At 43.3% G+C, this 71,194-nt stretch overlaps 4 protein-coding genes across 4 annotated transcripts in view; all 4 read right to left on the minus strand.

Annotated features, from left to right (window-relative positions):
* Positions 1-3,030: 3,030 nt before the first annotated feature.
* Positions 3,031-26,800, minus strand: LOC115386806 (beta-1,4 N-acetylgalactosaminyltransferase 2-like). The gene is made up of 11 exons (XM_030089272.1): positions 26,787-26,800; positions 25,973-26,116; positions 25,574-25,680; positions 25,182-25,219; positions 23,564-23,630; positions 18,906-19,019; positions 18,632-18,718; positions 13,820-14,001; positions 13,551-13,694; positions 3,339-3,576; positions 3,031-3,236 (listed from the first exon to the last, which is right to left on the minus strand). The coding sequence occupies exons 1-11, from the start codon at positions 26,798-26,800 to the stop codon at positions 3,031-3,033; spliced, it is 1,341 nt and encodes a 446-aa protein (XP_029945132.1).
* A 5,102-nt stretch (positions 26,801-31,902) lies between these two features.
* Positions 31,903-48,540, minus strand: LOC115387635 (beta-1,4 N-acetylgalactosaminyltransferase 2-like). The gene is made up of 12 exons (XM_030090431.1): positions 48,492-48,540; positions 48,131-48,270; positions 43,876-44,019; positions 43,613-43,719; positions 43,041-43,078; positions 39,837-39,903; positions 38,985-39,098; positions 38,730-38,816; positions 37,713-37,894; positions 37,444-37,587; positions 32,417-32,645; positions 31,903-32,314 (listed from the first exon to the last, which is right to left on the minus strand). Exons 2-12 carry the CDS (start codon positions 48,268-48,270, stop codon positions 32,121-32,123), a joined length of 1,446 nt encoding a protein of 481 aa, XP_029946291.1. The 5' UTR covers positions 48,492-48,540; the 3' UTR covers positions 31,903-32,120.
* Positions 48,541-57,390: 8,850 nt separating this feature from the next.
* Positions 57,391-64,060, minus strand: LOC115386807 (beta-1,4 N-acetylgalactosaminyltransferase 1-like). The gene is made up of 11 exons (XM_030089273.1): positions 64,002-64,060; positions 63,057-63,167; positions 62,720-62,826; positions 62,545-62,582; positions 60,817-60,883; positions 60,460-60,573; positions 59,068-59,154; positions 58,620-58,801; positions 58,065-58,208; positions 57,658-57,886; positions 57,391-57,584 (listed from the first exon to the last, which is right to left on the minus strand). Exons 1-11 carry the CDS (start codon positions 64,058-64,060, stop codon positions 57,391-57,393), a joined length of 1,332 nt encoding a protein of 443 aa, XP_029945133.1.
* Positions 64,061-65,521: 1,461 nt separating this feature from the next.
* Positions 65,522-71,194, minus strand: part of nags (N-acetylglutamate synthase) — a 7,550-nt gene continuing 1,877 nt past the window's right edge. The window contains exons 2-8 of the mRNA XM_030090555.1: positions 71,106-71,194; positions 68,423-68,636; positions 68,160-68,340; positions 67,558-67,597; positions 67,334-67,465; positions 67,068-67,250; positions 65,522-66,968 (exon numbers count right to left, since the gene is read on the minus strand). The exon at positions 71,106-71,194 is cut by the window's right edge and continues 192 nt beyond it. Coding sequence (XP_029946415.1) covers positions 66,788-66,968; positions 67,068-67,250; positions 67,334-67,465; positions 67,558-67,597; positions 68,160-68,340; positions 68,423-68,636; positions 71,106-71,194 — 1,020 coding nt within the window. The 3' untranslated portion in view covers positions 65,522-66,787. The remainder of the gene's footprint in view (positions 66,969-67,067; positions 67,251-67,333; positions 67,466-67,557; positions 67,598-68,159; positions 68,341-68,422; positions 68,637-71,105) is intronic.

A 71,194-nucleotide genomic window follows, 5' to 3' on the forward strand; every position in this document is an offset into this window, starting at 1 on the left:
CTCGTCTTGTTAGTGGCCTAGTGTTGGCATTTTTCATTTGTGAAACCTTTGGGTGAAGAACCTTCAATATCGTTCAGTATTGTTGAACACGGTAGATAGAGCGCTGTCAATAGTTGGGAAAGAGTGATAGGATCAGTTTTTTTCCCTGTTCATCAATTCTGTGAGTTTAGATTAGAAATGGTCTTTTTGTGCCCTATTTCTTTAATTAGAGATTCCTCGTAATTTTGTTCTGTTTTGTTACTATGATACCCCTCCTTTAAATGAGGGGTAATGTGTAAAATCCACTTTTTTGAGCTTTGCATGATGCTATAGTGTCATTTCCCCATTAAAAAGATGCATGGAGTTGCTTCCTGAATCATTCACGCATATTTAAGCAATACCTGAATCTCCCCCTGGCAGCCATGTTGAGTGCTGAAACGCTCAGTGCTGCACAGCTCCGCCCATAATGCACCGCTCCGCCCCAGCTCTGGTGTAGTCTGCACAGCTCCTCCTGCAGAGCTTACGCTTCCCCGCCCCTCCACTCTCGGAGAATGCATATAGAGATGCACGCTCTGAGGGGGGTGTGTCACTAAGCTGAGAAGATTCTTAAAGAGACAGGGACTCATTTCCAGTCGTTTGAGGCAGCCTGATGCAGAGGCAAATTTGATTTAAGTTGTTTTTGACACATGCAGCTTTCACCATCCAACTTTGGGCAAAAGCAGCTGCTTGAGTGAACTGTAGAATGATACTAAAGGGCTAAAACGCACATAATATCCCACCTTTAAAACCAGTGCATGCTGGACTTCTTGGTAGTGGGAAGTGTGGGAGGGGCTGCTACTACGCCACATCGAGAGGAGCCAGCTGAGGTGGCTCAGGCACCTCTTTGGGATGCCTTCTGGACGCCTCCATGGGGAGCTGTTCCAGGCATGTCCCATCGGGAGGAGACCCCGGGGAAGACCCAGAACATGCTGGAGAGACTATGTCTCTCGTCTCTCGACTGTCCTGGGAACGCCTCGGGATCCTCCCGGAAGAGCTGAAGGAAGTGTCTGTGGACAGGGAAGTCTGGGCATCTCTGCTTAGACTGCTGCCCCCACGACCCGGTCCCAGATAAGTGGTAGAAAATGGATGGATGGATGATTTATCATCCTTAATTTTGTTGTTGTTGTTGTTGTTGTTACATCGACACGTCATCAGAAATACAATCAAAATATTTCAAATAGAATATAATAGACACGGGGGTGAAGAAAAGTGATAAAAGGTGCAAATAAAGAATCAGTAATCGTGAAAATCTTAGTGAGAATAGTAATAGAAATCTAATGGAAGAAAAGATCTAGCTTAACATAGCTTAAAATATAACAGGAGCAATATGCAAATATGTACAAGTAAGTTTTAGTGCAGCAGAATGAGTAGTTTATGCAGTGAAAAGGTATGATCTTAATTTTGTGATATAATATATAAATGCAGACAGGCAGACAAATAGACTGATTTATTGATTTATTTGCAACAGAAGAGGAACAAAATTGTACCAGCAGTATAAATACACTACTGAATCAAAAACAAATAATAAACTGATATTTGTAAAATAAAAACAGAAGTTGGTTTTTAATCCAAGTAAGAGTATTTTCAACTTCCTTTTGGGTCGGGGGTCAGAGTTTAGTCAGTGAGTGAGTGAAGTGTACATTTGTCTCGAGAAAAGCATTGTATAAATTACAACACAGAGATTTCTCCATTAAATAGATTTTTGTTTTGTTTTTGTGTATCACATTGTGGCTTCTGATCTGTTTTGGAACCTATTTCAAAGATTTTGTAATGTTTTGAAAATCAAATTGAAGTCATTATTCAATGCAGAGAATTGTATTTTTGCTTAAATGTGGCTATTCGGTGCAACTTGGTCCACTAAAAAGAAAAAAAAAAAAAAAACTCAGTCAGTCCTGGTGTCCCTGACATTATTTGCATAGCCACTCGGGGGCGCTTGATTTTAAATTATGATTTTAATAATTTGAGGCATGAATTAAAGACCACTGTGGTCATTTGAGTTGGAGGACTTGTTGCATTCGTTGTGAGCGTGAGCATGAATGGTTATCTGTCTATATGTGTCAGCCCTGCAACAGACTGTAGAACTGTCCAGGATGTATCCCGCCCTCGCCCAAAGTAGCTGGGACTGGTTCCAGTCCCCCTCGACCCTGAAAAAGACAAGCTGCTTAGAAAATGGATGGATGGATGGACTTGTTGCATTTTTCACTTTACTTTGTGTGAACACTTCATAAATTGTCATGAATGCAAAGCGCACCATAAATCAGAACAATGATTATTATGTTTCTAAATATGTGATCTATTGATGCGATGCTGTGAGATGTAAATCACATCAATAAACTTTTTCATCAGCTTGTGACTGTTTGCTTTAAGCAGATAAATGTGAAAATCTCCTTGGATAAAGAAGACCTTCCATGGTTCCTCAACCCACTCCCTGAAGATTTCCAGGTCAGAGCCTGGTGCTCTAAAAATGCAGCTCACAATTACCACATTCTTTTTCTTTTCCATAAAGATTTCTGCTGTTTTATATTCAATAATCCATCCTTCATGCTGGTCATGGTTTCCACTGCTGTAGTGTTCAGGTTTATGTGCACATACACATCCTTTCCTTCAAGCATTTGAACTGCATGAACTGTCCTGTTGGACTGATCATCTGAGTAGCAGCAGTAGTAGAAGTTATTGTTCAGATCAGCGTCATTAAATGTTTTCAGTTACAACTGATCACAGTTCACAGTCATGTTAAAACCAAGAAACTTTGATATGCTTGATAAAGAACATGTTCATCAGCACACAACTGAACTAAATAGACAAAGAAAAGAGGCAACACAAAAAGGCTCCCAACAAACATTGCAATCAGGCAGTCAAACAACCAACACCGGCTTTTTTTTTCCAATCATGGTAAGTATTTTTCTTGGTTTCTAATAATGGATATCACCGACGGACTTGGACTCTGTCAACCAAATTCCAAAAATACAGGGTTGGATAAAAGACCGTTGCATAGCGCACACTAACATCTGTTTATTCTGAAGCCTTGAATGAATAACGAACACACTTTAGGTGGTTTTTGAAATAGTGAAGCTGGGATTTAAAACCACCGATGTTTTTAGGTTTTCTGAATTCTTGGTAGCGAGGATTGTTGTTTTCTTTAGTTTTGCGTTGATGGCCAACTTCCACGTCTTTACATGTGGCGACCATCATTAAGCCCAGGCCATCCATAAAGAACTCTGAAAACACAGGGAAGGATTGGTAATCTTCACATCAAAACATGATTGTATCATGGATGAAAGAACCTGAATGGGTTTAAATTTGTAATCAAAAGCATCTACCTGAGTGACCTACACGCTGCAGCTGAGGGTCAAAGCCGACCCTCCGTACTGCATCTGTCCGAGCCAGGAAGAAGTTGACCACTCCGTGAGTGAAAGAGCACTTTGGGAAGTCAGGAAGTGGGTGAAACGTTTCACCATACTTCCTGATCAGGCAGCCGCCTTCCACGTCGTCTCCTTCTTCATAGAGAAGAGAAAAGCAGAATCGGTTCCCTGTGTTCCCTTCTAATGAGCCTCCCACCTGATGAGAGAAGAGACACCACAAGGTCATTCAGCCCGGTCGGTGAAATGTGTTTCATGATCTCCATGTCAACAAGAGAAAATGTGGCGAATACATTTTAATCCATCTGAATTTGTTCGAATGTCTTGTTAATCTTGTGAACTTCTGGAGAGTTACTGGTTTCAATTACTGGTTCATGTCATCAGAATCAGAAAAAAGCTGCACAAAGCTTCTCGTCAAAACGTGACAACAATCCTTTTGTTGCAAAAACAAAAATGATGATTCATTTTATAAAAATTCTTGAATGTGATGTTGAATATTTACAGTAAATCTTAAAGGGTACCAAAATACATTGTGAAATAATACCAAAAAGACATTTGTATTTTCAGGCAATAGGTTTGTGTTTTGTGTCATTTCCAGTGGAATACTTCTGACTTTCAGGGTTTTAACAATGAGGTGTAAGAAAAGGTACAACAGGGACTACAACTGGTTTGTGGCAGCCAAACATTCATAGCAACGCCACTGCTTGTTCCTTTGATAATGGCTCTACGTATGTTAAGTTTCATCATGTCTTCCCCGACTGCTATACCTGTTTCAAAATCTTCCAATATTAATATCCGAGGGACATTAAAATGGGATAAAATGATATCTCGATTTATATGGCAAGGTGCCAAACCAAGAATAAAGTACAGAACATTACAATTGTCAAAACTGAAGGGAGGTCTCGTGTTGCCGTGTTTAAAAAGTTATTTTCAGGCAGCACAATTGAGAGTCTTACTGAATCTGTGTAATCCAGATTACTCAGATATAGAAGAAGGGCTCATGGTGGGGCCCTCAATACATGCACTTATATTTGAAAGGGATTGAAGTTCTTTATGGAAACAAGATATCAATCCGTGGTTGGGGATATCTGTGGAAATTTGGAATGGGATTTTTAGGAAATATAATTTGACAAATTACTGTAGATTTTTGAGATGGATTGGTTATGATTTAGATTTTACGCCTAATAAGATGGATAATACATTTGAATTGTGGGAAATGGGTCAAAAAATGCAATGGGAAGTAGGGGTGTAATGGTACACAAAAGCCACGGTACGTACCTCGGTGTAAGGGTCACGGTTTGGTACGTTTTTCGGTACAGTGGGGAAAAAGTAACAAAAGCTCACAAATGTACCAGAACATTTTCCCAAGCTTTCCCACACAACACATTATTGGCCCAGTTTACATGGGTGTTTTTTCAATCCGATTGTAAACAATCGTATTAAACGCCAGTGTATTCATGTACAGCATACAAAGCATCCACAATGAATCCTCGTTTACAAGGACCCTGGGTGAAGCAGATTATACAGCGTCCTGTGACATGCGCACAAAGTCTCACGAGGAACTTTAAGGTCTTTGGCTCTGCAGCAGCAGCCTCAGTGCCAAGCAGAGTGTTTTTATCTGCTGATATCTGCTCAAATAATGTCCCAAAATCTCCATGATACGCTGCTGAAGGAGCGGCTGCTCCTCTGGCTGGAGCACCGTTGCGCCGAGCATCACATCTCGGTGTGAGGTCTGCACCACATGCCGATGTTTCGAATTAACTGGTGCCCGTGTTAACTTGTGACCAATAATGACTGAAACATCTAGTCATTCTGACGAACTTCGGTTATCGACAGTTACAGTGAGTGTATACGTTTAAAGTGATGCATTGTGGGAAGATGGCGGCGCCCTACAGACCGCCGGAAGCAGCGACAAACAATAACAGAAACTAACTTTTTGTTGAAAACACAGTGAGTAAAATGAGTGAGGCGCAAGGCAAGAAAACTCGCGCAAACCCGATGATGGAAAAAGAAATCGAAGAGCTCCGTAAGTCGGTAGGTGACCTGACAACTGATATGGCCAAGGTGCTAAAACAACTGAAGATGCTAACGGATCTCGTTAGTGAAGTAAAACAACTCAAAGAAATTATTCCAGAAAAGGACAAAACTATCGTACAGCTCGAAAGAAGGCTACATGACCTGGAGCAATACTCAAGGATGGACGATGTTGTTATTTCGGGACTAAAAGTCCAACCTCGCTCGTACGCAAAAGCTGTGGAGAGAGGAGGGGAAGTAGCAGCAGACGCTCCAGCCGAAGACCTGAGGACGCTGCAGATGCAAGTTTTGGATTTTTTTAAAAGTAAAAACATCGACCTCGATGCAACCAGCATCTCAGCTTGTCACACGCTACCGTGGAGGGACATGAAGACCAAGCCTGCCATCATTTTGCGTTTTGTGAACCGAATAGACAAGATGGCTTTATTGATGCAGGGGAAGAAGCTGAAAGGAACCCAGGTATATGTTAATGAGCATCTAACAAAGAAGAACGCTGAAATTGCACGGGAGGCCCGTATTTTGAAGAAGAACGGCAAGATCAAATCAACATGGACCAGGAACTGTAAAGTGCTAATTCGGCTAAATGGATCTACGCCTGAGGAAGCCAAGACAGTAACGGTAAGAGAACTTAAAGACCTTGAAGCTTACAGATAATGTTACCGTTACTGTCCCCTCTAAGAGTGATGTGACCTGGATGGCTACAGATAAGCTGCAATGGAAAATAGCGGAATGGTTTATGTACTCCCTTTTTTGATATTTCTCTCAATTTTAATTTTTTGGTGCTCTTTTTTGCATGGATATCCCTTTTTGGTGTGGATGTGGACTACTATTTGCAAGGATCAGTGTCGTGGGACATATCCGGGAAGTCGTTTTGTTTTATTTTTTTTTTTTTTTTTCCTTCCAATTTCTGTTGGCAAGACTTTTCGTTTTTCTCCTTTCTAATGAATGAAAAACTTTTAATGAAGGACTTTTTTCAAAGACAATGACATCTATGGAGGGTGAAAATGCAGTCTTTTTCAGTTGTCAAAAAACACCTGTGGAAGAACAGTGGCCTTCTATGTGTTTTGATGAAGATATTGACCCGGAGAGTAATTTCTTTAAGTGTGGTAATACAAATAACTGCCGTTATTATACAGAGGAGCAGTTTAATACCATTAAATTAGATAATAGTATATCAATTATTCATTTCAATGCCAGAAGTCTATATGCTAACTTCCAAAGTATTAAGGATTATGTAAGTCAGTTTACCACACCATTCAGTGTGATCGCAATCTCAGAGACTTGGCTTAACTTGGAAAAAGGAGTGGACTTTCATTTAGAAGGATATGATTTGAATTTCATGAACAGAACAAACAAGATGGGAGGGGGGGCAGCTCTGTATGTAGATAAAAGGTTAAAGTACCACATTGTGGAAGGTATGACTAATGCTATTGAAGATGTGTGTGAATGTATAACCATAGAGATTGTTATGGAAAAAAAGAAAAATATTATTGTCAGCTGTGTTTACAGAGCTCCTAGCTCCAGCATTGAAGTATTTCAGAATTGGATGGAAGACACGTTTACAATGATGGAGCAAAAGGTCATGTTCATTTGTGGGGATTTCAATATTGACCTACTTAATCCTAACAAGCTTTCATCGGCGGATGAGTTTGTTGCTGCTATCTATAGCATGGCTTTATATCCTATTATCACCAAGCCTAGTAGAATAACGTGTCACTCTGCTACATTAATTGATAATATATTTACTAATAACATGAAAAATAATATAGTGAGTGGATTATTATTGAATGATATCAGTGACCATTTGCCAGTTTTTGTAATTTATAATTGTGATTACAGCATGAAGAAGGTTGGGAATAGTATGGGCTATGTGAGAGTAAGAACGGACGAAGCTCTTGATGCATTTAAAACCGAGTTGATATCCCATGACTGGAGGAATGTGTATGAAGAGAAGGATGTTGACTCAGCATATGATGCTTTTTTAAATTCATTTCTACTGCTGTATGACAAAAACTGTCCTTTGCGACAATGGAGGAAGAAACCAAACTGTTCTGATAAGCCCTGGTTCACAAGGGGATTGTTAAATGCCTGTAAAAAAATAATAACTTATATAGAGATTTTATGAAACATCGAACTAGTGATAAAGAAACCAAATATAAAACATATAAAAATAAGTTAACTGATATTGTTAGGAAACGTAAGAAAGATTATTATAATGTTATACTAGAAAAGAACAAAAATAACATTAAAGGTACTTGGGATATATTAAACAAAATTATCAGAAATAGAACAACCAACTCAGGCTACCCAGATCTTTTTATTGATAATGAAAAAGCTATCACCAGCATGAATGATGTGGCTGAGGGGTTTAACAATTTCTTTGTGAACGTGGGACCTGAACTAGTGTAAGAGCCATTGTAAAATAGTCAGTTCGGTGCTTGTTGCATCATTTAGGTAATGGATTGATCTTATAGTTTAAGTGAACATGTAAGTGTGGAGGCAATATTGTATGTTAATCTGTTGTCCTGCCTCCAGCAATCAGCTTGATTCTTCACAGGTTGCTGATGCCTGCCAGGCCCGCAGAGGGACAGGCTGAAAGCTTACTTGTAATGGTGCCGGATTGGGGGTGGGTTCAGTTGAAAAAGGTTTTTGACCGTGTAACACAAGCTTGGAAGGAGAGCTCACCTTAAGGTGATTGTGGATTCAGGAAAAGGAATATTTTGGATCTGGTAGTGGACCAGAAACATTTTGTTTTTTGTAAAGCCTTAAGTTGTTCATTTTTGTTCTGAATAAACCTTCTGTCGAGCTCAATCATCTCATCTGGATTTTTGGAAGCACGCGTCTAAAAACACGACCCCCTCCCTCTATGTGGCCGTAAACAAGATTTTGGAAACCTTTGAGAACGGCCACAACATTAGTCAAAAACTTTCGACGTGGAGGAACTGCTGGAGAGTAAAGCTGCAACTGAACCTGACTAATTGATGGGATTACCTGACTGCGTGAGTGGGCGTTCAGGTGCCGCTGCAGAAAGAAAGAAACAAGGACTTGGACTGAAGCAACGAAAGTACGTCAGCTGCAAGGTAAATTCACGCTGCCAAATGTGGGAGTAGCTCGGCAGGTTGCTGTTTAAGATCATTCAAGACATTATCCCCGTGCGTTGCTTGCATAAAGTGGTGTCATGGCGGATGATACGGAGAAAGGCGTTGTTACGGTCAAACACAAAGAAACGTCTGCAGCTGAGAAGCTACAGCAGTTTATCAATGCAAGGAGAGGAAAATTAAGGATGCTGACTGCAAAATCAAATGAGATGGAAAAGTTAATGGACAATACTTCTAACTTGGAAGGAGTGAAGTCAAGGATGAAAGTTTTCAAGGCAACCTTGGAAGATTTCAAAGAATGTAACACCACAGTTTTGATGTATCTTCATGAAGATGAGCATGCAGCAGACCAAGATGGATGGTTTAAGCCAAAATTGGATGCATTTGAAAGCTTTATGAGGACGCTTCGACTTGCTCACATGAGCCAAAGCTGGCGGAATGCGCAGCCTGGAGCGTTTGGGAGGAACCGGTAGGACATCGGCAGCGCTCCGCGCAAGCTAGCGACCCAGCCTCGCTGCTGTACCCCGCGTCCACAGCCGCTGCACGGCAAGAGTGTGGATCAAGAGCCGGTGACGTGTGCGTCCAGGTGGCTGCATGCGCGTTCCACTCACCATTCTCAGCCGCTTTATCCTGGAGCAGGAGAAGGGAGGGAGAAAGGCCCTGCCGAGTTTGACACTTTTCAATCATGCAAACACGGGGGAGACGAAGGATTGCTGCTCTTTTACCCCTTTCCCACTGGCCAAAAAACCCGTTTAAACCCGCTAAATCATGGCAGTGGGAAAAGGTTTGACCTGGGATTTCGACCCGGGTCGTTGACCCTGCAATTGACCCGGGTGAGTTTTTAGCGGCTTCTAGTGGGAGGGACACATCCAGAAACTTACATGATGACGTCGACGCAGCGCGGCTAAGTTAGCGCGTTAGTTGTTGTTTCTGGACACAGCGTGAGATTTCCTTCGTCAACATGACCCAGCATTGGCAAGATAGCGAGACCAGAGAGCTTCCCCTGATCCGTGGGGAAGAGGAGATTCGTCTACAGGTAACAGGGACTGTTTTCTGCTGCATTGTTTACTTTCGTTTTGCTCCGTCGCGCTGATGATGTCATCAACGTGGGACACCATCAGTGCGGGAAAACGCAGCGACGCGGCTCGCCAGCAGGAGGTGAGATGCGGGTCTGCAGGCGATGGGAAAGGCATCTAAAAAGGCGATAGTTAGCAGGTCGCAGACACAGGTCGACCCGTGAGTTGAAGTGGGAAATGGGTATTTGAGAGATGTAACGGGCCTGACGGCCTTTATTTACATTTTTAACAGCAGGTGCTGGTCGAGTGGACGGGGCGCTCCACGGCTCGGGAGCGCGGGACCGTCTCGGCTGATCGGCGCTCCGGGAGGAAGGTCGGTGGGAAGACAGTCGGGTCTGGCCAGGCGCCGGGGAACTCCAGGGGGCTGGACGCCGCTGCTCTGCAGAACGTCGCCGCTGAGGGGGCGGCTCATGGTGGGACTGCAGGTGCAGGGCGAGCTGCTGGGAGCCTTGCACCGCCGCCTCCAGGCCCTCGATGATGACCTGTATGTCAGGTCCAAAAAGAGAGGAGGTGGACAGGGGAGCCCCAGGACTCCCCACTGGTCCTGCTCTGACAGTGAGGAGAGGCCGAGCCACATGGCGAGCTGTGCATTGGCCATGACGCAGCCTCCGTTGACAGCGATGGCTCTGCACATCTGCATCACGACCTCGACCATGTTTTGGATCTCCTCGATGTCTTCTGGAGAAAGCTGGGACTTCTTGTGGCAGATCTTGTCCACAGAGCCCAGCAGGAAGGTCATGTTGTTGGCTAGGGCGAATGTCTGGTTGCCGCGAGCGTAACCTCGATCCAAGAAGTTGGCCATGTGCCTGTCTCTTTCCGACAGCAGCATGTGCTTACCGCCAGGCCAAGCGAAGGATCTCGGGAGAAGGCACAGTCTAATGGAGTCCTCGATGGCAGGCACTCCGGAGACCAGCGGCCAACCATCCACTCAGCAATATTCGCGGTAGCCTTTCACCGTGCCCTTGACGGTGAGTGGCGTTCCCCAGTCCCGCTGCACATGAGCTTGGAATGATGGCACCGCGGGACATAGCAACGCAGTTCGGGGCCGAGTCCATGACTGGGTTGCTAGCCCAAGTGCAAAGTCACGCTGAACTGGCTCCAGAGGCTGCAGTGGCAGCGTGAGGCCGGTGCGCTCGGCGGCAGCCGTGAACAGCCCCGCGAGGTGCTCCACAGGCTCGAAGGGGGTGTCCTGGCGGCTTTCTCAGGAAGCGGTGGAGACGGAGTCGTCATGATGAGTTGAACTCCGCGACACCGAAGCGCTCCTGCCGCTGCTGCTGCCGCTGCTGGCGCTGCCACTGATCTCAGCCTAGTCATACGTGATGGGGGCGGCGGTGTCCTTGGTGTCATCCTCGTGGGCGGGGACCGGCAAAGTGGGGCTCACAGAGGCCACTCGCTGCTAACTCTCTTCAGCCGGCAGAGCGAGGCAGGCAGGGCAAGAGGACCGCTGGCGGTGATGCTGCCAGCCGAGGCAGAGGAAGCAGCGCTCATGATGGTCTTGCTCGATGAGCAGTGTGCCGCAGGAGCGGCAGGCGAATGGCCCGACGCCCGATGGCGACTGGTCACGGGCCGGAGAATCCATAATCTTGATCCGCAGAATCTTGATCCAGAGAATCTCTTGTGGCTTCTTATGTCTCAAGAGATGCTGAGGAAGAAGAAGGGTTTGTGGCTGCATCCGCCTTGGAGATATACCCTCGGTGAGGGACGTGGATCTGCGCCATCGCGTGGCGGGGACTGGTGCGTCGAGCTTTTGTTGTCTCAGTTGATTGGCTGCGCCAAGGGGAGTGCCACAAGTGAAGCCCCGAGGTGGGCTAAGCGCTTCTGACAAAGAATTATGTTATTGGCTAGCAAAAAAGCAGTTACCAGGAGATGGGGAAATGATCAGGTACCAACGGCTGATGAATGGATAGATATAATGTTAAAAATGTATAATATGGAGAAGCTTACTGCGTTAATTAAATTAGAAGTAGATAAATTTGATAAAGTATGGAGCAACTGGTCAATATATATTAAAAAACAGAGATCAGATTTTATTTAGGAGTTACCACATTATTAGAAGAGGTCAAAATAATATTAAGTATTTAAAATAAGGAAGGTCTCCAAATAAATGAAGAAAAAGGTTTAAATCTACTGTTCGTTTTTGTTTGTTATGTATATGTATGTGTATCTGTGGATGTGTGTGTAAATGTGTATATGTGTGTGTGTGTGTGTGTGTGTGTGTGTGTGTGTGTGTGTGTTTGTGCGTGTGTGTGTGTGTGTGTGTATTTTTATGTGTATGTATTTGTGTATGTATATATAAATATTTTTTTGTAATTTTATTTTGCTACATTCTTTGTGAGTACGGTAAAAGAAGACAAAATGAGTTTATCAAAAAAAGTTCAATCATGTAGCATGCTCTACTTTGCTTATTTCAGTCTTCTTTGCAGTACTTTGATTGCACTATAAAGTGGAGCTTGCAGTGCGTTGGGGCTGCATGTTACTGTGTAACTACCGAAGCTTGTTCCACTGAACTTTTTTCGATAATACCTTTAATCGAGCATTCTTCAAACATGCAGAACTCAGTTTTATTGTTAAACTGTTCTTGTGTTGTCCTCTTTAGCTGCATGAACGAAGCAAAGACACCATTTACATACAAATCTCCAACACAGCGATCACCTCTTTCTAGACTCTATCCAAAAAGAAGGGACAGAAGTTGGATTTCTGGCAATGGGTGTTAAAAGCGAGATCTGTTTTAGATTCAAATTTCATTTTATTTTGTTACAAATAAAAATCAGTGTATGATTGGGTTACTGTTGCAAAAGACCTCATTCATCCAAGTTCCTAGATCCTGAAAAGATTGACCCCAAAGAGTATGGGAAGCCGTCTTCTCGCTACATCTTTAGCCAATCACATATCTTCTGGAAAGTTACTTGAAGATAAAGGTATTAATCACTGAAGCCCAGTAACAAAGCAGAAAATTAGGGAATGTCGCACTCCAATGAGTTTTGATCTGCAGACGTGATTGTTTTTTTTTTGTTTTTTTAACTTACTCTAGGAATTTTTTGCCTCGTAAACCAGCCCCACCCACTCCTCATCTGCTTTTGGATTTTGGAGTTGGGCTCAGTCTGGGTAGGAGCCCATAGAAGGGGATTTCACTCTGTCGTGAAACGGCCGAGCCAATCAGCGTTGCCGCATTTTGTTTTTAAATTTTTTTGGCGAATTCCGGTGGCTAAACTGGAAGTAACACCATCACTGCACGTAGCGGAGATTATGGACTTTAACTTTACCCATCGTCTGAAAGATGCAATAAGTAAAGTCATAGCCAAAATACCAAGTATTACAACAATCAAGCAAGAGCAAGAGTCTGCGCTTGGTGAGTTTCTTACAGGAAAACACGTTTTCGCGTGTCTTTGCATGTAGGAAAGCCAGAGCTAATGAGCTAATGCTAATCCTTAGAGAAGCAAATGCATTTTGATGATGTATTTGTTTTGAAGCGCTGATTGGCTGAAGTGCGCTGTCAGTCAAAGGATTAACCGACACCCCCTGCAAGAAGTTTCAATGGGCTCCTATCCAGACTAAGCTTAACTCCAAATCTAAATGTGGATGAGGAGTGGGTGGGTCTGGTTTACGAGGCTAAGGAATTTTATGGCTCCAAAGAAAATTAATTACTCATGACCTTAATTGTTCGTTCTTAAAATTTCTATTGGGGAGGGGGGTTCACCTGGAAAAGAGATGAGTGTTGCTTTGTCACTTTGATCCCCAGTGATATTTTGGTGTGAAATTTGTTTGTTGGAGCTTGATTTGGATTACATGCTGTAGTGTGGTTTGGAATTAATGTTATAGTATGGTCTGCAGTGCAATGTAGTTTTGTGTGGTTGATACACTGTGGCCTGCAATAATGCAAAGTGCAGTTTTCATTGTATGCTTGAGCCAGGTTCACATGTTGCAATATAGTTTTGTCTGTTCAGTAGTTTCCTGTAGGTTCTTACCACATCCAGTTCCGGGACAGCCTCCATCACCTTCAAAAATTCCTCAATCTTTGTATTCTGTGTAAATATAAAGTCATCATCCACCCACAAGAAGTATTTGGTGATCACCTGGGAAACCGCCAGATTCCGACCGGCGAACCAGCCCTGAGGGTCAAAATACAGTCATTAACATCTTACTTTAAATGTTTCAGTGAATCATTTGAATGAAACTGAACAGAAAATTAAAAGAAAGTTGGAATGTGTGTCACAGTTTGAGTGTGCTTGTAGACCTGAGCTGGAGGCATGATGTACTGCTGGATATTTTTTCCAGAGATGCGTTCTGGTTCAAGGCTGTCATCTGCGATTATGACCGTTATGTTAGGGTAGAACTGTTGAATGCTGGCCAACAGCACCTTTAACTGTGGGTATCTCAGGAAAGTCTTTGTGAGGATGGTGACTTGAGATTGAATGTCTGACGGACAAAGGAAGACAAAAGTGACACTGATACACAACACTGATGATCACTGATAACTGTAGTGATGAACTGACATGGATAACAACAAACCACATTTTTCTACATTTGATTGACTTCTTCAGGTCGTCACCTGGAGGAATTTCTATTCTAAAGGGAAACTCACATAACTTGCTCGTCATTGTGCTGTTATTCCTCTTTCAAATTGAGTGCACCAAGGCCTGCAGATCACCGCAGCATTGAACAGCTGTGCATCACGGTGCTGGGTTGTTTGCGCACTGAAGTTGCATCAGTCGCTGATGCTGGCAGAGTAGTGCTAGCAAACTTTACACACATATGGTGCGTAAAACCACAGATAGATGTTGCACCGTTCTGCATAGCTGGCTGAAGTGTATCGTGCATTTTACTGAGACGGCGATGTATGGATGGCATGCCATTGTGTAACTGTCGTAGCACTTAAAGGATAAGTTCAGTTTAAACAGTTCTCTGAACTGCAAACATCTTCTTTTTCTTCTTTGGAGCCAGTGGCGACCAACAACTTAGGTGCACAGCGCCACCTAGGGCTGAACGATATATCGTTATCATATCGATATCGGGATATGAACATTCAGGACATTAATTTCTCAAAATCAACGATATCAAGATTTCCCCTGCTTGCCCTGCATGTAAGCTTGCCCATGCACAGGTAAGGCCAGCCAACCACAAACCTCGTTTACTGGTTGACAGCTGATGGCAGAGGGCGGTAGCAGAATCTGCACACACGAGTTTGGTGGTAGTGGCAGTGAGTTCTCATAAATAAAACTGCATTTTTTTACATCCTTTTGTATTATGTTTTTATTTTTCTGAAAAATGCTTAACTTTCACTGAATCCATTGTAATATATCGTATCGATATCGAGATATCTGGCATGGATATTGAGATATGAAATTTTGCCCATATCGTTCAGCCCTAGCGCCACCTACTGTCTCTCTTGGTGAATGTACTTCAGTTTACATCTTGATCACCATATTCACTTCAGAGATCTGTAAAACCGCAACAGCATGTATTTTGCGACATCGGGCTGTCGTGGAGGAGTGGCGTGAGCGGACCATGAGGAAATACTGGTGAAACTAATGAGTTTTTGGATGATTAAATCCGTTTTGGGAGCCGGCGCTACACATGCCCTATTGGCTAACAGTATACGGATGTCTTGTTGTACAATGCATTCACATTTAATCATTATGTTGTGATCACTCATTTATCCACCATATTATTCACATTCTAAATCATTATGCTGAGATTCACTTGTTTATTTACAATTTTATCCACATTCTAATGAACATGTATTGATTCAACTGTTGACAATATTCTCAACCTCCTCTATATATGTATTCTGTGATTGTCTCATGATCTTAAGGCCCCCAGTACAACAGGCTGGAACTGAAAGCTAATTCTGTGTGCATCTTGACTTCCTGAGGCCGGTTTCACCAAGGTCGAAAGCACAGGGAGTGAAGCTTACTCCCTGTTCCCTTCTAGCTCACTCCCTGTTTTCTTCACACATGAGAAACTGGACTTCTGTGGCCTGTTTACCCCTGATGCACATTGGATGCGGAACGGCTGCAGTCCGGACACCGCAGCTAATCAAAATCAATGCTTTGGTGCACACCGGCCGCGGTCCGGCTGCGGTCCGGCTCCGGAGCCTCTGCAGAGCTCCGGTCTCTTTCCGCAAGGATCCTATTTTTCCGGATGCCGCAGTCCGACCGCGTCAATCCAGACATAAGAAAGTCGGGTGCCGGAAGGAAACGCGATACGTGTTCCAAAATAAGTGACTTCAAAATAAAATCTGTGTCGTATTTTTGCCTTAATATTCTATTTTTTTACTTCTTCTGGTAGAATACAGAACAAACAACGTGATGTAGTCATTATAAGCATTAGAAGAATGAACGGCTTTGTACTTCATCACTGCTGAAAGTCAAATGACACCAAAATGGCTCTAAACAGCTCTGTGATGGGAGCAGCTTCGTGTTGCCAGATTGGGTGGGTTTCTGCCAAATCAAGCGTTGTATTTGAACATTTCGGATGGGTTGATGAAATGATTATGTGTTTATGAGGTGTTTGTTATTATAAAAATACGGTTTTAACTTGCATTTTCAACCGAGATGGCAGTTTGGGCTGCTTTCTATTGAGTTAAATGGGTCATATTGTTTACGGGGGAGAGCAACATATCTGGCAACCTGCTCCAGCGGACTGCAGAGACATCGTAGGCGGTGTGAATCACAGTACTGCGGTATACCGGACCGGAGACGGACTGCAGTCGGAACGCAGCCGGACCGCATCCAGTGTGCATGAGGGGTTATTCTCTCAAGAATACGTGTGACCTTCATAAAACAATTGCTGTCTGTATTGGTCTCCGAGAAAAACAACCTGTGACGGTCAGAGTTTTATCAAAATGTAACCATCAATCATGCAAACACTAGAGTATAACTTCCTGAACGAATGAGACATCGGTGCCATTTCTGCTCGAGATTCTGACGCTGTTAGAGCTCACAGTAGTGGTCCAGGACTCCTGCATTTTTTCTATTGCCAGCATTCAGGTTATCTCCCTGTCTGATCAGCCTTCCACTGAATTAAAGATCTTGTGCAGAGACTTCAAAGTTTCGAGCATTCTTGATCACTGTTTTCTTCAGTTTTTGCTCAAGTCTCAACAGTCTGCAGCTCGATTTTGGATCTAAATTTCTCCCGAAGCACTGTTTGGATCAGAAAACCCTTCTGAGTGAGTATATTGTTGTACTTCGTTCTATAAACAACGTGAAAACTGTTTAAACCGAATTTATCCTTTAAAATGGTTCCTCTTTTCCAGTTTTGACAATTAACTTATTTTATCATGATGCGTGAGATCAGCCCGAAAACACTCGAGGTCAATTCAAGACTGTATGAACGAATCCATACATCTGCAACTGTCCTATTTCGCAATTCGAATTCTCCTACGACTGCGTGCCATCTTGTATGATTTCACAATGACCACACAGAGATGCCACACAATTCGGACTCTTGCTGCACATTGCAGATTGATCCTGGACTGGTCACATATAACCCCACACCTGGCTTTCGGAAAACTTCAGACTGTGGCATATTTATTTTGCATCATTTTGCAACACGTTTCATGAAACCACGCACCAGTCAATTTGCCTTCCCCATTTGTTGTGAATGGATGTTGCGTAAAAATAAAAGCCCACAGTGAAGTCCATGGTCACGGTGATCTGATCACCTTGGCACACTCAGTTCATCAGTGTTAAAGAGGAATTAGAATCCATGGATTTCATGCATGATAAACTCTGAAGGATGAAAGTTGAGGAACGATTAGCCTGCTGTCCAATCCTTCAAATAAGTCACATTTACAAGCTCTGCAAACACATCAGCCTGTTTTCCCAACTGGGACACATGGTTCAACACCTGACATGCTTCAAGCTGGAGCTTCACCTCAGTGCTGAACCAATACTTGAAGAAAACAGTTCTCTGCGGAGCTGTTGCACACTGGAGTGGCTTATCACCTCAGAGAACGGTGGAAAGTAGGAGAGCAGTTCTCATAAGGAAAATGAAGAAAATGGTTGTGAACAAGGAAGTTATGTTGCATCTACCGTATTGGCCCGAATATGAGACGGCTCTGATTATAAGTCGACCCTTATTTTTTAAATATTATTTTGTGAAAATAAAAATATGTTGAAGACAATAAGGTTACTCATAAAACAATTTTTTATTGTACAATTTTTCTAGGAAAACTCACAACAGAGAAAACATTTCATGTGATTTAAGATCAATAAATATTACTGCAGTATTAAATAAAAAAACTATATTCCCTTTCTCAAAATCTGAGGCTATGACTCAGTGAATAAGCAACAAATTAGTACCCTCAAAGGTTCAATAACTGCATTAATGATGTAAATAACTTCATAACCATCAAATTCAAATTCTGTTCAACTTAATGAGCATTAATAATTCAGTCTAGTATGTCTTGGCGGCTTTGCAGTTGACTCCTCTGCGTTGATCACCATCAGTTTAAAGTTGGCATCAAAACTTCGCCTCTGTTGTTTGTTCACTCGTCTAGCTCCTTTGTTCCAGATGGTCACGTTCCTCCATTTTTCATCAGATCACTGTGACCACAGACGTCCTATGACTGTGACGCTTCATTCACTTTCTGGTCACCAGTACTTTGGCTTCATCTGGCGACGCGGCTGTGTAACGACAATTTCGTCCTCGATCATAGTACAACCCCATTTTGTAGAATACAATTTCTGGAAAAAAAATATTGTCTTATATTCAGGCCAATACGGTATTTTGTACAAAGCTACAGGGACCCATCAGGAACCTAAATTAATGAGTAATTAAATGATTTCATGCAATTCGGTCATTTAGATTGCAGGGCAAAATAGAAGGTTTTTCAGTTTGTCAGTGCATCAACAGCTTGAGTTCATGAGTTTACTCTTCATTTACTGCAGGGGCTCCTGTTAACCTCAAATACTCCTTGAGGATTGTTGTTCTTGATTCATCTTATCAGAGGAAACATCTCAAAAGACAGACAGGGACTGTTGTGGAACACACAACACAAACTAGACGATTTGTGTTTAGAAACTCATGAGAAGTGTTTTCCTACCTGTTCCCATGTCGTACAGAACTGGGACTTGGGGCTGTTTGATGGCAATGGGAAACACAACTTCATGGTTTTCAAACCTGAAGAATGCTGAGTTCAGAAGAATACAGTGTGGGCTCAGTGAGGCTCATCCATCCATCCATCCATCCATCCATCCATCCATCCATCCCATTTTAATTACACTTCTGGCACCATCGATTGCAAATGGCATCATTTTGCATTTAAACTCTCATTTCTAGCTCTTATTTCTTATCTTCCTTTTTTCTTGAACACATACCCAGGTCTCCAGTGTTTATGTGGTAGATGCTGCTGGTGTATGAGACTTTGGCCAGAAGCTCATTCAGGAACACCAGGCTGCTGGACTCAATGGACAGTTCTCTCGTACCAGCACCTGTCAGACATGGGAACAAAATGCACATTAATCATCCACCAATAATGATTTAATCTGAGTGGAACCACAGCTGGCATTGGACTGACATTAAACATTCCAGGGGTGTTGCTCACTCACTGTGGGTTCAACACTGAAATATCAACATTTCTTTAGATGTAGGTCTAATCATCAATTATGTTCACAATCATGACTTTTAAAAATTTTGCTGAAATACATTAGTTGAAAAATCATGTTATTTCAACATCCAAACAATGGTGATCCCTTTGGTCAGTCACATGATCATGTAACCATCCACCACCACCCTGAGGTATCTGGACCATCCAGAGGACCAGAGAGAGGACTGGTTTTAAAGAGGACGTATTATTCTATTTTTCAGTCATGTCATATTGGTCTCAGAAGCCCAAAAACACAGTATTCAAGTTTGTTCGCCCCAAATTCATCCTTTGTTCGGAGTTTCAGCGGTCTGAAAAGTGACTGTGACGAGCCCTCCGCAGAACAGGCTGTTTCTGAGCCTGCTTCCCGGTATGCACATGAACGCATCTGTCCGTGCCCACTCACACACTGACACACACACACACACACACACACACACACACACACACACACACACACACACACACACACACACACACACACACACGGGGGGGGGGGGCACAGTCAGGGGGAGGATTAAATCTGCTTATTTCAGGATAAGCGGACCAAACTCAAGTGTAGCAAGACAGGGAGGAAACAGACTATTTTCAAATTTGAACATTGTAATGAGGTTACGGCAACACACACTACCATAAGAACCTCTTCACAAAGTGAAAAAAAGCATAATATGTCCTCTTTAATTACAACTGATGATCAGGTGATTTGCAGTGGTTTTTGTTTGTGCACGGTGTTTCGCTGGCAAGATGATCGAACTGATCGTGTGTGTCTCTGACTCACACACCTTTTATTACGTCACAGAAGTGAGTTAAGCACACAACATGCTGAGGGCAGAAACTACGCCAGGCTCCTTTTTGTTTCAGTATGTGTCTTTTGCCAGGAGCTCAGTGCAATAGAGACATGAATTATTTCACTGTCAAGTGAGTTTCAATGTTGTTCGACAATTCAAGAGGCAATTAATAATGGATGCTATGTTATGGTACTAAAACTATGCAGTGTACATTGTCACATAATTTTGGACTATTACTGTAAAAATACAATTATTTTTAATAATTTTTCATTACAAGAATTTGAGTTGTCTTTCTCAAACTCTCACTACTCAACTCGACTTTATTTATATAGCACTTTAAGAACAACTGCAGCTGGCACAAAGTGCTGTACAAAGTCAAAAAATATATAAGTGCAAGAACAAAAATACAGTAGAACACGGAAAACAAAAACAAACAACAGCAAAAAAGATACATTTAAATAAGCATAAAAAAACAAGGGCAAAAAACAAGCGTCTCAGGCTGAGTTAAAAGCCAGTGAATAAAAATGTGTTTTAAGATTTTTCTTAAACATAGAGAGTGAGGGGGCTTGTCTCGTGCGCATTAAAACATCAGTCCTTGTTCTTAATATTTGTATATCTAACTCACAAATTAAATATAACATGCAAAAACTAAAACTATTCTATAACCCTGTTGTCTTGCACAAGGTGGATAGTCAAACTGAAAATACATTTAAATACATTATTTATTTATTTGTTTGTTTGTTTGTTTGTTTGTTTGTTTGTTTACTTACTTACTTATTTACTTATTCATTCATTGCTTTACTATTAGCACGACAAATGATTAAGAGAAGATTATGAATCAGCACCATGGAGCAAATTCATTGCTTCACTCTCACACACACCTCCTTCTATTCTGTTTCTCCCTTCATTAATGTCCTTCCTTTCAGTTTGTTCAGTATGTGACATAGAATACATGTCTGTTAATAAATACAGGATGAAACATTTCTTGTTGAAGTCATGTTTTGTCTGGCTCCTGTCTGTCCTGTGTGTCTGTGCCCGTCAGCTCCACCTGTTGCCAGTGTTTGGTTTTGCGTCCTGTCTGTCTCCCATCCTCCTGCTGTCTATGTTCCTATCTTGGGAGTTCAGCTCCTTCTGTGACTGCCCGTTTGTTTAATCAGCTACTATCTCTCCCATGCTGTTATTAGTGTCTCCACTGTCTGATCGATACGGTCCACCTCCTCACCAAACCCCCCGACAGAAGCTGTTAAATGTACCAATCAGGTCAAACATAGACTGTCCACAAACAAAGAATGTGTGTTCATACAATTCAGTCAGGTATATAAAGTATGTTTCTGTATGGTGTTTGAAGTTTGTGGTAAATCTGCCTCTCCAAAGGTCTCTGCACGGCCCTGCAGCTGTGTCTTATTGTTGCTCATATTAGTCATTGTTCAATCATCAAATCTAACTGGGGCAATTCAAGGTTTTGAAGTGTTGAATTAGCCTGATAAGATATGTGCTGGGAAAACACAATGGACTGGCAGAAAGAGTGTGATACCATATCAGAGTTGTAAAGGAAACCTGTTGACCTGCTGAGCTAAGCTGTGCTATTTGAAGAAAGTCCCTGAGAAAATCAGGAATCAAGAAGCAGCTGAAGATTGACCCTGTTATATCAATTATTCAAAGACTGGAGAAGAGTGTGAGGGGAGAGAAGTTGCTTGAATGAAAACCAATGTAAATTTCACTGATTAGCCTGAACATTTATTTTGAATCAATATTGTAGTACAATGACAAACAAATTGGGCATTTATTGTGTGTGACAAACACAATTTGATGATTTCAAATATTTGAAAGAAAAATATTTCTTAGAATCTCCTACAGTTCCCCCCAAGAATCTCATACCCGTCAAATGATGCGGTTTTGCCGTATACGGGGAAAATGCAATTTTCACAAATACAGGCATATTGACATTTCTATACACCAAAAAGGAATATAGACTGTGAAAAAAATAAAAATACTGAGAGAACCTAAAATTAACTGAACAGAAATTGGTTGTGTGGCTGTCAGTCAAGGTCATGACCAGGGTTATGTGTTTGTGATTGGTCGTGGGGCGGGCTTTGTGTGTGTGTGTGTGTGTGTGTGTGTGTGGGGTGGGGGTGTTGGGTTGGTGAGGAAGTGCTGTGGGAAAGCTGATCAGTAAGTTTTTTTTTTTGCTCGTGGATTTTGTGTGAATCAGGGAACATTCTGAGTGTGATCCGGACCTGTTCTGTGAACTGTGGTGGAGCCACTGAGGTGCCCACTGAACACAGACTTAACATCAGAACTGTTTTAAAAGATCTGCCTTTTAAAACCCCTTTAATTCCAACTTTATGTCTAACTGACACTTAAGAAATATATTATTCTTATTGTGTACATTTAATTTAAGCAATCTCCCTTAAACTCTCAAAAATTTGAAAAATATGGTTTATTAATTAATTTATAATCATTGTTTATTATTTTATTTATTATTATCCAGGGGCCGGAGGGGGTCCGGTTCGGGAACCACAGGATTTCATCTCTGCTTTTTGCAGATGATGTTGTCCTGTTGGCTTCATCGAACCCGGACCTACAGCATGTACTGGGGCGGTTCGCAGCCGAGTGTGAAGCGGCAGGGATGAGGATCAGCACCTCCAAATCCGAGGCCATGGTCCTCGACCGGAGGAAGGTGGCTTGCCCCCTCCAGGTTGGTGGAGAGACCCTAGCCCAAGTGGAGGAGTTCAAGTATCTTGGGGTCTTGTTCACGAGTGGGGGACGGATGGAGCGTGAGATTGACAGGCGGATCGGTGCAGCGGCTGCAGTGATGCAGTCGTTGTATCGGTCCGTAGTGGTGAAGAAGGAGCTGAGCCGAAAGGCGAAGCTCTCGATTTACCGGTCAATCTACGTTCCCACCCTCACCTATGGTCATGAGCTTTGGGTCATGACCGAAAGGACAAGATCCCGGATACAAGCGGCCGAAATGAGCTTCCTCCGTAGGGTGGCTGGGCGCTCCCTTAGAGATAGGGTGAGGAGCTCAGTCACCAGGGAGGAGCTCGGAGTAGAGCCGCTACTCCTCCACATCGAGAGGAACCAGCTGAGGTGGCTCGGACATCTGTTTAGGATGCCTCCTGGACGCCTCCCTAGGGAGGTGTTCCGGGCATGTCCCACTGGGAGGAGACCCCGGGGAAGACCCAGGACACGCTGGAGAGACTATGTCTCTCGGCTGGCCTGGGAACGCCTTGGGATCCTCCCAGAGGAGCTGGAGGAAGTGTCTGGGGACAGGGAAGTTTGGGCATTCCTGCTGAGACTGCTGCCCCCGCGACCCGGCCCCGGATAAGCGGTAGAAAATGGATGGATGGATGGATGGATGTTTATTATTTTTTTATTTAATGTATTTATTTTGCGGTATTTGGCTTATTATTTTCACATTACTAAAAAGTTGATATGTTTGGAATAGGTCATGTTGCAATTGTCATTGTTTGTTCTTTTTTTTTAGCTTCAGTTTTCTTTCATCTGCCAATAAATACAGTTTTTAAATACTCAGTACAGGTGTGAGAGTCCCCCAATAAGGGGGACATGAGGTGTGAATCAAGCTTTCCCAACAGGAACTCACCTTTAACTGTCACCTGTGTGTCTGCAGTCGCTGTCGTCAGGATGCCTTTGGACACATTCAAGAACACCTACGATAGAGACACCTGAATGAAACTGATTAACGATCAACAACACAACTACCAAACCAGATGATCACTGCAAGTAAAGACAGACTCTGTCATCTGCATCAGAACGAGGACAGCAAAGTCATTTATGTGTCTTCAACTAATCATGTTCTCATGAGCTTTCTGCTGCTTCATCAACAGCTGTACTGAATACTGACGTCAGAAACATCAACCGACCAGTTCAAAGTTCAATTTGCAGGTGCTGCAACATCTTCTACCAACTGACTGCTTCATGCATTTCAAGGAAGAGGGTTGGGCATCGATGTCCTCGAGATCCGGGATCCGGGAATTAAGTTAATGATGTTTGAGAAAGGTGTACCGTCTCAATTCGATTCAGAGAAATGATAATAAATGCTGAATCCACTTTTCTTCAACCGGCCTGAGGTTGATGACAGTATTTTAACCCCTTGATGCCTTTAAAAAATACCTCTTTCATTCAGATTGCAGCCGATATAGCATATGCATCCCCCCAGGAAGCTTTTGTCTGTTTTGGTTCCTCATGGGACTGGTCGCAGTCGGACCTCTCCTCGATTCATGAACTCCATGAATGGTCGTCTGTTCATCAGTGATGGGAATAAAGGCGTTAAAATAAACAGCGTTACTTTTTTAGTGACAGTTAATCTAACTAATTACTTTTTCCAGCAATGCAACGGCCTTGCTGACAATAAATTGTGGCGTGGGTCTGTTACTATAATTCAGCATACTTTCTGGGGTTTTTTTTTTCTCCTCCGGAGTCCAACTGTCACAACAAAGCAAGAGGAAAACATCGAGTAGAGAAAGCAGAAACCGTATCAAGAGCATCATGTCACAACCATGTCATGACTCATGAACAAAATGTCATTATGCTCAGAATGTAATAGTGCCAATTTGCTGTAGAATTTCACTTGAAGAACTTTTGTCGTTCAGGTGAGTGAACAGAGATCTTTTTTAAGAGCTGAAGATGTCGTGGTTCACAAAGGTCGGAGCAAGATGGAACGATAATTCTGGTTAGCTTACGGCCTACGAAGCTGTCATCGTGTGAATGGGAGCTTAGAACGTGAAACAATCACATCACAAATCCTGATAGGCTGAGGAAGACTAATGTGTCATAGTCAGCCAATCAGAGGCAGACCTGGGCGGGTGTTCACTCTCAAACACTGATGCACTGAGTGCAGGTACATGACAGGGCAGACAGTGGTACAGCCAAATCATTCAAAGGCAACTTTTGAATGGAAGTACAGATGTTACACTCATTAATTGAACCACCAGAGACACATTCCACTGGTTTATCTGTTTGGAATTTAGAGAATCTTCACCAGAAATGTGGGTCCTCACCAAAATGGTCCAACAAGGAAATAGAAGCAAGATCACAGAAACTGAAGACATTGGAAACCTGAAGGTTGGAGAACAATACTGCATCTCCCCTGTCCCAGTAGAAGAATCCCAGAAAGGTGGAGCAAACATGCAGGAACCCACCAGACCTGCGTCCCACCACCAATCCCACCACCAAGGATTAGTCAATGGAACATAACCAACCTTGTAGCTGTCTCTTTCTCCTGCATGCAGCCCTAATACTGAAAACACAAAAGGACATCTCATCCATTCAATTTTAAGAATTTTATTTCATGAAATTCATTTGAGAGGCTGTTTCTGTTTGGCTTCATAGTAAATTTATTCCGCTTCACCCAACTCAGAGTCTCAGGGAGGCGAAACCCATCCCACCCTGCACAAAGCACGAGTCCATCACAAGACAGAGAGACTGACAGCCACACATTCAGGGAAATTAGATCCATGAAAAATGTCTCACTTTACAGGTAATGTATGTTTTCATTTCTCATCCATTGTAGCATGTTTAAAAACAGTTTTCAGATTACACTTTAGATCAATTGATATTAAAGATCTTAATCAGCAAAAGAGCTGAAAAGTACCTGGTATTAGTGTTGGGGTCAAAGGCCGCACTGTGTAGCCTTGGATGGGATACTGCAGAGGAGAGTTTGGCAAAGCATAGAGGAGTTTGGACAGAACAGATGATGTCCTGTGGAGGAGAGGGACGCAGTGAAGTTGTGAGAATAAATACTACTCCTTAATGTCTGCTCCCATATCTGTCCAAGATGGAACAAAGACCTCCAGGCAGCTGCTTTGAAATCAACAAACGCATGAAATGAAATAAAATTAAAGGATGTCTGCCTAAACAATGCACTGTACTACAAGAATATTGTGCAAGATGTCAAAAAATAAAATAGAGAAACAATCAACCATCCGTAGTTGCTGGGAAGTCATTCATTCACCCATTTTGTTGGATCTGAGCCAGTCTCTGCAGCCATTACCTTGCTTTGTGTTGCTGGAACTCCTTTGCTCGACGTTGCATGATGGCCTCACGTTGCTCCTTGGGGAGGAGATCTTTGAGAAGCACTGACCCACGAGTGCAGCTACAGGGTGGAGAAGGGGGAGGCTGACGGGGAAATGTGGACCTAGAGGATTGAAAGATGGAACGCCATCTTGAACAGCGAATATTTCCACCCTTTAAAAATAAAAGCTTCATGTTTCTTCCTAAACAGTAGTTATACATTAACAGCAATCACAGAAGACAAACCACAATACTTGTTCTTCATATTTCACATTGATTAATCACCTCTGACTCCATGATAACACACCCATTTGTGGGATGCTCACCATACATTGTTGGAGGTCCCACATTGAATCAGTCAATCAATTAAACTTCATTACAGCATGTTTCATACAAGAGAAAAATGCAGCACAAAATGCTTTGCTAGAAACAGTCTATGAAAAGATTCAAACACCAAAAGTAAGATTAATTAAGATTATAAAAACAGTCACAATTTCATTCACCATTTCATCATTTAATGAAATTTCACAATTTCATTCACGCCCAACGCAATAGTTTTTTGTGCATGTGTCAGGAGATGGACAATAACAACAGAGTTTTCCTCCAGAATGTCATGACTCCCAGTCCATATTCTCCTGAGACTTGGTAGTTTTACAGTTGACAGTCACTCAGAGTAACAGTCCAATTTGATCACCTGCCCATGTCAATGTGTGTGTATTCAACATTGTTTGTGTTTATCGCATATTGTTCTCTCTGCTTATGGTTTCAGGACAAAAGTAAACAAGAGCTCTCACTCGTGGTCGTACATGCTAACTGCATGATTTTCAGTGTTGTTTACGTAAACCAGGCACCTCCAACACGTCACTCCAAGTTCTTACCAGTTTCTTCCTAAAAGATTGCTGATATGGTATTTATTTGGTCTCTCAAAATGAACTGATCTTTTTCATCCAATCAAAATCACAGGGGACACAGATCTGGTCTTGAAACAGAAATTAATGCATTTCTCAGGTTTTTTTCTGGCCTTTGGTTTAGTTGCGATTTTGGGGTTATTTCTGTGAGCGTGTTTGTCTTTGTCTTTTCTACCAGTTGAGCAATGAGCCTCCCTCAGTTCTGGCTGGTCTGTTATCACACATTTCATTCCAAACCAGGTGATCATGTCTGTTCTGCAGAGGACTTCAGCTGGAGGACTGAGTGTAGGAGGACTCTTTGTTGTTTTCTTACTGGATTTGCCTCTGTTGCACAAAGCATTAGGTCCCCTTTGCCTCATTACATGTTATATATAAATCTGGAAAGTTTCTATGGAATTTGTTTACTTTAGCTGGTGTAAAATATTTTCTCATTAACAATTTACATTTGCAGCAGTTTAAATCAGTGATCTCGTGGACTTTGATCCCAGTCAGTTCTCAGTTCCCTCATGCTCTGTAAAATTTTTAGATCTTCCTTCCTCTCTCTCTCTCTCTCTCTTTTCTTTTTTTTTCATGACTGCAGTTTTGAATTTTGTAAATTCTACTTAATTTAATAAATTTAAAAATGTCCGTGTTGGTGAAAAATATTTCTTGGAAAATATGTGTGCCACCATGAGCCACAGAGCTGGAAACAACAGACAGGTTAGAAGAACACCACACACACAGGAGAAGAGAGGACAAAAGTTAAAAATTCCACTGAAATTTCATTTACTAAGCATGCAGGCTGGTTAACAGGGGCAATCTACCAAAGGATAAATCATTTCACACTCAGCCCATCATTATTGATGCTGTCTGTACTTTTTTTTACAATTTAATCAAAAAAAGAGGCTTTTTTTTTTTTTTTTTTTTTTTTGCTTTTATCAATATTTTACCCTTCGACTATTTTTCCACCTCTTTTTATCTCACTGAATTCACCCAGCAACTCCAAACTTCTGGAAAATTCTGAAGAAATCCTTGAAGTCCAGCATTTCACCTATTTTCATTTGTCCAATCAGTTCGTATTTTGATTCCTGCGCTCAGTAGATCTCTGAGATATTTCAAATAAACATATGAGACAACATGTGATGGCACATGAACTTGATTTTGTTTGTAAATGCAATGCGGCGCTCTGGTGTCACAAATGCAAGATACCTGCTGGCTGCATAATATATGACAAGACATAGTTAGAATATACAAGCCAAAAATTCCATCAGATCAAATAACAATACTGCCAAACAATGTTAAGGATAAATGAGACGTCGGCACACAGACACACACATCCAGACAGCTGATCTTACCTGTGTTTTTTTGGTTGGATGACTATTTGCTGTGAAGCGAGTGAAAAGCTTTTCATGGTCTCGCAATACATGAGAAGCAACAGCAGTGTGATCACACACATGGCAGCAACCAGAATCGATCTTTTGTTTGATTCAGGCATCTGCAATTAGAATAAAATGTTGTAAATAAAGTGTTTGGTCATGTTCTGTAAATAAAGTCATGTGTTGGTACTTGACTGGATCAAGTTCCTTTTAAAATGGTAAATAATTTAGAATAAATAAAATATTACAGAAGATCACAAAATATCTGAAATTAAGGAAACTGCTTCTGAAGATATTCGATTTGGTGAGAACCTTCATTGATAAATACTCATTTTTTTGGGATGTAAATGCTGTTGTTCTTACCTTTTTCTAGTGCCCCAGCCTTATCCTGTCTGTGTCACAAATGACTGACTGACTGACTCAAAGGGACATTTCAGGGGAAGGAGGGGAGGTGAAAGAACAAACTGTCAGCTCAGCGCTCTAACTACAACTGAAGAGGGTGCTGGTGTTCTTTCTTGTGAGCTCAGATGTTACACCAGACAACATTGAACAGTCAAACTAATTACCTGGTAACAAACAATGAGAAAAAAATCCCTGCAATAGGAGTTTCCTATCGATTATATAACAGAGTCCCAAAGACATTGCAATAGAGAAGAGAAACATAGCACAGACTGACAGGCCATGTAATCACCAAGTGGTCAAATGAGAACACTATTTCAAGTTGGTAACAACACCAAAGGCAAACAAGCTCTTATTTCAACTGGTAGAAAGTGGTAAAAAGTAGTGTTCATCGGAGAGCTGCTCAGTGAGCTGTTTTAACTGCAAATTTGGTCAGCTCCAGATTCCCTCATGTTTGCTTCAAACTGAGTTTGTCACAGTCATAAATCATGGCATGCATGCTCTTCTTAATCCTCAAGATAGCCCTATATTCAGACAAATCTGATGAGAAATAATATGATTTGACAGCATAATTAATGACAGTAACCATGAAACGAGTTAGAACGGACACATTTGGGACATGCTGAGCAGAAAGTCCAGTTGAACCCCAGCTCACTCAGCAAGAGGTTTATTACTGCCATGAACTGCTGAAGTCTCATGATTGCACAACTTACCTTCCTGTTGTCAGAAGGGCAAACGTTTTGCCCTCCGGTGTCGGCGTGTAAGAAAATTATCTGTGCTCATTTCCGGGAGGAAAAGATACTGTAACATTGGTGCAGGTGAAATAATTGAGCGGTTTGAAGTTTCACAAGCCCGATTGAATTTTAGGAACACAAACACATCACAAACAGATAGATAGATAGATAGATAGATAGATAAAAACTTTATTAATCTCCCAAGGGAGAAATTCCAGTGTCCAGCAGCACACAGATCATACACATGCAAATAAATAACAGTACAATAAATACAAGTGCTCAGATTGTACTTGGTTTGGCTCAGGCACATCTGTTATACAGCCTGATTGCTGAGGGGATGAACGACCTCTTGAAGCGCTCAGTTCTGCAGCGCAATGACAGGAGCCTGTTACTCCGCTCACTTTTTTGAGCTGTAACTGTGTCGTGCAGTGGATGTTTGGAGTTCCTCAAGATACTCTGCATTAGAGCCCCCATCCTCCTCTCCAAGACTGCTCCAACAGAGTCCACCTTCCTCCCCATCACAGACACACACCTCCTGATCAGTCTGTCCAGCCGATTGCTGTCTCTTTTTGTCATACTGCCGCCCCAACAGACAACCCCAAAGAAAACAGCACTTGCCACAACAGACTGGTAGAAAATGTACAGCATGTCACCACACACATCAAAGGATTTAAGTCTCCTCAGGAAAAACAGCCTGCTCTGTCCTTTCTTATACAGGGCCCGAGCCTGCTCCAACCAGTCCAGTTTGTGGTCAAGGTGCACACCCAAGTATTTATAGGTGTGAACAACCTCAATACTCTCTCCGTCGATGATGACAGGTTGATGAGAGGGCTTCCTGCCAAAGTCAATGATCATCTCCTTCGTCTTAGAGGTGTTCAGAATGAGACCATTGTCCCTGCTCCAGGTGGTGAATCCCGCGATGAGCTCCCTGTACTCCTTTTCATCCCTACCCTTCACACATGCCACAATCGCAGTGTCATCTGAATACTTCTGCACATGACACGCAGCAGATCTGTGAGCAAAGTCAGCAGTGTACAGTGTGAAGAGAAAGGGGGATAGTACAGTCCCCTGCGGTGCACCAGTGTTGCTCATCAGGGTCCCAGATACACACCCCCCGAGCCGGACGTATTGTGACCTCAGAGTCAGGTAGTTGTGGATCCAGCGAACAAAGAGAGGATCCACTCCCATCCTCTCAAGCTTCCCCTTCAGTAGCTGAGGCTGGATGGTGTCAAAGGCGCTTGTAAAGTCGAAAAACATCAACCTCACATAGCCTCCAGCTCCCTCCAGAAAGGAGAGCGCCTGAGCCCCCCCTCCACTTGAGGTTTGAGCAGCCGGAGCAGCAGCCTCTCAAAAGTCTTCATTACCGCGGATGTTAGGGCCACTGGTCTGTAGTCCTTCATCCCTGCAGGCCTTGCCACCTTGGGCACTGGGACAAGGCATGAGGTCTTCCACAACGCAGGGACACGTCCAGTCTGAAGACTCCGATTGAAGATGGTTTGGAGAGGCACAGCCAGCTCTGACGCACACTCCTTCAGCAGCCGTGGTGATATCCCATCAGGCCCTGCAGCTTTCCGTCCATGGAGCCTCCTCAGCTCCACACGTACCTCCTCCACAGTGAAGGCCGGCGCGTCAGCAGAGGTGGAGCAGCCGCTGGGTGGTGAGGAGGAGCAGGTCACAGCAGCAGAGGTGGAGCCGCTCCCGGGTGGAGAAGAGGAGCAGGTCACAGCCGCAGAGGTGGAGCAGCCGCTGGATGGTGAGGTGGAGCAGGTCACAGCAGCAGAGGTGGAGCAGCCGCTGGATGGTGAGGAGGAGCAGGTCACAGCAGCAGAGGTGGAGCAGCCGCTGGATGGTGAGGAGGAGCAGGTCACAGCAGCAGAGGTGGAGCAGCCGCTGGATGGTGAGGAGAAGCAGGTCACAGCCGCAGAGGTGGAGCAGCCGCTGGGTGGTGAGGAGGAGCAGGTCACAGCAGCAGAGGTGGAGCAGCCGCTGGATGGTGAGGAGAAGCAGGTCACAGCCGCAGAGGTGGAGCAGCCGCTGGATGGTGAGGAGAAGCAGGTCACAGCCGCAGAGGTGGAGCAGCCGCTGGATGGTGAGGAGAAGCAGGTCACAGCCGCAGAGGTGGAGCCGCTCCCAGGTGGAAAAGAGGAGCAGGTCACAACAGCATCTTGTGCAAAAGCAGTACCAAAAATCACTCCTGGTATAACATAAACCCCAGAACCTGGCCAAAGTAGCACAATAAACGCTGAATAATATAACTGATCATGACACAAAACAACAAAAACTTAAGAACAATAACACAATCGCTTTTGAACCAAGAAAACAACCCCCCAGAACATGTCCCACAATGCCTTTCGGCCACTCACCCCAGGCCGCCGCTACAATACATTCACTGCTTACAGTAAGCCACAGGTTCAAACCGTGCAGCATGCAGCCCACACACTGCAATAGACCCAAAACACACACTCTGAAACCTACCCCCCCCCCCCCCCCACACACACACACACACACACACACACACACACACACACACACACACACACACACACACACACACACACACACACACATTTTATCACATTTTTATTGTTTCAAAAATATTGGATTACATTACTGCAGGTGTCATAAACAGGATATCACCATGATCATGGACTCTGAGGCCAAAATTAAAACAATACAGGGTTGGATAATAGACAACTGCAAAGCTCACACCAACATTTCTTTGTTCTGAAGTCTTACGAATAACGAATACATTTGAGATGATTTTTGAAATAGTGAAGCTGGAATTTAAAATCACTGTCGCTTTTTTTAGCTGTTCTGAATTCTGTGTAGCGAGGATTGGTGTTTTCCTTATTTTTGGGTTGATGGCCAATTTTCACATCTTTACATGTGGCGACCATCAGTAAGCCCAGGCCATCCATAAAGAACTCTGAAAACACAGGGAAGGATTGGTAATATTCACATTAAAACATGATTGTATCATGGATGGAAGTACCTGAATGGGTTTAGATTTGTAATTAAAAGTATCTACCTGAGTGAGCTACCCGCTGTAGCTGAGGGTCAAAGCCGACCCTCCGTACTGCATCTGTCCGAGCCAGGAAGAAATTTACCACTCCATCAGCGAAAGAGCAATTTAGGAAGCCAGGAAGTGGGTGAAACTTTCCACCAGACTTCCTGATCATGCAGCCGCCTTCCACTTCATCTCCTTCCTCATAGAGAATAGAAAAGTAGAACCGGTTCCCTTCTACTGAGCCTCCAACCTGATGAGAGAAGAGACACCACAAAGTCATTCAGCTTGGTCGGTGAAATATGTTTCATGATCTCCAGGTCAACAAGAGAAAAGATGGAGAATGCATTTTAATCCATCTGAATTTGTGCGAATGTCGCAAAAATCTTGTGGACTTCTGGAGAGTTACTGGTTTCAGTTTGCATGTTTTCACATCCAGAAAGAAGCTGCACAAACCTTCATGTCAGACACACAACAATAAAGGTTTTTGCTCCTGAAAAGAGTTGACAAATAATTTTATAGACCTTCTCAAATGTGGTGTTGAATATTTACAGTAAATCTTAAAGAGTACCAAAATAAATTGTGAAATGATGTCAAAAAAATTTGTATTTTCAGGTAGTAGGTTTGTGTTTTGCAGTGTTGTTTCCAGTGGAAAACTTTTAACTTCCAGGCTTTTAAGTATGTGGTGTAAGAAAGCTACAATAGGAATATCTGCAGGGGTGTTACGAGATCCCATTTACTGGGACACATGCTCCAGTATAGGCGAGCAATACTGTTGTTAGAATATGTTCTACTTCGTGTGGTGCTGAGCCCACCTACGGGCTTCGTTATTAGTACTCCCCTCTGGCGCCAGCCAATCACTGAGACAAATTCGAAACCAACGCGCCAATCCCCTATGCGCGCTGGCACACTGCCACGCCCCTCACCCAGGGGATATAATCAGCGCGTGCCTGCTCCACTCCCTTCTCCTATCTCCGCCCTTGAGACATTACGAAGCCACTCAAGATTCAAGATGAAGACGCAAGATTGCAAGATGGACAAGCCGGCCCGCAAAGAGTCGCCATCCGGCGTCAGGCCCATTCTCCTGCCATCTCTGCAGTGCAGCGCTCCTGGAGCAAGACCGCCACGAACGCTGCTTCACCTGCCTGGGCTGGCAGCATCAGCACCAGAGGGCATTCTGCCCTGCTTGCCTTGCCCTGCCGCTCGAGGAATCCGAGCGGCATTCATGGGTGCCGCGTCACCGATTTCTGCACCACTTCTTGGGACGCCCCGTCTGCAGCCCTTTCGCTAGGTCCCCCGCCCCCATTTCCTGAGGCCTGGAGGGCGGGTGGGCTGCCTCCCTCGGCCGTGGTCGTGCCTTCGCAAGTCGATCTCACGGACGCCTACTTTCACATCCCTATTCTGAGGAAACACAGACGCTTCCTCAGGTTCGCCGTGGGAGACCAGTGACCGGTGCTTTCAATACAACCGGCTCCCCTTCAGCTACTCTCTTGCTCCGCGCACCTTCACCAAGTGTGTAGAAGCCGCGCTGGAGCCCCTCCGTCATCATGGTCTGAGGATCCTCACCTACATCGACGACTGGCTGATACTAGCGCCCTCTTATCAGGAGGCACTGGAGCATATGGCCCAGGTCCTGCACCACATCGAGCTCCTGGGGTTCGTGGTGAACTGGGACAAGAGTGCGCTCATCCCAGCTCAGCAAATGGCTTATCTGGGATTGGAGCTGGACGCTCTCACCATGATGGCCCGCCTCTCCAAAGAGAGACGAGTCTCTGTCCTGTCGACCCTGAGGTCCCTGATAGCGGTGCCAGTAGCACGGGCCCACCTGATCAGGACCGTCCTGGGACTGATGGTTGCGGCCCACCCGGTGGTTCGGTTGGGCCGTATGCACATGCGCAGGCTCCAACGGTGGTTCAGTCGCCTCTGCCTCTTGGGGAAACGGGACAGACGCAGAGAGGTCTCAATCCCACCCCAGGTGTGTCCGGGTCTCCTCTTCTGGATGGATCCTGCTCTCCTTATGCAAGGAGTTCCCATGGGTTGCGTGTCGCATCACGCCGAGGTGTTCACGGATGCATCTCTTGCAGGTTGGGGAGGCACCCTAGGCCACCTTGCGGTGGTGTCCATTCCAAACACCATGTCTGAGCACAGGGGTGTCCACAAGTGCACTTGGCACCAGGACACCCTTGGTCGGAGGTTGATGAAATGACGACTTTGTTGTTGTGTCATGTGACCTCCGGCCGTATGTCATGGATACTCGGGTAAAGAGAGAGTAGAGCTGTCAACCGACCACTACCTGGTGGTGAGTTAGATTCGCTGGCGGAGGAGGAAACCGCACAGACTTAGTAGGCCCAATCGTGTTGTGAGGGTCTTTTGGGAACGTCCGGATGAATCCTCTGTCAGCATGGTTTTCAACTCCTACCTCCGGGAGAGCTTTTCTCACTTCTCAAGGGAGGTTGGAGACATTGAGTCCGAGTGAACCATGTTCTCCACCTCCATTGTCAAAGCGACTGCTCAGAGATGTGGTCTTAAGGTCTCTGGTGCCTGCCGTGGCAGCAATGCCCAACCTGGTGGTGGACACCGGAAGTAAGGGCTGCCGTCAAGCTGAAGTAGGAGTCCTATCGAGTCTTGTTAGCTTGTGTTAGCAAACTTTGGTCTGGGAGGAGTTTGGGGAGGCCATGGAGGAGGACTACAGGTTGGCCTAAAAAAAAAACCTGGCAAACCATCCAGTGCCTCAGGAGGGGAAACCAGGTCTCTACCAATACTGTTTACAGTAGAGGTGGGGAGCTGCTGACCTCAACTAGGAATATTATGGTGGGAGGAATACTTCAAGGACATCCTCAATCCCGTCACCACATCTTCTAAGGAGGAAGCAGAGGCTGAGGTATCACAAGTGGACTCATCCATCACCCAAGTCGAAGTCACTGAGGTGGTTGGTAAGCTCCTCGGTGGAGATTCGCCCTGAGTACCTTAAATCTCTGTATGCGCAGGGATTGTCTTGGTTGACACGTCTCTGTAACATTGCGTGGCGGTCGGGGACAGTGCCTCTGAATTGGCAGACTGGGGTGGTGGTTCCCCTTTTTGTGCTCCAATTATAGGGGGATCACACTCCTGTGTCTCCCTGGGAAAGTCTATTCCAGCTTACTGGAGAGGAGGATTTGACCGATAGTTGAGACTCAGATCCACAAGTAACAATGCAGTTTTCATCCTGCTCGCGGAACACTGGTCCAGCTCTATACCCTCCATAGGGTGCTTGAGGGTTTGTGGGAGTTTCCCCGTGTATGCACAGGTGTTTTGTGGACCTGGAGAAGGTGTTCGACCACATCCCTCGTGGTGTCTTGTGGGGGGTGCTTCAGGATACGGAGTCCGGGGCCCCTTGTGAAGGATCGTCTGGTCTCTGTATGACCGAAGTAGGAATCTGGTTCACATTGCCGGTAGTAAGTCAGACCTGTTCCCAGTACATTTTGGACTCCAGCAGGGCTGCCCTTTGTCACCGGTTCTGTTCATAATTTTTATGGACAAAATTTCTAGGTGCAGAGGGGGTCCAGTTTGGGGACCACAGGATTTCATATTTCCTTTCTGCAGATAATACTGTTCTGTTGGCTTCATCAACCCTTGACCTGCACCATGCACTGGGGCAGTTTGCAGGTAAGTGTGAAGTGACAGGGATGAGGATCAGCACCTCCAAATCCGAGGCCATGGTCTACCCACTCGAGGATGCTGGAGAGACCCTGGCTCAAGTTGAGGAGTTTAATTATCTAATTTAATTTAAATTAATTATCTCGAGGTCTTGTTCACGACTGGGAGAAGGATGGAGTGTGAAATTGACCTGTGAATTGGTGCAGCGTCTGTAATGATGCGGCCATTCTATCAGTCCATTGTAGTTAAGAAGGAGCTGAACCGAAAGGCGAAGCTCTCAATTTACTGGTCAGTCTAAGCCCCCACCCTCACCTATGGTCATGAGCTTTGGGTCAAGACCGAAAGGACAAGATCCCGGATACAAGCGGCTGAAATGAGCTTCTTCCATAGAGTGGCTTGACGCTCTCTTAGGGATAGGGTGAGGAGCTCAATCACCAGAGAACTGAAGCTGTTGGTCCTCCACATCAAGAGGAGCCAGCTGAGGTAGCTCGGGCATCCGTTTAGGATGCCTCCTGGGCGCCTCCCTCGGGATGCGCTCCGTACATGCTGGAGAGACTAGTACCCCTTTTCCACTGGCCAAAAAAAACATTTAAACGCGCTAATAATCGGCTCCTCATGGCAGTGGGAAATGGTGTAAATGGCATTTCGACCTGGGGCGATTGACCCTGCAAGCGGCCTTAATCGGCTTGCCTCCACTCGGCTTTAGTGTGAAACGCACAGCCGGGTCAATGCGATAATTTACATGATGATGTCAACGTAACGTGCCTACGTTAGCACGCTTGTTGTTTTTGGACACAGCATGAGATATCCTTCATCAAGATGACCCAGCATTGGCAAGATAACCAGATCAGAGAGCTTCTCTTGATCCGTGGGGAAGAGGAGTTTTATCGACAGGTAATAGGGACTGTGCTCCTCTGCATTGTCTAGCTTGCTGTGCGCCATCACACTGATGATGTCATCAACGTGAGACACCATCAGCGCGAGAAAACACAGCCACGCAGCTCGCCTGCAGGCGATTAGACCTGGGTCTGTAGGCAGTGAGAAAGGAGTCATTGTTCACTAGTTTCAATGGGAAAGGGGTATATGTCTCTCGGCTGGCCTGGGAATGCCTCAGGATCCCCCCTGGAAGAGCTGGAGGAAGTGTCTGGGGATTGGGAAGTATGGGCATCCCTGCTTAGACTGCTGCCCCTGCAACCCAGTGCCTGGTAAGCGGTTGAAGACAGATGGATGGATGGATGGATGGTTTGGATTTCACACTACAGGGTAGTTAGGACTGTGCGGTGCAATGTAGTTTTCAGTGTTTGACACACTTTGACGTGCATTAATGCAAAGTGCAGTTTTCAATCCATGTTTGAGCGTGGTTTGCATGTTGCACTATAGTTTCGACTTTTTAGTTTTTTCCTGTCGATTCTTACCACGTCCAGTTCCGGGACAGCCTCCATCACCTTCACAAATTCCTCAATCTTTGTGTTCTGTGTAAATATAAAGTCATCATCCACCCACAAGAAGTATTTGGTGACCACCTGGGAAACTGCCAGATTCCTCCCGGCGAACCAGCCCTGAGGGTCAAAACATAGTTTTTAACATCTTACTTTGAATGTTTTTGTGAGTCATTTCAATGAAAATGAGCAGAAAATTAAAAGAAAGTTGGAATGTGTGTCACAGTTTGAGTGCGCTTGTAGACCTGAGCTGGAGGCATGATGTACTGCTGGATATTTTTTCCAGAGATGCGTTCTGGTTCAAGGCTGTCGTCTGCGATTATGACCGTTATGTCAGGATAGAACTGTCGAATGCTGGCCAACAACACCTTTAACTGTGGGTATCTCAGGAAAGTCTTTGTGAGGATGGTGACTTGAGATCGAATATCTGATGTATAAAAGAGGACAACAGATAAATTGGTACAAAACACTGATGATGACTGAAAATTGTCATGTTGGACTGGCATGGCTGACAACACGCCACATTTTTTCTACTTTTTATGAACTCCTTCAGGTCATCTCCTGAAGGTTTTTTTAATCTAAATGGAAATTTTCTCGCAACTTGCTCTTCATTGCTCTATCTATTCAGAATAACATGGATGCCATGCATAAAAAACTCTGAAGAATGAAAACTGAGGAACGATTAGCTTGCTGAAAATGTGACTGTGGCTCAGTTGGTAGAGCGGTTGTCCTGCAAGGTTGTTGGTTTGATTCTCCATCCCTGTCAAAGTGTCCTTGGGCAAGGCAGTGAACGGAATGAGCACCTTGCATGGCAGCTGCCTCCACTGGTATGCGAATGGGTGGATGTGATAATACAGTGTAAAGGCTCTGCTGTAGCAGTGTAAAAAGTGCTGTATAGTCCATTTACCAAAAGTAGGAGAGCAGTTCTCATGAAGAAAGCTTTTGTAAATCAGGAAATTGTGTTGCATCTTATCAGGAACCTAAATCAATAGGCAATTAAATGATTTTATGTAATGCAGTCACTTTTATTGCAGGGCAAAAGAGAAAGTTATTCCGTTTGTGCATCAACAGCTTTAGTTCATGAGTTTACTCTTCATGTACTGCAGGGGATCCTGTTAACATCAAATACTCCATGGAGGATTTGTCTTCTTGATTCGTCTATTTAGAATAAACATCTCAAAGGACAGACAGGGACTGTTCTGAAACACACAACACAAGCTAGACAAGATGTGTTTAGAAACTTATGAGACGTTTTTTCCTACCTGTTCCCATGTGGTACAGAACTGGGACTTGGGGCTGTTTGATGGCAATGGGAAACACAGCTTCATGGTTTTCAAACCTGAAGAATGCTGAGTGCAGAAGAACACAGTGTGGGCTCAGTGAGGCTCATGCATGCATCCATCCATCCCATTTTAATAACACTTCCTGTACCAGGAATTGCAGATGGCATAATTTTGCACTTAAACTCTCACTTCTAGCTCTTATTTCTTATCTTCCACTTTTTCTTGGACACTTACCCAGATCTCCACTGTTTATGTGGTAGATACTGCTGGTATACAAGACTTTGGCCAGAAGTTCATTCAGGACCACCAGGCTGATGGACTCAATGGACAGTTCTCTCGTACCAGCACCTGTCAGGCACGAGAACAAAATGTTGTTCATAACCTACCATAGTATGTTCTCATCTGAGTTGACAATATCTTTACTCTAATTAATCGTCACTCAACCACACACACAAAAAAACAACACTTTCTTCGCTTGAATGCAAACTAATGTTAATTTCACATATTCGCCTGAATTTTTTTTTATAAATTAGCATTGTGGAATTAAGACAAAACAATTGCTCATTTACTGTTTACTGTGTACGAAAAACACTATTTGATTATTATAAATAGAAAGAAAGAAAAAAGGCTCAGTTAACTCAACATGGTTGCATTTTTTGGGGAGGGGCTAAAAGCTCAATAAATATAACTGTGGTGATGGGGCGTGGTTTGAGCTCAGCTGAGGAGGAGAGGCTGTGAAGCAGGCCTCAGGGAAGTCACAGCAGAGGTAAGAGGGAACACCTGTGACCAATAATCAGTGATTATCTCACCCTCTCTCTCATAGCTGGCTGGGTTTAAATGAAGGTGGCTCCAGGAGGAGCAAGATATAAAACACTCAGCTGATGCACTGCAGCAGAAGACAGACAGGAGAACTGCTGGCTGGCTGGAGAACGCCTTTGAAGGGCTCTCTGGCTTTTAAGATTGGTGCATGGGTGACACCAATAGAAAGTCAAATTCTGAACCTGGGCTGTGGAGGAGGACTCACTTGGAGAGAAATAGTCTTTACAATACTATTATCTGAATCTAGTTTTGCAAACAGGAACTCACCTTTAACTGTCACCTGTGTGTCTGGAGTCACTGTCGTCAGGATGCCTTTGGACACATTCAGGAACACCTACGACAGAGACACCTGAATGAAACTGATTAAAGATCAGCAACACAACGACAAAAACATATGATCACTGCAAGACGGACTGCAATCTGTATTAGAAAGAGGAGAGCAAAGTCATTCATGTGTCTTCCGCTGATAATGATCTCTTCAAAGGCCTCCTCCTTCATCCAACAGCTGTACTGAACACTGATGTCAGAAATAAAAAGCAACTAATTCAAAGTTCAACAGTGATGGCAAGTAACGAAGAACAAATACTTCGTTACTTATGTAAAAATTTCAGGTACTTTTTACTTTTAGAAGTATTTATTTTTCTGACAACTTTTTACTTTTATTCCCTTCATTTTGAATACGAATGTCAGCACTTTCTACTCCTTACATTTTCCCAAAAAGCTTGTTACTTCTTTAAATATTATTTATTTATTTATTTATTTATTTATTTATTTATTTATAGCTGTGACAAAAACTGGCTTCCGGGTACCGCTAAAATTTTGAAAGACGCACCTGACACGGCTGCCTTCCCGCCAATCAGTCACAATTAGTCAGAGCGTCTGCAGGATGAAGCCAGAAGTAGACAAAATGGACAGCAGAGAGGACCGTGAAGGAGAAGAGATTCCTGTGACATAATTGGAGGACCAGCCACTCGAGCGCCCATGGCCTTATTTAAAAGAACTGTTTGAATTTGTCGACTCCAAGGGTAATTCCTGGCGAATGCGCTGTGTCTTATGCAAACCTAAGGTCCACGAAGTATTGGCGTTCAAGAACTCGCCGTCAAACCTCAGAAATCACATAGAGGTAAGTGTTAACGCTACGTTTAGTAGTATTATTGTGCTAACATTAGCTGCTGAATTGGGGGGGGGGGGTTAGGCGAGGTCTGCTGTAATTGGACTATGCTCAAAGCTGGCTAACGTTGGCTGCCAAAGTCTGTTGAGGGTAAGTAATGCAGCGTTTCAATAACGCTGTTACCGTTACTCAGCATGAAATGGCTGCCTCAGAGTTTAATCTACCTGGGACTGTGAGCTGGGCGGCAGGAGAAATGAGTTCTCTCAAAATATGACAGCGGGCGAGTCAAATGTGTCCTGATTGGCTAAGGAGTGAAGTGGGTGAGTGCTAAGCGCGCTGTGTACATCTAGGTTTTAATCAAAACAGCAGGAGCATGGCGTGTCAAGCAGCGGTGGAGTCAGGGACAGGCTGGAGGTATCGACACTATTTCAATCTGATTGAGGTTAAAGGGAAACATTTCTAGAGGGGTTGCATGTTTACAAACATGGTGGATGTACATTCATTTGGTTTTGTGTCCCCCTAAGACCTCGACCACATCAAATCCCTCCTGAAGGCGCAGAGTGCATTGCAGTCAGGTGACAATTTGTCATCGTCAGAGTAGGACTTCTTTTCAACATTGAAGCAGACGGATCAGTGGGACGGCAACACCAAGGAACTAGAGTCCTACCTGACCAGTTCACCTGACACCATGGGCTTCCTGAAAATGTTTTCATCTGTGTGCCACCTGTTTCTGAAGCTCAACACGCCACTGCCTGCCTCAGCTGCCTGTGGGAGGCTTTTTAGCACAGCAGGAATGATTTTTAGACCCAAGAGGGCTAGGCTATGTCCCAACAACTTTGAAAACCTGCTTCTTTTGAAGCTTAACAAACAATTTTGTTAGATGTGTTTGACTTTACAGTAGACTTGCACAGAGGAGTGGAGTGATGTGGAGCGATAGAGAGGGGGCTCTTGAGTGTGTGTTGTGTAAATCAGGTTATAAATATGTTTAAAAAAAATAGTTGATTATGAATTAAAAGAGAGCTCTTTGAATTAAAAACAGTATATTATTTTTATTTTTGGAACGGTAGACTTTCTGAACAACAGAGTTTATTCTGCCATAATACTTTGTGTTGTGAGTAGTTGACCTTGTGGCAGTAATACATTAGGATAAAATCACTTGCAAAATGACAGTGCCTTGGACCAAATCATTATTTGAGACAGCATTTTAACGTCAAAACACATTATCTCTTTTACAAAAAGAAAATTGAAGGCCGTTCTTCTCATGAACAAAGTTGAATTTATCTCTTTAATACCAGATTGCACTCGGGGTGGCTGCTTACTAATCTTCACCAACTCTACTATAAAGACTCCAGTGCCTCTTCATCTTATCACCAGATTGTTCATTTACCTCACGTAGCAAACCTCTCATGTGGTTCAGACTAACGAAAAGAAGAACTTGTAGACCTCTCTGATTTATGTCTGTTGATCTGTGTGCTCTCCTCTGCTCAGATCGTGTATGGACTGTGGTTTCTCTGTGCTGCTGAGACCTCATGTACATGAGAACACCTGTCCTTGGCTGCAGCTCCCTGGATTCCATCCTCCATCAGCTCCAATTACTCCAACCCAAAGATAAACTGACTCTTCATTCACTTCCTCCCGTCTTCAGTGAGCTCTTGGGTCCGAATTTTACCAAAACATAACTGTAGTGCTCGTAAATAATATGAGATATATGCAGTATGTCTGCTTCTGCACGATGTTTATGCTATATTTCTCCCTTTGTAATCACATTTTCAGACATCAGTGACCCCAGGTAGGTATGTGATGAATTACTCTAGTAATATATTATTTTAGAAATCAAATAGAGTGTGTTGCTGTTTGAAAAATTACAGCAGCTATTCTGATTCAATCATAAACTTTACTGTTCTGCCATGCAAATCTTTTGGTACTGGTTTTATGACACCTGGTTCTCGAAACCTGATTTTAACGTCTTTTCGAAATTAGTGTTGGAATTAATGCAAAGGTGTAATGAGTAATAGAGACCTGCTGACACACAATCACCCAATAGTGTCCCTACATGAAAACTGCATCATTTCCAGCATTTCTGTTTCTTTGTAAATGGACATCGTTTTCAAAATATTGCTGTGTGAATGCAAAACTCTTCTGAGACAAAGATGCAAAAACTATGAGGTCCAACAAGGAAATAGAAACAAGATCATAGAAACTGAAGATATTGGAATCTCAAAGGTTGGAGAACAATGATGCATCTTCATTGTCCCAGTCGAAGAATCCCAGAAAGGTGGAGCAAACATGCAGGAACCCACCAGACCTGCGTCCCACCACCAATCCCACCACCAAGGATCAGTCAATGGAACATAACCAACCTTGTAGCTGTCTCTTTCTCCTGCATGCAGCCCTAATACTGAAAACACAAAATCCATTCAATTTAGGAATTTCATTTGAAAGGATATTTGTTGGGCTTCATGGTAAGTTCATCCACTTCATCCAAATCAGAGTCGCAGGGAAACATAACCAAGACCCGCACAGGTCAGTAGTCCATCGCAAGACAGGGAGACAGTCACATATTTAGAAAAACTCCATTAATCAAAAATGGCGCTAGCCGTGGCCGTACACGGGGCGCCCCGACGCTCCGTGTGCCTTGTGAACACCCCCCCCCCCCAACACCACCACTTGTCTCGTCTACGGTGCCTGACAAGCCCGGGCCAGCACTGCAGGAGGCGTTTTTTTTTGTTTTTTTTTAATGCACGCAGAGGAATAACATGTAAACTTCACACAGGAAGTGTCACAGAAAAAGGACAACGGTTAGCTCGTAATGTGTATTTTCTGTTCAAAATTTAGCAACAGTTTTCTGATTACACTTTAGATAAATTGATTTTACAAAACAGCTCAATGAGCAGAAACATTACCAAAGTATTATTCAAAGAGAGGTCAGTACCTGGTATTAGTGTTGGGGTCAAAGGCCGCACTGTGTAGCCTTGGATGGGATACTGCAGAGGAGAGTTTGGCAAAGCATAGAGGAGTTTGGACAGAACAGATGATGTCCTGTGGAGGAGAGGGATGCAATGAAGTTGTGAGAACAAATACCACTCTATAATGTCCAGATGGAACAAAGACCTCTAGGTAGCCACATTTGAATCGACAAATTCATGAATTCTTATCAAAAGAGAGGATACTTGATCCAATCTCTGCAGCCATGACCTTGCTTTGTGTTGCTGGAACTCCTTTGCTCGACGTTGCACGATGGCCTCACGCTGCTCCTTGGGGAGGAGATCTTTGAGAAGCACTGACCCACGAGTGCAGTTACAGGGTGGAGAAGGGAGAGGCTGACGGGGAAATGTGGACCTAGAGGGTTGAAAGCTGTTTAAGCATCCTTTGTTTTTTTCTCCTTTCCAGCATCAAAGCAGCAGAATGAAAGTAATGTGCCAGACAGATTTGCTCTTCCAAGAGGAGCTTATATGAGGCTTCTCTTGATAATATGATGTCTTACTTTATTTGTTCAGAATACTGGTACAAAATATTGCTGGAACTGACAGGGGGACAGAACGAGAGAGTGAGTGCGGGAGAAACAAACACAAAGAGTGGAAAGAAGAGAGTGCAGAGATACAATGATCCTACGACTGGAATCGACACTATAGACGACGGGCTACCTCACATGCACAGAGATATGACAGAGAACATCCTAGGGAATTTTGTTAGGAAGCATAACTGGTAATTATTGTGCAAGCTGAGGATCCAGGTATCAAATTACAAACCAGAGCAGCAGGAGAGCCCTACTGCCAGGTCTTAACACTCCAAAAGACAAGACGGTGACCACATGCAGAATATGAAGAGTGCAGAATGACCGTGATCATGTAAATGTGACTGTAATCATCCAAATATGACCTCTGACCTCTGAGAAGATGAGAAGCAAGCCAGAAGGAACCTCAGGACCCAGACAATTGGCAGCAATCCCAGAACTCAGACGCCAGCAACCACCCCAGGAAGACATCCAGAAAGGGGGCAGAGCAGGGCGTCCAGGGCTCCAAGAGCCAATCCTGACCTCCAATCAGATAGAGAGCCATGACCATACCCAGGAGAACCGGCCCCCACGGGCTGCTACCCTGCCTGGGCCAGTACCCCCTACCCTGTTGCTCCAGCTGTGTACCCCTGAAGCCAGGATGAAGGACGCCCCCACTGCTCTCACCTCCCCTGCACACGTGTAGTGATGAGATATGTATTGTTTGTAGGGGTGTTATATTAACTCAGCTTATGAGACAAGACGAGCCACAATATTGGGTTCACGATCACAAGACAAGACGAGATTTCCACTTCACTTTAAACAAGACAAAATATGACTGGACTCTAACAGTCAAAAAACAATACAGGTTCGTTTTGAAATGTTTTATAGTTTGCATGCATGCATGGCCCAAGCATGATCTTGAGCATGAACATCTTTCCACAAATAAAATTCTTTCTTTTAAAGTGCAAATAACAGATAATAACAGACCTTAACCAAAGTTCTACTAATAAACATAAAAATTACCCACATTATATTAATAGGAGATATGAAACAAATAAAGTTTAACAATCCAAGTCCAAGACACATGCTATCTTCTTTCTTCTTTCTTCCAGAGTCACAAGTCGATCAAGCCAATGTCCAGGCTCTGTCTGAATGGTGTCTGCCAACATTTATGCAAGTCAAAATCGTTGAGTCAAAATCCAAGTCAAGTTAGAGGTTAAAGAGTCATAATATGCAGCAACCACTCCTCAACCAGCTTCCGCTTCCTTTGTTATCAGATGAACCAGACAGCTGTTCCTGACTGTAATGCACACCTGAAACACCAGTCATCTTCTTCCTGTGTTTTTTGTTCCTTTTCTTCTTCCTCCATGGTGGTTTCTTGTCCTGGGAGTCACACGTCCCTTTCACACCGGCACTGTAAAATCCGGATTTTAAACCAAATCAGGACTTTCTGGGAAAATCCTCTTCATGTATGCATGTTTGAGTGGTACGCTGAGCTCAGATCCCTAGGATCAGCCTGTCTCCATGCGGAGCAAAGTGGACCATCGGAGTGTTCAATAGCTGGAGGGAGAGGACGTCATGTGAAGCACAATATTTGAATAGCAGAATCAATAAAGCCAATGAGTCAGACGAAGCAGAAGCACAAAGAAAGCGTTTGGGCACCAAGCCAGCGCAGACATGGAGTGGTGAGGAAGAGCAGGCACTCACTGGCCCAGTTTATGTGGGTGTTTTTTCAATCTGATTGAAAACAATTGTGTTAAACGCATGTATATGGCATGGATGGCATACAAAGCGATCCGCAATCAATCCTCGTTTACAAGGGCCCTGGGTGAAGCAGATTATACGGCGTCCTGTGGTGTCCAATGTTTTCGAATTCACTGGTGTCCGTGTTAAGTTGTGACCCACAGATGTTGAAATACCGACTGAAACTTGTAGCCATTCTAGCAAACGTCGGGTATCTACAGTTACTGTAAATTTATAAGTTTAGAGTCTTTTTTGAGGCTTATTTTAACATCTGCTGTTACCAGAATGTGTTTACATAGAATTCCGTCACTCATTAAAATGGGAACCAGTTAATCCATAACACCGGCCAAGCTGGTAGTCCACCCCCGAGCTCTTTGAAACAACTGGCTGCTGAGCGACTTGTGGCCATCTCTCCACCCCAGTGTTTGTTCTCTGAGTTTTTAATAAAAAGAAAAAGTGTTTCTCAACCACCGTCGAGTTCTTCTGCTTGTTTTTGACTGTCCTGCTTCCAGCTTACTGCGCATGTCATCACGTCACTACGTACGAGGAAACGCATGCGTGGAACAAATAATCCCCCGTTTATTCCACTCCGCTGTCAAGCACCGTAAATATGAGTGGATTATCAATCGGCGTAGACCACCTCGTATTATCTGATCCGAAATACAATCTGCTCCAAGTGAAGCGGAGCCAAATTTCTTCTTCTCCCTGTGTGGTCAGTGTTCCTTTCGACCGACAGCGCCCCCATACGAGCAGCTTCTGTGCAAGTACAGTGTGTTTGGTCCGTTGATACAATCAACTTGATAGTCCAGACGGGCTATCTTAGCGCTTCAGATGACACCATGCTGAACTCCTTTGTGAGCTGCTCCTCCTCCACAAACCTTCACGAGGTTCAAGTCTGAGGGCTTGGTGGTACTGAATAGATCCAGCATCTCCTCACCTGAGTTTCCTGTTTTTTGACAAGTGAAGATCATTGTTTCCCATTGGTCAGTTGAGAGTTTGTTCCTTTCGTTGAGTTCTGTGGTGAGTTATGTTCTCCACATGAGCAGCAGTGGTGGTAAAACTTGTTCTTTTCATTTCAGGATGAATTTGTGGTTTCACAAGAACAGTCGGATTTGATTTTTCTTTTTCCAAATAGGAGTTAATTCCATCTGAATGCACCGCAGAAGAATTTCTCCCGCACGGAATGCTCCGAGATCTCAACACGTCTAATTTAAACATGTGCGCTGCAATGTCTTCATCCAGTTTGAATTGCTCCTTCTTTCTCCTCAGGTATTTCTCCTGTTGCTCCAGTTCATGTTTGTCCTTTAGCAGCTTCCCTCTGGCCATCAGTGCTGCCGAGTCAGCCTCTGCTATAAGACATGCAGGCAGTAGACTTTCCAGACCTTTTGCTTCCCACATTTGACACACTGTCACTTGGTTTTATGTCCTCCTGTGTATCATGCATCATGATTACTGAAGCAGCCTGAGGTACTTTAGGTTCATCCTGGACCACAAAGCACTTGTTCATTTGTTACAGCAGGATCTGATTGACTGAGGCTGTTGGTTTGTTGTGTTTCCTCATTTCCAGTCAACCACTTTTTTGCATCCTCTTTACATGCGTTGCTGGATTTCCTGATGCCACTAAATCATTCAGTTTGTTTATTTCACATTATGTGATATAGTGGCATTTTCACAGAGCTTCTCCAAATGAGGTGAAAGTTGTGAAGCATTTTCCTTTATATTCTACAAAAATTGAGAAGTGAATGACGATTTCTTCGCAGTATTCAATTTTTTTGAATTCCTGCTGTTGTGGGTTTCATGAGCTGGAAGGCAAAATTATGTAAAAAACAATAAACACATGAACACTTGAAAACATTTAAATTGTGGTCCCTGAACTGAATCTATAATCCATGCAAGTTTAACTAGAATTATAAAATAAATAGAATTATAATTTTGTTTCTTACACTTAGTTGATCTCTGACATTTTTGAATGAAATGCAGACAGCATGTGATGGCACATGAACTTGATTTTGTTTGCAAATGTAATGCAGCGCTCTCATGTTCTCATGTTACAAATGCAAGATACTTCCTAGTTGCACAATAGGACAATACACACTTGGGATTATAATAGTCAAAAAATTCAGTCAGATCAGTAAAAAATACCGCCAAACATTGTTAGGGATGAATGAGAAGTCGGCACACAGGCACACACATCCAGACAGCTGATCTTACCCATTTTTTTGTGGTTGGATAAACGTTTGCAGTGAGGTGAATGAGAAGCCGTTCATTTTCTTGTAATACATGAGAAGCAACAGCAGCGTGATCACACACATCGAAGCAACCAGAATCCGCCTTTTGTTTGATTCAGGCATCTGCAGTTAGAATAAAATGAAGATGTTTTGTAATGTTCTGTAAATAAAGTCCTTGAATGCATCAAGTTCGTTTTAAAATGGTAAATCATAGGGAATAAATAAAATATCACAAAAGATCACAAAATACATGACAGAACTGAAACTAATGTACAAAACATTCAATTTAGTGACAACTTTTACCCAGAAATAATGATTTGGGGGATTTTAAATGCTGTTCTTACCTTCTTCTATTGTCCGAGTCTTAACCTGCCCTTGTATCAAATGACTGACTGACTCGAAGTGACATATTAGAGGGAGGAGGGGAGATAAAAGAGGAAGCTGTCTGTTCAGTGCTCCACCTGCAACTTAAGAGGGTGCTGTTGTTCTTGCATGTGAGTTCAGATGTTACATCAAAAAACATTGAATATTCCTTAACTTTTTACTTTTATTTTATTCTGTTAGAAGACAAACGTCTGTACTTTGTCATGTTTGCACCACATTTTCAATGGACCAAACCAGCAATTGAAACTGAAACTATAGAAGGTGACGGATTAGTTACAAGATCATACAGATAATATTTGAATGTTGTCTTTCATCTAATTTTCCAGTGCTGTGAAAACACATGTGCGTACAGCTGCGTCAGTGGTCCATGCTGCTAACGCTGCTGTATGTGCAGAATAATGTTTCAGTTTAGAAACAGAGTACAGTTTCATGGTTATGTTGCCTCTTGCTGATTTTAATGCAGTTTTATCTTTCGTCATTTGCAGTCACTGTCTAGCAAAGCCTGTATTATTCTTGCTCAAAGAGCCACTTGCCCAGGCAATCAGGCAAGAATCAGAACTAGAAGGCATTCTTATTGGTGAAAATTAAGTGCTGACCACAGTCAGGGAACCTGGCTTCAGTGTCCCACTGTTCTTCAGATATTCAGGAAATATTCTGGTTTTGTCATAAATTCAAATATAACACACATGCCCCATCATTTAATTACAGCACTAAGCAAGAAATTATTAATAAATACAGCTTTAACTGGTTTTCCCTTTATATTTGATTTGATTTGATGTTTATGTATGTCAAACATCTATCAAAGGAAGAAGCAAAATTATGGCAAAAGACTTAAGAAAACACTACAAATGGTAAATGTTTCTCTCTCTGAATGGAGATCCCCTCCAAACAATTCAGAGACTGGAACAACTCCAATCTCAGAGTCAGTACTCAACTGTCCAATCCCACAAGGACAAAGGAGTCTTAACTATCTCATGCCTCAAAGACTATTGCATGTATTGTTGTTGTTGCTAATGCTTATGAAAAAGGAAACACAAATCTCCAAATATCTCAAATATCCTAACAGGAATGACACATATTTAGTAAAGATATTCATGGCAGCCAGCGTGAAAGCTAACACAACATGCTGCCTTCAAAAACATGGCCAATCTGTCAACACCTTTAGAAATGTTGCAAATCAGGATCACTTATAATCTCAGACTACAAAAGGACGTAAGGAGGGACTCAAACGCAGACCGAGGCTCGAGCTGGCGGTTGACAGAGTTTATTGAGGTTTTCACCAGGCAGGAGGATCCAAGAGGGAGCAGGAAGTAGACAGGCGGGCAAATGGTAACCAGAGAATCCAAGACACATGGAAGAAACACAAGGAGTCGTGGGATGACTGCCATCTGGCGATGGGGGGACAGAGACTGGAGGTTGTATACACAGGGACAAGACAATAGGATAACTGAAAGACTGACACAGAGAGGTGAGGTGAGACACAGGGAGGAGGGACAAGGGGACGAGAGGGAACCCTGACAAAGGGTTGTTACTTTGGACCAAAGCAGGGAACGTCACCAGTTGGCCACGCTGCCACAGAGCAGACACAAAGAGACAACTGGAGAGTCAAGACTTAAATAAGAACATATTTCTCATCTGGAGGAAGAAGGTGAGGTATCTATCTATGAGGGAAGGGAGAAGACTAACCACTAGCAAACCCTGGACTTATTCAGTACTCTGGCTACAAATTAAACTGAGCAAATAGCAAATAAAGCAGGAGGGTATAAAAAGAAAAATCTTGTACCAGCAAAACTATAATGAAAAAGACAATCATATAAAGAAAGATATCCATTATTGCCACATCTGCTATGTACCTATTCTTATCTTTGCCAACTGATTTATTACAAACTCAGTTCAGGAAAAGGGATGGGCTTATATGTATAGAGGAGACCTGAAAAGAGTGTACTAGACACAGGATGATTTTTATGTGGAATTTTATTGACTGACTGAACTATCAAAATATAAAATCCCAAAGAGCAAATACAATGAACAATAGTATTGTAGACAACAGTATTAGATCCCCCTTAGAGAGAAAACACAAATAAAGTGCAGCAGAATAACTTTCTTGAAAAACATAATTATTGTATTACTTTAGTAAATACTTTACTCCCATGAATTATAAATTTATAAGCAACATGTGAACTTCACAGTGCAACCATGACTTCAAATATAGTCAATACACAGACTCAAAAAAAAAAAAAAAAAAAAAAAAAAAGCTCATGCTAGTTTACATTAGAGTGTTGAAGCAATAGAAAATGTGCTCGTTGCATGAGTGGTGTGTCAATGTAGGATTAAAGGTCACAAATTCCAGGGGAGAAGGTTTCTCACTCTGTACAGATGAAAGGATCGAAGCCAGACACAGATAGCTCTACTTGGCCACACACACAAGACCTTACACACTTTTACTTCTTTTCCTGTTCAGCTTGCTGGACGGCTGGTTTAACGAAGAGACAAGGATCAGAACCCAGAGCTCTGTACCACTCTGTTTCCTCAATACTGAATATAGGTGTGGCTTGCCCACACAGAAGATACGCTGGTGCGTCGTATCCCTTTATACAGCTGAGACTAAAGAATCTGCAATTGGGTGTGAATTTACCTCAACATCACCAAGCTCTGCCTCTTGTGCTCTGTACTCTTGTGCTGTGTGGAACGCCTTCCTCCAGACAGAACACAGCTTGCCCCCCCAGAGCAGTATCAATCTCCATCAGTACCAACTGCCCTGTTTGGCAATATCCTTGCCAACAATGTCCTGTAAGGAAGGGATCTGGTTCTTCTGTGTTGTCATCTTTAATTATTAGGAAATTGCATTCACGGATAGTCACCCCCATGGCTCACACATCTAACTCAACAAATCCGAGGTAGAGAAGAGCCAACTTGTTAGCTGTGGTTAGTTTGAATCATTTAATGTCTGTATATCGCTGTCTTCTCCATGAGTATGGTTTCTGAAGACACTTTCTGTCAGGGTGCTTACTTTGCCTCCTGCGTCCAGAATACACTTGTGGGGGACACTGCCTATCTGGATGTCTATGTCAGGGCAGCATTATTTAGGAAGTGTTCTTTGGTTAAAGTGTCCTCTGATCCTTTCTACTGTCCTGGACCCGCCCAGCTCACAGCCATAGAGGGTTCCTGTTTCCCTGTACTGCAGGACTTGGCACAGTGGGAGACTGACTCATTGGCTTATGTTGGGGCAGTGCACTGTTTGCCAGATGCCCCACCCCAGATAGACCTGGCCACTACTGGTTAACTTTGATTGTACTCTGGGTTTTCCCTTTAAAACCCACCTTCAAAGTTGGCATTCTGTTTAGTCGGCCCTTGCACAGCATGTTTTAGTTCAAGATACCTTTACTTTGCTGTGTTATCATTTTTACAACTTCCTGCATCGTGACTGCCAAGTCAGCCTGTTTCCTGTTGATGAAGCAGTTTTTATTTTTCCCAAATCTTCAACTATTCTGTTCACCTACTAAGTTTGTATTTCTTGCCACATTGGTGTTGTGAGGATGATCTTCTCACATCATTGTCTACGCTGTTCACACCTGAAGGTGGGGCCATGCACTCCCTCAGTGAATTGATCTCTCAAAGCCAGCTTTGCATCAGATGCCTCATCAGGGGACAAGATGGAGAGCTCCATTTAGCTGTTTCTGATTGACTGTGGCCATACAGGGCATGTTAACAGTTGTGGTGTTGTACACTTCTCTCTAAATGCTCCCCTCATACAAGAACAGGTCACTTGGTTGCTTAAGGCAGATGTCTCATCCATAAGTTAAACTCCTCCACAGCTGAAATCTTTAATAGTGACAGAATAAAATGTGCTTGACTCTCCCTGACTCTTATTGTCCTCTTACCTCTTCAATAAAATCATCCATATCATTTTCTTGTTTTACCACAAAAGGATACAACGTGTTTTTCTCTTGGAATATACGCAATATATCTTGTTTGAACAGGTAGAACATTTTTCAGATTAGCAATAAGAGACATCACCGGAAAAAGAAGCTGCATTTTCAGAAGTTTTTTCAAGTGCCTCGTTCCGTGGTCTCAAAGATGGCAGAGTCTAGCCTCCCTCTTCTCCACCTAGTAGCAGAACTAGTTTAAACCCAAGGAATAAGTACTACAAATGACAGCATTATTGTCGGGACTGATTAGGATCCAAGAGCAGACAGAGGCTTGAGGGAAGTTTTCAGTGTTATTTGCAAAACGTTGAATCACAGCAAAGGTTTCCACATAGTTCTAGAGTGGAGAAGAGTCGGGTAGCAGAAGAGACATGGACAATACGTGACCATGGGGGACACACAATGACGTCGGGAGGAATAGGAGGAGAAGATCGGATTCTGAAAATAATGCTGTTCCATCCACCTATTCTCATTCGAAGTTGCATAGATAGTGACAATATACATTCAAAAAATTCCTAAAGAGTTAAAAAAAACTTGCAAAACAATGGTTGATTTCTCTGCATATGAATAAAAGGAAAGTTTGATCTTTTTGCTATGGAAACGGGTTTTGCCAATAAACAATGACTGGACCAGATGCCACGTCACAATTTTAAGTTGTGGTCACGGAAAAATGGCGGCGGACAATAAAATAAGATTGAGGGGGAAAAAGAAATTGTCATTTTCTGGAGTTAATTTTTTTTTCTGGAGTTAATAAAGAAGTAAACAATGTGCGAGTGTGTTGCTTGTTTTACGACAGAGTCCCTCTCTGATGACATCATGACTCTCCTCAGTGATCACAAAACAATTAAATATGAAGCAGACATAAAATCGCATTTTCACTAAATTTGCTCAAAAAGCTCCAGACATTCGGGTGGAAACCTGACGAATGATAGACAACAGTATTAACACTCAAGTAAACACAGAAAACACAAATATAGAACAACGGATTAAGTTTCTTGAAAAGCAAAATGATCCAGTTACCTCAGTAAGGCCATTACTCCCATGGAATATAAATTCATTAGCAACAACTTTACAGTGTGACCATGTTAGCATGACTTCAAATATAGTTGACATAAAATAAATTAATAAATAAACTCACTTCATCTCCAGTGCTTGAAAACACACACAGCCGGAACCCAACGTGACAAGTCTGCTCTCTGAATTCACAAAACACAATACACAACTATTTAAATTATAGAGTATACAATAACAAATACCTCAAGCTTTATCCATTCCAATAAACATTACTCACTCTCTTACTCTGCTAAGTCTCCCTCAGCATGGTGGTGAAATAATACAAGCAACATGACTCCGCCGCCTCCGTTCTCCAGCTAATTGTGTGCATCTTCTTTCCTCCTGTCTTCCGTGGGTCTGAAACCTCCAGGGAAGTTCTGACAACGTCTCACCAGGAGTGGTGGCACAACCAAATCTTAACGATTGCTTCCATGCAAACTGATTATGGAGACAAATCCTTTGGTGTCAGGCTAAACATTCTTTTGAGATTTTAATTTTGTCTCTTTTCAGGCTTCTTGACTTCCCTTCCTCGTGTCTGGTTTCTGTTCCAGTTTCTCTTTGTTATCTCCCATTATCCCGAGGCCTTTGTGATCTTTGAGTTTATGTGACACTACAATAAAATGAGCTCCTGTTCCATCATAGTTGGTGTCTGGCGCCTTAACTCCTCGTCTGAGCTAAAACGCAAAAAGAAACAGAATCCCAGCATCCAGATACCTGCTCTAAATGTGGATACTAGAAGCAGTAATCTTCTTCTGAGCTCAAAAGATACAACATGTCCTCTCGATCCAATACCCACAAGCATCCTGCAGATCATCTTGAACACAATCAAACCTGCAGTCACGCACATTGTCAATTCCTCCCTGGAAACCGGCATTTTTCCTGCTACTACAAGCCGTAGTCACCCCACTACTCAAAAAGCCTCACCTCAACCCAGCCCAGGTTGATAACTACAGGCCAGTCTCACTTCTACCATTCCTGTCAAAAATACTGGCGCGTTCAGTATTTAACCAAGTCTCTGAACATCTGCAGAACAACAATCTACTTTTCAGTCAGGCTTCAGATGTGACCACTCCACCAAGACTGCACTCCTATTAGTCACAGAATCTCTGCGGCTGGTGAGAGCTGCTGGTCAGTCCTCTGTCCTACTGCTGCTGGACTCGTCTGCTGCCTTTGACACCGTGAACCATCAGATCCTCCTCTCCACACTCTCTGACCTCAGCATCTCAGGTTCTGTGCTGTTGTGGTTCAAGTCCTACCTCACAGGCAGATCCTTCAGAGTGTCATGGCGAGGGGAGGTGTCAAAGTCACATGGCCAATCAACAGGGGTCCCTCAGGGGTCTGTGCTTGGTCCCTTATACTCTTCTCTCTGTACATCACCTCACTTGGTGCAGTGATTCACTCCCATGGCTTCTCCTTCCACTGTTATGCTGACGACACTCAGCTCTTCCTCTCTTTTCCACCTGACGATACAACAGTCTCAGCTCGGATATCAGCATGTCTGGCTGATATCTCCACCTGGATGAAGGAACGCCACCTTCAGCTAAATCTGTCTAAGACTGAACTCATGGTCTTTCCAGTTTGTCCATCTGTTCAGCCTCAGATCAGTGTCCAACTTCACTCCAGCCAACTTGTGCCCACTAACTCAACCAGAAACCTGGGTGTCATGATTGATGACCAGCTGACCTTTAAGGTTCATGTGGCCTCAGTTTCTCAATCTTGTCATTATGCCCTCTACAACATCAGTAAGATCAGACCCTTCCTGACCCAACAGGCCACACAGCTTCTGGTTCAGGCTCTTGTGATATCACGCATTGACTACTGCAACTCTCTTCTGGCGGGTCTCCCTGCATGCACAGTCAGACCTCTACAGATGATCCAAAATGCAGCAGCACGTCTGGTCTTCAACCAGCCCAAAAGAGCTCATGTCACTCCCCTGTTCATCTCCCTTCTTTGGATTCCAGTTGCAGCCAGAATCAAATTCAAAACTCTGCTCCTGACTTGCAAAATACTTACAAGAACGGCTTCGGCCTACCTGGATTCCCTGATCCAGGTCTACTCTCCTTCACGCCCTCTTCGCTCTGCATGTGAGAGACACCTGGTGCTTCCAGCCCAGCACGGCTCTAAATCTCTTGTCAGACTCATCTCCTCTGTTGTTCCCAAATGGTGGAACAAACTACCAAACTCTGTGCATTCGACCGAGTTCCTTTCTACTTTTAAGAGACAATTGAAGACTCACTTGTTCAGAGAACACCTAGGCGCTTAGTCTGATGCCACCTTAGGGGTAGAATGAGTCAGGTGGTCCAAAACCCAGCATTTATTTAGCACTGACTAAGTTGACCAAAAAAAATAAAATAAAATAAATAAAAATGGGGGGTGGAGTAGTTGGCACTTCTTCTGCAACTTGATGGCAACTTCTTTGACCAATCGCACTTGAAGCAATTGAAGCACTTAATAAAGGTTTCTTTCTTATTTCTGAATTCTTGCTTGTGTTGTACGTCGCTTTGGACAAAAGCATCTGCTAAATGAAATCGTAGAATTGTAGTAATCCCAGACCAAATTAAAAGCCATAAAAATGTACCCCGAGTGACTTTAAGCCTTTTAGAAAGATGGCAGATGAAGGTAAAACAGCTGAAAAGAGAAAAAGAAAGCAGGTTACTAAAACGGGCGTCTTCTGAGTATTTATATTGGCTTATAGCAGTGACTTCCCAAAACCTGGATCAATCGTGTAAAAATGTTTTAAAGGACCCAAAAATATTTCAACTGTGTATGTTAAAATGATTTGAAAATGAGAGTTGAGGGGAAAAAAAATGAAAGACAATTTGTGGTGTGAAATTAAAACAGACTACAGCACGGTCTCAGAAATGGAGAGAATTTATTTGGAAATATCATATCTGATACTTTATTACATTAACTTAAATGCAAATTAAATTAAATTAAAAGTAAACAACGCTCACATTGTTGAAGACTGCAGGAGCATGGAACCAAAACACACACATGTATTTTGGTCCAAAAATACAGCCTTTCTGGGAGAGTACACATAAATTTTAGTTATGAGATACGCCAAACCTGCCCAGCAGTTTCATATCTGGGATGCTTGAAAGGAACCATTTGAATGAAAGATTCTCTTGGCAGCAGCCAAGAAAGTGAAATCATGAACAAGTGGTTCACAAAAGAGGCACTCAATTATAAAAACTGCCACAATAGAAGTTTTTTTCATTTTGGACAAATTCACCAAACTTAAACAAATGGCTTATTTATGTGGCGAAAACAAAGAAAATAGACTCAACTGCTTCTTAAAATTAAAATTTAATTTGCACACATGCTACAGTTTTTGCTACCGCTCAACAAATAAATAAAAATAAAATAAGGGTATTTTTTTTTTTTTTTTTTTTAAATAAAAGGTATCTTACTTGCAGAAGGAGGGCAGGAAGAATTGCCATGTAATCAAAGTAATTGTTCTAAACGGATCATCATATGAACTGTATTGACTTAGACCTCAAATCCACAGCAAGTGTCCAACAAGATACCTTGTTTAAGTATGTTTTACATATATTTCCATTTCTGTGTGCTTTCCTGTGGGTGTCTGAAGTATTTTCATGTGTGTTTTGACTCGGGCTGCACAGTTTATGGTGATATCACAGCACGCATCTCAAAAAATGAACAGTGATAAACTAAAAGATTTGAAACTATTTAGTTTGACATGGATTCTTCAGAAATATTCAATGATTCTGCCACATTTTATTTCATAGCATCACAGCTTAAGGTAGAAGTACAGCCAACAGTTAAAGACTGAAAAACAATTAAATATTGAACAATTAAAAAAAAAAATCACTGCTCTGAGTGGGCAATACCCACTGCAGATTTGTCCCTACCATTTCTATTAAAGCCTAAAACACTTGATGTGGTTTTTGAAGAAGAGGCGTCTCAGTTTGAGGTTTCTGTCCTTTTTTCCAGGATGTCTGAAGCGTAAGTAGGAATGAGATTGTCCCTTTTTGGACTGGTGATTGATGTGCATTGCTGATCGATCGTTGCACGTGGCGACCATTAAGGACCCCAGGCCATCCAAGAAAAACTCTGTGGGCGGAAAGAGCAATCAGAATCCGACGGGAGACAAACTGAATGAAAGTTTAGGAGCTTCGAGACCAACCTGAGTGCGCCACTCGCCGGAGCATGGGGTCAAATCCCACCTTTCTTACGGACTCTGTTCGAGCCAGGAAGAAGTTGACCACTCCACTGACCAGATGGCATTGTGGGTAACCAGGGACAGAGTGGAACTTCCCACCTGATCTCTTGTACACGCAGTCACCCTCTGCCTCATCTCCCTCTTCACGTACGATAGTGAAGTAAAACCGATTCCCCTTTACCGAACCGCCGACCTGATAAAAGCATTGTTAGGCTGAAAAATGCTTTCAGATCATCGTGTGTCTTATTCTAGACTTCAAAACATTCAAACGTTTCACTGGTTTTCCACCTGTGTGTCCTGACGTACGTATGTAGAGAGATAAAGAAAGCGAACTCCAACTCTCCCCCTGGAGACTGTCTGAACATTCTTACCAAATCCAATTCAGGGTTCGCTTCCATCACCTCCACAAACTTCTCGATTTGTGTGTTCTTCGTAAAAGAAAAGTCATCGTCCACCCACAGGAAGTACTTCGTAGTGACCTGAGAAACGGCCAAATTCCTGCCAGCGAAAAAGCCCTGAAGGATAAAAGATGAATTCTACTGTAAGAATCTAATCAGGCATTTTGGGTCAAAATATGAAGACATGTTTCAAACTTAAAAAAATTCATTTTCCCTTCCATGTGCAAATTATACCTGATTTATTAACATTTTCATTTGTTATACTTAATTAAAGACATAATCTAGACCATCTAGACACCGTCAAACATAAGGCTCATGGACTAAAACCGGCCCAATCATGTTTTCGTTTGTTTTGTACAGTTTCTTTCTTTTTTCATTGTTTAAGAATCATGTCAATCATTGGTTTGGAGGGATGTTCAAGAGGACACTACGAAGCTGAACGTGGCAGCTGTGTCAAGGGCTGTGTGTTAGCAAGGGCTAACTTGTCTGAGACGGGACTGCGACACTCTACAGCGCCAGTGCACTGACCTTCGCTGGAGGCATGAGATAATGTTCAATGTTTTCGCCAGTGATCTTTTCATTTACTGGGCTGTCGTCTGCGATGATGATTTTCATCTTGGGATAGAAACGCCGGATGCTGTCCACCAAAACTCTCACTTTTGAGTAGCGCAGGAAGGCTTTCATGGCGATGGAGACCTGAGAGTTGATGTCTTACAGTGAAAGAGAGGGGAGAAAAAAAAAACAGAAAAAAGGTTGATTTCAACAGAAATGATGGGAGGAAGATAGCAGGGGACTGTTTCAGGAATCCAGATTCTGATTGTTCACATCCCTGGTACTTCCACTGAGGCGTGTTGCATCTAACAAGGCTAGTCAGCATTTTTTCTTGGCAGCATGTGAAAGTTGATAACATCAACACACGTTTGTTGGGATAATGGGGGCCAATGACATGTTTGAACCAATAGCACAGCCGTCCTACCTGTTCCCATGTCCCACAGAACTGGTATTTCAGACTGTTTGATTGCTATGGGGAAAACAGCTTTGTGGTCCTCAAAGTGGAAAGATGCTGAGCACACAGAGAACAACATATTTAACACTTGCAATGCCAAACTAACCAACCATCAGGGACGGCTGCTATATATGGGCTAGCAGGGCTAAAGGCTCGTCCATGCTTCACATGTACGCGTTTCCACGTTCGCTTTGGAGTGTCCGCGCATCACCGCGCAGAAGCTTTTCCAGCACTTCGGACTGTTTATCTGCTCCTTTATTACAGATTATATAGAGAAAATTAAGCACATACGTTGTGAGTACATTATCATTAAGTATTAAAGTTTATTTAGCCTTTTTTTCCTGTTCCTGAATCGCGGGGGCGGCGCTGGAGCGATTAGTTACTTTCACTTCTGTCTGCAGACCTTCTCCTCCCTCCAGACAGAGTCTGCTCTCTCTTTCCACGAGTTTTTCACTCTTTCGGTGTCTTTAAGTGGAGCCATCGGGCTGTCATGAATTTCTGTCTGTGTGGACCCTAGCGGACAGGAATTCATGACGATTTTTACGTCACGCGGACCAACGCGCAACGCGCACCCACGTGGACATGTGAAGCATGGACGGGCCTTAAGCCCTCCCAGCACAAAAAGACAGCTAACACAAAAAAGCCAATCAGTCAAAAGGAAAACATAGAATATCTCTAAATGGGCTGATTTTTTACAGCCCCAGCAGATACATTCATTTCGTTCTTGTAAGTGATTGACAGGTGTCATGTCCCGCCCCCCGTGGTTTACTGATCATTTTGGGCTAACTTCAGTTAGCCCACAGGCCACTGACTTTTGACCAACAGCAGTGAATTAACGCAGCGGGGCTGCTATTGGTGCCAGAGTTGGGAAGGAGGGAGAAAAAGTTCAGCAATGACGGGTGTTAGCATGAACCAGGTGGATTATTTGCTTTGACTGATTGCACTTGCCATGCTGCCTATCGAGACGGACTTCATCCGAAAGTTACCCGACTTCAACGACATGGTGATTAACCTGTTTGCATTCCAGAAAGGCGTCGATGTGAGCTTCTTTTCAAATAAGGTAGGCCCATGTCGACCTGTTAAAGGACTGTGTACCTGTAATTGATGTGACTGTGTGAATCATAGGTGATGTTGCTTTTGCACCTCTGTTAACTATTTAATCTGTATTATGCAAGCACTTGTTAGCCCCCCCAACAAATTTCACCACCAGCCACCACTGCCAACCATACTGTGCAACTGTAACTAAACACATTGCTTTTTTTTTCATATTACTGCCTGAGGACTGTTACATAACATTGTTTTTATTCTTTCCTGCAACAGAATTCTCATTTGACGTTGCGTTCTCATTTGTTGGACACCTACCGAGGTCTCCAGTGTTTATGTGGTAGACGGTGCTTCGGTAGGACACGCTGGCCAGCAGGTCATTCAGAGTCACCAGGCTGCTGGACTCGATCGTCAGCTCTCTCTCACCAACGCCTGGAATTCGTAAAGACAATGTCACAGCAATCAGGATCTGTTTAGGAAAAGGTTTGCCAAGTGTGGAGCGAGATCTTTTTTTTTATTTCTTGAGAAAGTGCAGCATGCACACACACACACAGTTAGGGAAGTATGCTAACTCCAATCAAAAAGGCCCGAAGCCCCAATATCAAATGTGTTTTAATACCGTGAGGTGAGAGTGCGAACCACTACACCAAGGCAATCATTATGGCCGAGTCTCACCTGTCACGATGGCCCCTTCACCGAGGTCCACTGTGCTCAGGACCCCAATGGACACTTTCAGGGACACCTGGAGAAACACATCAGAAAACTACAACGCAGGCAAAGAAATCGTCCTTCACAAGGCAACGAAGAGCATGAAAAATATCTCATGAAATCTGTTTACCCGTCTAAAAACGCCATCCTTTAGCTTTAAAGCTCATGTCTGGAGTTTTGAAAGAATGAGAGTTTTTTTTAATCCAACATCTCGAGGTTCTGCCCTCCCTCTGCCTTCTGAGCGACCAAGCCACGCCCCTTCAATTATGCACGCGCATTATCCATCGGGTGAAAATGAGAGCCTCCGAGTCCTACAGCATCCTCCATGTTTAGCTGTTTACGGTGGATGTTCAGCAGATCATGGATATATCCGAGGTAAGCGCGGCAGCTGCTGCGTTGCGAACTCACTTCTGCCTGGGCGAGTGCGCGTGCTCTCTGGCTGTGCGCACACGTTGATTGACAGCATGACAAAACGGAAGCTTGTAATCTATCGGCTGACGCTGACCGGCACTTTTTCAGATAACATGGGGGTCTATGAGACGAAGGCGGGGCTCATAAATACATTTTTATATTGCTTTATACTAATATTATATTGTAGTATCGAACCAGACTGACACATTTAAGCTCTGTTAAAAAATGATACATACATTGGAAACGAACGGAAACTCCGGACACGAGCTTAAGCACTCTAAAAAATTTCAGAAAAGTTTCCGAAAAATGTTTCAGAAGTTAGTTTTTCCCTGCTCACATGGAAAGTTTTGAAGCTTTTTGTTTTAAAGTCATTTTCAGTGACTTTGAGCATCATTGCAGTTGAAACAAACCCCCAAACCCCAACTGTTCTACTGTGATACACCAAACAGCCTCTTGAAACATGTTGAGCCAATAAATTCCTCAAATCATTTGAACAATGACAGTTCCATAGCTGTATGTGGAAACAAATTCTTAGTTGCAATCTGATACACTGTATTTGTCATGACCCGCACTGCAGCGGCCTCCTAGTGGTGCTGTGTGGGTTCTTGTTTTGTTTTTCAGGTGGGTGGAGCTGAAGAGGAGGCTTGCTGCAGCTTGGGTTCAGCCCATTAGCTGGATGACTTTCAGCTGCTTGGGGCGCTGGCACTATTTAAGCGATGCCCAGGCTGGGAGTCAGCGCTGGATCGTAACATCAATGCCCGTGTGTGACGTGTGCTAGTTCAGTCAGCTTAGTAGCTATTCAAGCTAACCTAGTTATTCTTGTTTGCAGTTGGAGTACCGATCAGCTCGCTGCAGCGGCCAGCAGCTCTCTGCCTCTCCAGCTGCCCGCCTGCCCCGGACAGTCTCAGGACGCAGAGCCAGGACGCTATACAGAAGCTCGCCACCGACGATTCGGACAGTGCCCATTCTGACCTCCCGCCTGGACTCGCCACTTCCTGACCCCCAGAATAAACCGATCTTTGCACTCTTCAGATCCGCCTCTGTCTTGCTGTCTGCGTCTGAGCCTCAGTACAGACCGTAACAGTGTTTTACCGATTTTTGTTGAAAACTTTAAGTGAGCAGCACGACATACTTGCAAAGTTATAAAGCTCAGCACAAACAAATTTCGACTTAAGGGTTCATATCCAGGAGAGGAAAGATGGATTTACCCTGAGACAATGCAAATAGTGTTTTGAATTCCTGCCTCTAATGTTATCAGGCAATAGAGTGAAAAATCGTCTTCACCTTGTAGCTGTCTCTTTTCCCTGCATGCAACTCCAAACCTGTGAATAAAAGGAATTTACTGATGTTATTAAAAGACAAATATGTATCACTGGAGTTTCACAAGCAGTAAATCCTGCATGAAAATTGACCATGGAAATAGATGAACACTTATGTGTGTCTATAAAGGCTCCCATACCTGGTATGATGGTCGCTCTTAAAGGCTGTACTATAAAGCCCTGGATCGGATACTGCAGAGGTGAGTTCGGCAAAGCATAGAGAAGGTTGGACAGCACAGATGTTCTCCTGAGGAGAGGGATGGACAAACACTGTCATTATAGGACATCTGCATTCTGAGGTTGCTGTGTTTTGCTAAATTCCATTAAACAGGCAAATATTAATAGCAAGTTTAATCTGTTGATCTTTAAAGAAGTTGGTCTACTCTGTAAGTGCATGTAAATATACATTTGCAATTTGCCTTTTTCTGATTAACAAATTAACCACTTTGTTTATCGGCTCGTCCGTCCATCACTTACCTGGCTTTGTATTCCTTGAACTCCTTCGTCCGCCGTTGCTCTAGGTCCTTGTATATATTCTGGGGAATTCTATTTTTGAGGAACACTGAACCTCGAGAGCAGTTGCAAGAACTAGGTGGGGGAGGTGAGCGGGGCTGTGACCTGAGGGCTCAGATTCATTCACAGGGTAACAGTCAGATCTTTGAAGCTGTGAAGTGAAAAACCTTTCTCAAGATATTTAAAAGCTAATTAAACTGGTTTTAGAAGGTCTTCACTGGGGCCTCATGCATCACCGGCTCTAAATTCTCTATTATGAATGAAATTCAGAATGTGCACAAGTACAAATGAATCTGAACTTAAAAAAGCATGCGTATCTGGGACATATGCAAGTCAGTAAGTCATCCTGCTTGAAATTGTCAGCATCCTCTGTAACGCAATTCTACCTGATTTTCTTATCAATGGAGAGACCAGCACACTCCCAACAGAGCCAGCTGGACCACTGACCCTCCTTCTATTTCTAGTTTCTCTATTCTACCACTAGATTACATGCATAAGCATGGTCAGAGTTGTGCTTATATTTACGCACATTCATAAGTGTAAGTATAAGTACAAGTTGATAAATTCCGTACTTTGCTTGGAAATATTCATGCACATTCATTACGCACATATCTGTGTGTACACCCTGATGATAAATGAGGTCCCAGATGATGAAAACGACTGATTAGAGAAACTCAAACTGCTCTGAACCAAGTGAACAGCTTTGAACAATCATTATTTCCAATGAATCAAGCCCTTTGTTGCAAAAGTTACTGAAAAATCAATAAAAGACAGTTTGATTCAATTTTCTGCACTCAAGGAAAGCGCCTGCTTCTAAAAACAGATACAGCTTCTCTGCACAAATATTAGCAGAGGCATCGAACATTTACTTGAAGAACTTTTACCAGCAATACAAAACTGTGCAGCTACCTTGGTTTGTCATGAGGGGAGTCGATGATGGCAAATGCTCCAGGATTGGTGATGACCATCACCAAATAGCCCGTCACCAAGGCAATCACACACCCCACAAATGCTACAGGGTATGTCGGTTTCCCACAAACTGCCATCTGGAAACACACACGCACATATCATTAGTCTGTCTGATGTTTGGTGGATTCACAGCTGCAGAGTTCAGACCCCCAATGGATCCATTTCCTTTTCCATTTTGCTATCTGAACTGTGAAGCCACAGGTCTTCCTGACCCAGAAACCATTTATCTTCTCTTCGGCTCCAATCGAGTGTGTAGACACAGCAGTGGTCCAGCTCGATAAGGAGCCAAGAGGCCTTGATTTGGGCAGAAATTCAGTTATGAAGGCAAACAGCAGATGAGTGGAGGATTGCAGGAGAGAAACTCTTCGGTGAATGACCGTGACAGCAGGGGAAACTTACACTGTGTTCTGCATGAAGACATCAAGGGCACCAATCTGCAAAATTCTGCTTCCTTCATTTGGTTTGCATGTGAATTTATCAGTAATTCCTACAGCAAGAAGTTGTTGACTTGTCTTCCTATCTCTGTACGGCGTAGAAAAGTTTCCTTATTTGGCTCTTTGAGAAATACTTTTCAGTGAAAAGAAACATCACAAACTCACAAAAGTGAGAGTTTTGTGCAAGTATTTTAACTGGTCTCAGTTTTGTTCTTGATTTTTGTAAATGCAAATGAAAAAAAAAAACATTTTCCAAATATTTCTAAACAGATATCGTCCATTAAGGGTGTGTTTTTTTTCCCATTTGCAGTGTATTGTGAGTAAAGCATTTAAGAAAATATCTTACATCTCTGAATTATTTCATTTAAATGCCAAATATTTCCTTGGATTCCAGAGTGATTATTTCCTCCATTAGACATAGAAATAATGCAGATCTTACCATTTTGTCAATGGAAGGATTCATTGAGGTTTCCTTTTATCCTGCGCCAACTGGTACCTTTCCCTCAGTGCTTCATTGTACCTGATGGGGGTTCTTGACCAAGGAAAAAATGCTTTAATCTTGCCATGAAATTCAACTTGTTGCCCCTCCCCTCACACAGAGCTGCATGGCTGCAGTACAACTTTTTTTTTAATTTGTGCACTAATCAGAGGGAGTGGCATTTGTCTTCTCGCCCGTTTGTTTAGCACATTTTGTTCTTCCAGTCCGTAGCTGAGGCTGATCTACCTGGTGAATGCTGCTATCAGGAGTGAGTTCTAGAAAATAACTAACTAGGAAAAGTTCTCAAAAGAAAACTTTCTACTGAAAAACTCCTTCATTTCACTTTTTATTGCAAAAAAAAGAAACAGCAACAGTCACAGAAGCACTTGTAAAGAAAACTTTCCCACCCCTGAAAAACAATATTTGTATCACAGATTATATTTTCCAAACTGAAATATTGCCAAATCAGTGTTTCTGGAACCGAAAGCATCCACGAAGAAGGAAAATTCTACCTTCACTGGTGAAAAATGAAGAAAAATGAGCCCAAACAGGTGCAAAGTTTTATTTATTCTGCAACCAAAATCTGCACAATGACGGCCAAGCCGTCCAGTTCTAACCCCATTTCCAGTAAACACAAACACCTCATCTCTTTTACTCAGAGATTATATTAATAAATCATGGAATTAAAAAAGAGCACTCCAATATGATGAAAAACTAGAAAAATGGGAAGAAAAAAAAAGACTTCATTGAATGTAGTTTTTATTCCTTGCACAGATATTTCAGCCTCTTTCAGAAGCTGCCACATCCTCCATGTTTAATACAGCTCAGAATATTTGGGGATCCTCCAGGGGAAGTTATCGTTCAGCGTCTGCCTGATAACAGCAAACAGCCGTTCTACGAACCCTTTCACTCATATCCTGCATGCACACTTCTCACGCTGTATTTAGAAAGTTCCTAATCATTAGAAAGCAGCGGGACACGACTCAGATTTGTAATTACCAGACAAAACTCAGCAGCTTGTCACATATGTAATCTGACCTTTTGAGTAAAACAAAAGAAAAAGTCACAGTAATACTGAAGAACAGAGAGTGAGTGCTGAAGTAATGTTGGAAAAAGAAGCAGAAAAACTCACTTCTTTCACATTTTATTTAATAAGTCTACCAACCCCCCCACAAAAAAAAAAAAAAAAAAAGGTTGAGCAGAAATGTTTGACATCGGAGTCGAAGAGGAAACATCCAGTTCTTTACTTTGAACTTTAGTTCAATTATAAAATAAACTTTCATGTAAGGAGTGGAAGAAAGTTTAAACTTTGTAAACGCCGCTGTTTCCTCATCAGTTACTGAAAAATACAAGTCGTCTCCGAGGGGCTCGCCGTGGGTCAAAATCCAGCTCACTACTACAACACCAGCAGCGTTTCAAAAAAGAAAAAAAAAATCCCCACAGCCACAAAAAAATAGAAATGTTCATTCCTTGGAGACGGTAGGAGTAACAGATCCCTCCATGTGCAAACTCTCTGTCAGCGTGGTGACAGACCTGAACGCTGCAGGTGTGTGTTTCTGGTCCACAGGTTTAAGAAAATAAAGACTACTTTGACCATTTTGCGTTCACATTAGAAAAGTTACCTTTTCAATTCAAGGCCTGGTGTGGACGTTTTCTCAAGTTCTGTTTTTTTTTTTGTTTGTTTGTTTGTTTTTGCTTGGAGCTACATCCAGTTTTATAAATAGGGGATTATTTATAGTTGCAATTATGAAACTGTCCTCAACTCAGTAGCTCTGGTTCCAGGAAAGAGAAAACCTAAGAACTGGAGCGACGGTTCAAGATCCCGCGCCGGGTGGCCGAGGCTGCTTGGACGAGTCCGCCGGCGAGCTGAGGAACGAGTCGGGGAGGTGCTTGACATATTCCACCAGCTCGTAGGAATCTCTGATGTCCGTCAGGCCGAACCAGAAGACGGTCCAGACGCCGTTAGCAAAGCTGCCGTCACAGTGTTTGAAGTACCTGGACAGACCAGAAATCACATGTTAAATAAACAACAACAATAAAATTGTCAAGCTGCTGAAGAAGATTTCATCTAAGAAAGCCTTCCTGTGGTGTTACCAGGGGTTGATGCGGTTGCTGGCTCGGGACCTCCAGAACAGTTTGCCCAGGTCCTGGCGGATGCAGTCCCACAGGATGTGCCCGGTGCCCTGGCCCTGCTTGCTGCTGCTCACCACAAACTTGTCCAGGTAGGGAGTGCCGCTGTTCACCGGCTCCGTGGTGATGATGGCCGCCGCGTTGTAGCTGCGCGGACACACACGTGCAATTTCGTTCAACCACACACTCGGTTTTTCAGTTTTTTCGTGGAGCGCGGCGTCAGTACGAACCCTTCAGACAGGTAGACGGAGTGCAGCCGTCCCCTCAGCGAGTCGGTGTAGTCGTGCTTCAGGGTCTTGTCGAAGGATCTGTTGATGAGAGCCAGCAGACGGTCGACGTCGATCCCGTCCAGAGAGGTGTACCTGAGCGCAAAGCAAACACGCCACGGGACGACAAGTGAGTCGCTTTACGCCACGACCTGAATCCGGTTCAAACAACAGAGATATTCACTGACCGGTGTATGGGGTCTCCATTTATAAAGAGCGTTCCCGATCCTGAGGAAAGAGCAATCATTAAGAATATATTAGAATCAATCACACATGAGGCACTTGGCGGTGGTTATGAGGTTAAAGGAGGCGTATTGAGTAAGAGTAACTCTGAAAGTGTTTCTGCTGTACGAGATAAAAAGATTTATTTTAACAAGATTGCTGGATCCAAATGTCCAAACAAAAGTGAAACCAACCATGTTAAGTCCCAAATAAACCTCTTTTTCTCTCTTTTCTTCATTTATTTTTCCTCATTGTGAAACAAATATTATTTAATATGACAATTACTAGAGACGACTAACAATGTAATAAAGCCAATAACATGTGAAGTGTGACGATTTTCATTGTGATAAAGCTAAAAATAATAACAACATTAAGCTTCATTTGATTCCGGATTTCCTCATGAAGGCCGTTCAAGTCGAGGGGAACCAGGTCAACCTCCCTGACTTTGGAAATCAAAGGTCAAAGGTTACTCTAAATTAGGGCCTGTATTTTTAAGGAATGAAATCTATCTGAGTCCACAGGAAGTGAATCCCGGTGTGTGAGGTGGTGAAGCTCTCGTCCGTCTCACCCCGGTGGCTGAACAGCTCGGTCAGCAGCGTGTCGGCCGAGGTGATGACGGCGGACGACTCGGTGGGCAGCTGGCTGAGGAACCTGGCGATGGTGGTCACCCGGCGGCGCTCGGCGGCGCTCAGCCACTTCGCCACCGACAGGCTGGGCAAGTCAGTGGGCAGAGAGACGGTGCCCAGCACCTGTGGCGCAGAGCGGCGGGGGAAATCAGATGTGATCTCTAACGGCGATCCGAACGGGCGGCGGCGGAGTCGGCCATCTTGCCTTGTGCTCCTGGTTGCGCAGCCCTCCAGAGCTGTTCAGGAAGATGACTTTGCACGGCTGCAGCACGCGAGAGATGGCCGCCGTCACCTCGGTGGGGTCCAGCATCACAGAGCACCCGTGCGCGTCCTTCCCCACCGGGCACACCAGCGGGATCGTCCCGCAGTCCAGACTCCACTGGAGCAGGCTGGGGTCCACGGCGATGAAGGACGGCGCGCTGCGGGAGCGATAGGGCAAGGTGTCACAGAGAGAAACAGGAGTCTGACAAAACAGCAACCCGATACCATCAGAATGATCACATTTGGTTTTCAATAGCCATTTGGTTTTTCCCTGTTTCCATGGAGACGGAGTCAGAGCTTTTTAAAAAAGCTCTAGCTTGGGAGTCGCTGTCAAAAAGCTGTGTCTTTGAACCATTTTTCTACTTTCAAATCTGCATTTTTATACCAAAGAAAAGGAAGAAGTTAAGTATCCTTGATTTCTACAGGTTTGCAAAACAAGCGGCAAGTGTATAACGCTTATATATTCTATTCTGTTTTCTTTTTTCTTCTTTGGTAACTGATTTACAAAGGCAATACAAAAAGTAAAATAGTATTTTTCAGTTTTTGCACTGATATTTTTAAAACAACACTGTAGTGAAATATATTAGAATAAAACAGGGAAAAAAAACCTTTATTAATACTAGACAATGTATGACAACGCAGAGCTGCTCCTCTCAGTGCCAATGAACTAAAGTAACACACAAAAATAGTGCAATATAACCAAGAAGTTATTCGGTTCATAGTTGCAGTTCAAATAAATAATAAACCAGTGTTTTGTTTTGTTTTGTTTTTTTTCGTTCGTTTGTTTTTGTGGAAAATCTTGTCCCCTGACGACGAACTGTGGCGATGATTCACACAATAAGTGACCATTGAATATTCTGTGTAATTTTCAAGTATAAATTTAAGAGTAGAATCTTCAAAAAATTCTATTTTGCTGACAGATGTCAGATTTTTTTTTCTCCAATTTTCAGAAATTTGGAATTTTCAATTTTCCCAGCTGACATTGAATGCACCATGAATGTTAACTAGGCACACCTGTAGTTAATCAGCCTGAGCACAGCTTCACTGCTACAGGCGGAAGAAGAAGTAGTTCCATCAAGCAAACTCAGAAAACAGTCTGGTAAACGATGTATTAAGTTTCTTCTTGAGCAGAAGAAGAAGCATGCCTCTTCAAAATAATTTTATTGCATGGAAAACTTGATTTAAACGCGAGAATTGATCCTGTAACTACTGGGGACTGGTTTCTGTAGATCACTCCACACATGACTCCAGCAGTGAAAAACTTAAGTGTATGTTTAAAGAAATGATTACAGAAGACTAATAATCATTAGATGTGATTAGTAATTAAAACTAAAGTGGAGGGTTTGTCTGAAACAACAAACTACCAGGTAAGCTGATAAATGACATCAAATGACAATTGTTTTGCATTATTAATGCATAAATTCCACAAATTATTGTTTGCAGAATCCTTATTTTGTAAATTTGGAGCATTAATTTCCCTCTGATGGTGTGTTCAAGGGCCGACTGGATCAGAAAACACCAACTATGGAGTGAAGAGGAGAAATGGAGAAAAACATCACGAGATATTCCTGATATCTGCTTGGAAACATGAGCCCTGGGAACCTTCAGACAGCCAGCAGGAGAACAATTCAGAGCAACTGAAAGTAGGACATGGTTATTTTATTCTTCTCATGCTTGGTTATGTTCCAGCACCTGGCCTGGAGGCGCCGGAATTTTTCTAAAGTTGCTTTTTGATGTTTGCACGAGCAATTTGCAAGTGATTTCATGCACGACTGTGGACATGCTGGCTTATCTGTGCGGTGCTGAAATGGCAAGGAAGAGTGGCTTTGCTACTTCGTTCTTCTCATGTTTGGTTTTGCTCATGCGCCCAGCCTTGAGGTGCAGGTGTTTGATTTCTGCTGTTCACACTATTCTTTGTGTATGTGTGTTTGGTCTTTTTTTAAACATCGCGATATCTGTCACGGCTGTTAATTTCGGTGGAATCTGGTTTTTGGTGGAATGTTTAACAGGGATGAAAGGAGACTGGCAGGGGGAGGAAATCTCAGCAGAGCACAGGTGGTGCTGATTTGTGAAACTGTTGGGTTTCACCACTTAATGTGTTACTGATTCCACAGCAGACGCTTTGTTTGTTTGTTGTAGTGAGAAAGCAGCTCGGGTTTCCACACCTGTGTGACAGTTTATTCTAGCACTGAGTGTTCTCGTTGTATTTATTCTGCTCAAACTGAAATAGCACTGCGAGTTTTTCTTACGGTCTCCAACTTCACTGCATAACAAGTAATATTTCAGTAAGATAGAGGGATTTGTTTTAAGGTCTTACCTTAAGGACATCGATGATTTAATCTACATAAAAATAAACTGCAACGGGAACATTTCACTGTATTTTGCATCAGAAGATTTCATCAAAACTGGCTTTAAGTTGAGACTGTAGCCATTCTCTGTGGTGACTGCAAAACATTGAGCAAAAATATGACAACGAAGAAAAACTTAGACTTAACTTTATCTGTCGGTGACCAACTGTCACTGAGCGGGGATCTCGTTTAGGATCAACAGCCTAAACCTTCAAATCAGACCTCAATGAAAATAAGAAGGCAGGTTACTGAACCGGACCGGCCGCTTTCAGCCCTCACCTGCTTCCTTGAGGCGCTTCATGAAGCATGAGGAATGACTCTGCGGAGAAGAAAGGCAGGACGGTGGCCGAGTGCTGCTGCAGAGCCTC

The sequence above is a fragment of the Salarias fasciatus genome, chromosome 4 (genome assembly GCF_902148845.1).
Source record: "Salarias fasciatus chromosome 4, fSalaFa1.1, whole genome shotgun sequence".
Lineage (NCBI taxonomy): Eukaryota > Metazoa > Chordata > Actinopteri > Blenniiformes > Blenniidae > Salarias > Salarias fasciatus.

Bases quoted from the DNA above. Each gene is read 5' to 3' on its own strand.
- LOC115386806 (XM_030089272.1), bottom strand. The intron at 25,681-25,972 runs GTAATGGCTGCA...TCTCCTCCACAG, and splicing joins TTCCAGCAACACAAAGCAAG to GACATCATCTGTTCTGTCCA. The intron at 13,695-13,819 runs GTCTACAAGCAC...TTTGACCCTCAG, and splicing joins ACATCATGCCTCCAGCTCAG to GGCTGGTTCGCCGGTCGGAA.
- LOC115387635 (XM_030090431.1), bottom strand. From the start codon at position 48,270: ATGCCTGAATCAAACAAAAGGCGGATTCTGGTTGCTTCGATGTGTGTG. The intron at 39,904-43,040 runs GTTGGTTATGTT...TCTCTGTCGTAG, and splicing joins GAGAAAGAGACAGCTACAAG to GTGTTCCTGAATGTGTCCAA. The intron at 32,646-37,443 runs GTAAGAATCGAC...TTCTCTCATCAG, and splicing joins CTGTCCCGGAACTGGACGTG to GTTGGAGGCTCAGTAGAAGG.
- LOC115386807 (XM_030089273.1), bottom strand. From the start codon at position 64,060: ATGGTCATCACCAATCCTGGAGCATTTGCCATCATCGACTCCCCTCAT. The intron at 63,168-64,001 runs GTAGCTGCACAG...TCCCCCACCTAG, and splicing joins TCCCCTCATGACAAACCAAG to TTCTTGCAACTGCTCTCGAG. The intron at 58,802-59,067 runs GTAGGACGGCTG...TTTCACTGTAAG, and splicing joins TCTGTGGGACATGGGAACAG to ACATCAACTCTCAGGTCTCC.